At 33.9% G+C, this 56,786-nt stretch overlaps 4 protein-coding genes across 4 annotated transcripts in view; 3 read left to right on the top strand and 1 right to left on the bottom strand.

The window, feature by feature from the left end:
- Positions 1–3,939: 3,939 nt before the first annotated feature.
- On the top strand, positions 3,940–6,807 carry LOC128156397 (toll-like receptor 2). The gene has a single exon (XM_052818509.1). It carries the CDS (start codon positions 4,062–4,064, stop codon positions 5,985–5,987), a length of 1,926 nt encoding a protein of 641 aa, XP_052674469.1. The 5' UTR covers positions 3,940–4,061; the 3' UTR covers positions 5,988–6,807.
- A 14,444-nt stretch (positions 6,808–21,251) lies between these two features.
- Positions 21,252–23,712, top strand: LOC128157123 (uncharacterized). Its single transcript, XM_052819508.1, has one exon. The coding sequence runs from the start codon at positions 21,775–21,777 to the stop codon at positions 23,686–23,688; it is 1,914 nt and encodes a 637-aa protein (XP_052675468.1). The 5' UTR covers positions 21,252–21,774; the 3' UTR covers positions 23,689–23,712.
- A 4,275-nt stretch (positions 23,713–27,987) lies between these two features.
- LOC128191711 (toll-like receptor 2 type-2) lies at positions 27,988–30,552 on the top strand. Its single transcript, XM_052863924.1, has one exon. It carries the CDS (start codon positions 28,111–28,113, stop codon positions 30,061–30,063), a length of 1,953 nt encoding a protein of 650 aa, XP_052719884.1. The 5' UTR covers positions 27,988–28,110; the 3' UTR covers positions 30,064–30,552.
- A 21,736-nt stretch (positions 30,553–52,288) lies between these two features.
- Positions 52,289–56,786, bottom strand: part of LOC128191325 (uncharacterized) — a 7,116-nt gene continuing 2,618 nt past the window's right edge. Inside the window, exon 2 of the mRNA XM_052863401.1 lies at positions 52,289–56,214. Within this exon, the coding sequence (XP_052719361.1) occupies positions 52,289–56,214 (3,926 nt within the window). The remainder of the gene's footprint in view (positions 56,215–56,786) is intronic.

Raw genomic sequence — 56,786 nt, 5'->3', positions numbered from 1 at the left:
TATATATATATATATATACACTTAAATAAATAAAACAGAATGTGACAGTCCAAATTAAATAAATTGTTTTCTGTCAGCGCTTTCAGCCATGTCGGTTTATGATTTTAGGCTGTATTGGAATTTTGCAATCAATGTTTTCCCGACTGTTTATTGTTTTTTCCGCTTCGTTTGTGACCGGCGTTGTCATAAAAAAGAATTCTCCGGATTTTGTCGTGATATTTGTGAAGAGTTTCCCGAATGAGCTCTTTGAGTCCAATTCTGTCCCGAGGAAGAATTCCTGGAATTATGATACAGTGCCTAAAATCATCAACCTTTCGCAAAGAGACTTAAACACTGGTGAAATACAACTTCTGGAGCATGGTTTAAAATTCACACCAACACCAAAGTCTGATAAGGTTGGTGTTGTCACGGATACAGAAGAATTTTGTCGAAAATTACGTTTAAAAGAGTTTTTTCAAAATGAAAATAACAATGACATATCTCTAGTTAAAAACAATAAGGGGTTCAAACCACCGTTAAATAGAGATAAACATCTGGAGGATTATATTTCATGTCTTCGCAACACTGGGAACTCCAACGTGACAGATAAAACTGTTAAGTCTAATATTTCCCACAAACAATATCAAGCAATGCAAACCTTGAAAAATGACCCATCAATTATAATAAAAAACGCCGATAAAGGAGGGACTATAGTCATAATGGATAGAGACCATTACAAAGAAATGTCACTTTCTCAACTTCAAGATCATCAGTTTTACACAAAACTGGAACAGAATGAAGATCGGCGAACCATGCTCAAAATAGAAAAACTTACCAGAAAGTACCAAGACAATCTAACGGATAATAAAATTGAATATCTGACTAAATATGAGGTAAAATCTAGTAATTTTTATGGTTTGCCTAAAATCCATAAATGTAAAAATATCCAAGAAAACGTCAAAAAATGTAACTCTACTTATATCAAACTTCCTAGACCAAATAATCTAAAACTGAGGCCTATCATAGCAGGACCCGCATCTAGCACACAACGGTTAAGCAATATGCTGGATATCATTTTGAAACCGCTATGCACCAAAGTGACAAGTTACGTTCGTGATGATATGGATTTTCTGAACTACATCCCACAAACAGTACCAGGAGACACGATCCTTGTTACATTTGATGTAAGCAGCCTATATACTAATATTCCTCATAATTTAGGATTAGAGGCAATTCAATATTGGTTGGACAAGCATCCAGATCAAATAGATAGTAGATTTTCAAAAGAGTTCATCTTAGCCGGACTAAAACGTGTACTAGAAAATAACACTTTCCTCTGTGATGATGAAAATTACCTACAGATAAAAGGTACTGCCATGGGCACAAAAGTTGCCCCTACGTATGCCTCACTTGTAATGGGGTACCTTGAAGAAAAACTTTATAGTATATTACAGGATATCTTTGATGCCGATTTTACGCTATACATTAAAGAGAACTGAAAAAGATACCTTGATGACTGTTTCATCTTTTGGACCAAAACGGAAGAGGATCTTATAAAATTTCATTCTATCTTAAATGAACTGCAGGCCTCGATAAAATTCACTATAGACGTCCATCGTGAGAAACTCCCATTCTTAGATATTCTTATTATCAAAGACGGCGAGAATATCATTACCGATTTATTTAGCAAAGAAACAGATTCCCATCAATACTTGGATTTTCATTCATGTCATCCGTCTCACACAAAAAGGAATATTCCATACAACATGGCACGGCGTGTATGTACTATTGTGACTCACCCTTCTCTTCGCCTACAAAGGCTTCAAGAGTTAAAACAACGCCTTAGACGACAGAATTACCCCGTGGAACTTATTAATGACGGAATTAAGCGGGCTATGGATATTCCTTTAGCACAACTTAGAAGGACACGCCTTAAGGAGGAGAAGCAAGATGAGAAAATTCCGTTTGTAACTTCACATAATCCGTGTAACCATAATATTTTTAAATCAGCAAAACGTTTTTTTCCAATATTAGAACAATCAGAAAATATGAAAAAAAACTGTTAAACCAATCATCTATCATAAACAGCAGAAGACAAGCGCCGAATCTGAGGAAAATTCTCTTCAAAGCAAAGTTCTCGTCCAGCAATACTTTTTCCATCAAAAAGTGCGGCGACCCCCGATGTGGAACATGTGACCTTATACAGGAGGGAGAAGGAATAATGTTAAAAAGCGGCCAAATTTTAAAACGTAATGCCCAATGAACTGCAAATCGTCTAATTTGATATATTGTGCGACTTGTCCAACATGTGGAGAAAATTATATTGGCCAGACTAACCAGCTCAACGCCCGAGTGAGAGTCCACAAACAAAAAATTAAGGACGAAACAGTGAGAAACACTCCATGTTCGGAACATTTTGCGAAGTGCGGAAAGGGAACATTTAAAATATTTCCGTTTTACAAAATGTGGACTTCAAATGAAATCGCCCGAACCGCAAAAGAGGACTATTTTATTAAAATATTTAACCCGAAACTTGATCGAAAATAGATTTATCATATATATATATATATATATATATATATATATATATATATATATATATATATATGTATTGTATTATATGTCTATGCATTGCTTAACTGTGTTGATAAAGTTCACGCCATCGCTACCTTGATGTATATTGTGACGTCATAATGAACTTTAAAAACACGACGTCATTGACAACGTTACAAACAACGTTTTTAATTTTGTATAACTGTCTGAAGAGCCGACATGGCTGAAAGCGCTATCAGAAAACAATTTATTTAATTTGGACTGTCGCATTCTGTTTTATTTGTTTAAGTATTTTTTGCTGTACCAAGGCTTTATTTATCCACACACACACACACACACACACACACACACACACACACACATATATATATATATATATATATATATATATATATATATATATATATATATAATAGGAGATCTTTAAATTAATTAACCCCCTTTTAATTCAGTTCATTGGGATTCGAGGTTCCGTTGCCTCATTCATCATAACACATAAGACAAATAAAGTTTTCTATGTTTATTAACACAAAATCAACAATAGACAAATGAAAGGAGGAATGTAAAACCCTATAGTTATCGAAAAGGAGTGGTGGACTTTAATGTAAACAAAGAATAAATAAATAACGACAAACTAATTACTATGCTAGGAGATATTATAGAAAAATTTAGTTCTTGGTCAAATAAAAGGAAAAGAATTTCTACTAACCTAGAGAGGTTAGAGGCATAAACTGTTCTACAGAACTTTGCCACCGACTCATCATATTTCCGAGAGTGTTCGGTATTTATAAGAATTTTAACCAATCAAAATAAAGATACTAAATATAGAGGTTAACCAATAAAAACTCTAGTAACAAAATACGATTAAAGAAAGTAAACCAAACCCGATCGAATATAACGGAAATAGGATAAAATTTACGTAAATAATTGTTGATTCTATATATATATATATATATATATATATATATATATATATATATATATATATATATATATATAACTCCAAAATATTTATATCAACAATTTAAGGGTAATTTCATTAAGATTACGTAGGAAATTGCATCTGGTATCTTTAACTAATGCCTGGTAAAGTACCCTAATTTTTTTCAAAAAGCTTGTCAAAGTAGTAGTAAATCAATATAATATTATTGGAAAAAGTTATATAAAAATAAGGAACGTGTTAAACGACCTTAATCGACAAAAAGTACTTGCGAGTTAAGACCGTTATCTCCAACGAATTTATAGTTAAAGTCAACCCCCTACATTTTTTTTTAGTTTTCCTCATAAACTGAGATACTTTCATTAAACTTGCCAGCAAAGTTAACACGCAAAACCACTGAAGCAAGGACACCTGTTTTATTAATAGTAAAACACCTGTTTACATTTTTAAACGAAGCGCATCTGGCTTCGCGAATTCATCTAAGCCATTATATTGAACTTTGTTATATGTTGTTTCTGCGTGCTAACAGTCAGAGTAAACTGGGCATTTTTACCATCTAAGGAATTATTTATCTTGTGACAGTGATAAAATGGAATTTATTTCTATTTGGTTTCTTTTTCTTGCTTCATCGTATGTTTTTCCCCTAGTTACCTATGCAGATTTTCAAAGCGAGAGAAATGAGACCAAGGCAATGAACGATACAACAATTGGACCAGTGACAAGTAATATAACGGACGAAGACTATAACACAACCTTTTCAGGTAATCTGAAGAACCTTCCCGATTCTTGGGAGAATTTTTGTTTTCTTGATGGTAGTGAATCCAAGAATAACACTTTCCATTATAATTGTTATATTGACGTTGCTTCTAGTGGGAAATGGAACTTTACAGAGTTGAGAAAGTACATTTCGTTGATTAATGCATTCTACAGTTTCAACGTAACATGTGAACAATTGAGTAGAATCTCGCTTCCTGATAAAGGTAAATCGAAAAACATAGTTAAACTTCATGTGCATGACTGCATTCTAACCGACTACTATGCAGACGACAAAAATCTTGAGTTGGACACCTTTCCCGATGTAATGGAGGAGTATGTGTTGATAAATGTCCAGATTGAGGTTGGATATAAAGCCATCAAAGAACACGCGTCTCTAAATCGAAGTAATTTACCTAACAACCTTGTTTGTGGTGATGAGGAAACATTGAAAATATTGATAAAACGTAACCATCGTTTTATCTTTGTAAATGATATGCCGATGGATTTGAGTATCTTTGTAAAATTGGCGACACAGATGATTGCAAATGATCGACAATTGACTGTCAAATGCGTGTTCAAATCTTTGCGTACACTTGAGGACTCGTATACGATAAGATATCGATACTACGCTAATGCATTAACGGAACAAAAACTATATCCTGTATTAAAAATTCTTAATGTATCTCATTCTGATATATATTATATTCCTGAACAATTCAAAAACTGGTGGATATATTTTGAGGCTTTGGAGTACATGGATATGTCTTACAATCGCATTCAAGACATTCTCTTTCCAATCAGCCTAAATGGAGTGTGGGGCAAACCCATACCGAATTTGACATATGATCTCACACACAATGAAGTTAGTCAACTTTCTGTCCGCATGTTTGAAAGACTTATTCTAAACGAGAAAATTTTCGTCAATATAACAGATAATCCTTTTAACTGCACCTGCACAAATGAAATGAAAGAAGTCTTAAAATATATTCAGGAAACGGACTGGAATTCTGAAAAATACAAACGTTATCAGTACTTTAGAGATTTGCGGTGCCATCTCCCTGAGAGTGTTCGAGGACGACGTCTGAAAGATCTCACATCCAATGATATTAACTGTGATTTCGAGTTGATGCCAGTTACTGTGGCTTTGAGTGTTTTGTCATTTTTCTTAATCGCATTTTTTATTTTTATTTTAAAATATAGGCGGGAAATTCAAATTTTGTTTTTCACCCGATTTAACGTTGTCTTGCCATGTCAGCCAGTGGAATTATGCGAAGAGAAGGAGTTCGACGCTTTTATCTCCTACAGCAATGGTGACTATGAATGGGTTCAGGACTTATTCGAAGAAAATAAAAACGAACGATTAGCTCATTTAAAATTTTGTATGCACCATAAAGACTTCATCCCTGGGAAAACGATATTTGAAAACATCATAAAATGCGTTGAAAACAGCAAACACACTGTGATTATCCTATCCCAAAATTTCCTTAGCAGTCAATTTTGCATGTGGGAATTTCAGGAAGCTTTTCAACAGAGCATTGTAGAGAGAAAGCGACATTTGATTATCATTCTTTTGGAGGACATTCCAGATAAAGATCTTCCAAATGATCTGAAGAGGTGTATAAAGACTTTTACATACATTAGAAAAGACGATCACATTTTCATAGACAGACTGCTGTATTCGTTGTCATATAAAGGCAAAGGGTCAAGGAGGATTGCACCCAAAGTTAAGGTGGCACAAGTAAATCTTGGATATATTTAACAGCAAGACAATTTCTTGAAGTTGTGAAGAATATGCTTCTCAACGATTTTAAGAAACCAATTCTTGTGAATTCCTAGACATAATATAGAGCCTTTTACATCTTACTCATAATGCCTGTGGAAGTTTGTATCTTCATTTTTTAAAATAAAAGGGATGGGATTGTGTTAAACGTTTTTGCTATTGTAGCTTTCTACCTTCAATCTGCAAAGTGCATTGTATATTACCTTTAAAGAAAAAAGTACATTTAACAATTTTTTTTAAAAAGTATATTTTAATTAGGGCTACACATATTATTAATGTGGGTCATGATAATACAGAACAAGTGCACAGTTTTTCAGTTTGTTATGCTATGTAAAAATAATCATTTTTATTTCTTTATACTATGTAAATTAGTGTTGACTTCATTTGTGGTTTCTAATTATTTCTAATTTTACTGTGGCCAACACGAAGGGCCGGTTTAGCATTTATATCAGATGCCAAAAGCATATGATTTTTATTCTTTTCACTTTTCATTGGAAACTAAGAATCTTAAAGAATTGCTTAAAAGTAACATCATATCGGAGTTCTTTTCTCGACACAAAAGAAGCGTTCGAAAGTTTACTGTATTATAACAGCTACCCCTGATCCAACGTTAACTCCATTCTATGTCTAAAAAATAACTCCTGGCCCGTTCTAAAAAGTATATATTAATAAATTTAAAGTTCTCATGCTCTTTGGGAAATCTTTTAAAATATTTTCTTATATTCGGTTCTTTAGATTAGATATTAACTATCCAAATTGAGATTTGTTGGTTTTGATAGTGGAAAAGATATATAGTAAAGTTCTCTAAACTATTTTGTTTGAAATACCGAAACTTTACAAATGACACACATAGGTAAAACGAGAATAAATGAATATACTTTTGGTACTGTTGAATAGAATTTCCTTTTTAAATAATACGTCTTCAGGATTGTTTTGTTCATAACCATTACATAAAATAATAATTCTATAATATTTAATTTGGTGTGTTATAAAAGTTTTTATGCCACATGGTTCCTGCTGGATGGTAAGGATTGTGCATTAACTTTATGTGTCCATGAGTGATCCTAACCAACAAAAATTGCGACAGTAAAATACTCTATAGAGCTTATCGTTATATAATTTCAAAATAACATCACGTTGGTTATATTAGAGGCACATGATTTACTGGTATATTGTACTTAAAGTAAGAATGCAACTCAAAAAGCGATGTTTACTTGTTGATTATGACACCGGAATTAAGAAGGAAGTTGGTCATACATGAAGTTTCACGCATCATTAGTTATCAATTTATTATCAGTTTACATGTTGTTAAAACTGATCAGGACTTACACATGTACTCGTCCATGTAATTAAACCGATGTTATGTACATTATGGACATTGATTTGAGTGTCACGTGATTGTGATTGTGGTCTAAAATTAGTAACAGTGGGATTGATGGGATTAATGCACTAAGAATGGAATTGTAATTTAAAGTCATTTGGTATCTTTAGTGAGAAATATGTATTCATAAAGAGTGCATTTTAATGATTATCAGACATCAGGTTTCAACGAAAGACCGCTTGCTGGTGATTTACATGTACGCAACGCTTCAAATGTATGTAAGTATTTATATTCTCCTGCGCTTGCGTGGCTATGAAGTGTTCAGGAAGCTCAATATGTGGTAGCCGAACAAATAATTCTCCTTTTTTTCTCTTTTGAATAAAATTTATTAACTCTTGAACACCGTAATTTTTCAAAGTTCATATTTTCATATGATATATTAAATATATATCTAAACAGGTAAAAAATACATGTCAGTGTGACAGCAAAAACGTGTTTCCTTTTGTATGAACAGTATTCGTTTCTCAATCTGATTTGATAAACACTAATAAACACTACCTATTCAAAGTAGAGGTATTCTACATGCAATACTATGCCAAAAGATGAATTTAAAATTCAACAGCTGGCATTTTTGCATACATTATAAAAATCAAAATTCAAGTAAAATGTCTTGTCGGAGTACCGAGATAACAACTTAATAATGTGCAAAGGTTCCAGCACGGACAGTCCCATATAGTTATGTACACAAAATCGACACTAACGTGCGGAAATCCAGCACAGTTTGCCCAACTTAACACTCTATGCTAACGTGCGGGGTTCAAGCACAGTTAGCCCATTGTTATAGATAAGTTTAGAAATCTTCGATTTTAAACTTTTAATGTAACATTCGACGATACATCTGTAAAACAAAATCTTCCTATCATGGAAACTGTAAGAGGAATTATCAGTACAAAAGTGGTACCCTTTTGGCAGCCACTCGCCTTTCAATAACCGGACTTTTTATTCGTGCCTACTGGTGTATGAAATTCAAGATATAAATTCTTTTAATGATGCTTCAAAGCAATAGCTTTGCTAAAAAAGCTGTATCGGGCTGAAATGTCTGATTAACACAATGAAAAATCATGTTTATATGTATAAAAGCTCAGTGTCTATGAAATATAATAAAAATAAGTAACAAATTTCGCAGTTTTTTTCCTCCATTTTTTGACCAATGAAGTACATCTTAAATGCCTACAGTTTCTCCAAAAAACGACATGACTCTTGTGCTCCTCTTTTAAATGAAAATTAAATATACATGTAGGTATCGGAATTACATTTCTCTTGGCTTCATATAGAAGTAAAGATATTGTTCCATTTTCTACATAATTCCTTAAAAGTCATAAAGTACGGGAAACAGATTCATCAAATCAATAATGACATCATTTGCGCCCAAAAGACGCTCTGGAATCATTTACTACATCTTGACCAGAATTTAATCTAATACATATAACCCCCTTGCAAAAATTCCAACAAAAGGTAATAATATTAAAACATTTTTGGCAGCCGCCTGCCTGCCATTTTCATCATTTCAATTACCGGATTTTCCTTTTGGAAAACCCGTTTCAAAAACCCCCTTTATAATAGAAAACATTTTCGCTCGACATATGCTTTAAATGGAATAAATATAAACGCTTGACATTAAAACCATTTAGTTGTCTTCATAAATCATAAACACTTCATGATATAAAAATTAAGTGTGCCACGGCTGTCACTTGAAATTTTAATACTTTATTAATATAATGCTGTTTCTTAGTCTCAACTGTAAGTATGAATGAGTTCAAAATTAATGGCCACTGGAATGTTCGTTACTTATTACATTTGCATGTTTAATGTTTTAACTCTTATAGTGCACGGTTTCGATAAACAAATATTAACTCTATGTACAAAAATACCATTCAATTCAATTTACAGGTTCCGATTAAAATATCCCCCTTCTTTTACGTTAAATATAAAATTTAAGCGAAGTCAAAATTTTTGGTCAACAATGAATGCTGCATTGATCTCGAGCATGTTAGTGCTTTTAAACTGATAAAAGGTGGATGGAATAGTGTTGTCAATATTAGCAGGAACCGGTCAATTGCCACTCATGTAGGAAATTCCCACTGAAGGACATGGCTTTGTCATGTTGTGAAATTTGTTTTTACATTCACCTAGTAAATTCAAAATTTACACATGACAGATGTATAAGTGATGACGAGGCTGGACTGGCAGTTCTTTAAATCCACCTCATGGCAAGGCCTCACGTCAACAGACCTTTTGCAAATCATCACGACAGGTTATGAGAGATTCTGACTAGTCCGTCCGTCCGTCCGTCCGTCCGGGATTGTTGCTTTTCGTAAGTGCAACTCCTCTAGAACCGCTGCACAGAATTTCGTGAATACGTTATATTTAGAATACAGCTTGTAGATGTGCGTACATGTATTACCGGGAAATTATGATTTCCTAATTTTTTGCCCTTTTGTATTTACAATTTGTTTGTTGTTAAAGACAAAGGAATATATGAACACATTAGCAGGAAGTTTTGATCTGGTGATTTTCTGCAAGTTATCCCCGTTATGAAATCATTTTGTATATTAATAATGCATACCTTGTTGTTCATTCTGTGTAGCATTGTGAAATAAGGTGAAAGAGTACACTGTAGGTTTGTGACTTTGCTCACTTTTTCTTTTATTAATAGTTGAAATTGAGATAAAGAAAGATCAAAGCAAACCTCAATAACTGAAAACTGTTTTAAGTCTCTTCACTTTCCTTTTTTCTTTCTTCTGAAGAGCTATATGTCCTCAATTAAAACAAACAAAAAGGTTTGCGTAAAACGTTTGAACTAAATAGTAAATCTTTAGATTGTTTATAAAACAAAAAGTGGTCTAGAAAATGTTGAAAACGGGCCAAATTTAAAATGAACAAGCATATATTCTATAAAGCACAGTTAACATGTATTTTCCCTCAAATTTCTCAATGTGTACTTCTAGCCAATGTGCGAAAAATCTAGTAGCTTCATGCAATTCCAAAGATTAATATTTTCATAAACTCTTCAAACAAATAACAGATTCAAACAAAAAAAACCCCCAAAACAATCTTTCAACATCTCGAATAACTTGAAGCTGTGGTTCTGTACACGTACCAAAGTAGGCGGTGGCACGATAACGAATCCGTATATCTTTGAGGACATGGTCGCCTAATATGGGATTAAGAGCTTTCAGCCGCGCATCTTGTGTCGTCTCTATATGCGTGATATAATCTGGACAGCAATAAAACAACAAGCAATCAACATATCATCAAGACATTTGTCAACAAGTAGAAGTTTATGTTTAACATTCCGTCATTATCTTTCAATCAGCTCATATTTTACTTAAACATTTGAGATACCGTCGTACCTTTCTATATTGTGTAAGTCATATCTCTGCGTACTATATGACAAAATTAAATAAACTTTGATATTTTATCACGACTGCATCTATCTTGAACGAGTTTCCGTGTGCTATATGCCTATGGCGAAAAGTCAACAAGCACTTTTCCGCATCTCCTAACATCTTTTCAGATTGTATCCGAAAAGAAAAGTGAAGAAATATCTCCAACTTGTTTATTAGAAAATAATTTTGAATCTACGAACTAATATTAAAAGTAAAACAAACATTTAAAGAGTATCCAGACAATAAAATTTGTATTGTCACCTTCGTAGTGTGGGTTATGCGAATACATAGATATAAGAAAAGGAAATATTTGTATACACATATGAGCAGATATTTCTGACAATACACGTCGGGTTTTGTCAAGTTTATTTTCTAGGGTCTTACCAAAAAAAAAACCCCAAAGAGATTTGTTGTTTTGTCAAAAATTCAGAATTGCTGAACAAATTCGTCAAATTCCTTTAATCTCTGGTTTTCTGTTTTTGCCCTGGTATGTTTCACTAGATTATGTACATGCACTTCCTTTCACTCATCTTTGATTTTTTTACGGTGTTCACACCACGTACTTCTTACTGACTTAGGAACACTGAAGTGAATTTCATACCGAACATATAAGATAAAAAAATTAATGTTCTTAGAATTTATTTCTATAGTTACATTCATTGTATAATTATACACGTACACGTATATCCTGTACATGTGATGTTTCATTCAATGTTATTATTTTAACAAACTGGAATTCAAAACTATGGTGCTTCTACATGTATTCATGAACATTACCATATAAAAACAAATAGAACCATTTTAACAAGACCTTGGACTTTCGGTAGTACACAACTACATGTATCTATTTCTTGCGTCAAAACAAGTGAAAGAAAAACCAGACTGAAGCTAGCAGCCACTAACAGCAGCCACTAAGACCGTAGAAGCTAGCAGCCAATAAGGAAATTCATCAAAGTACTGAGAGTACTCGAACAAAAGTTTTTATTTTACTTAATTATCGACATATTTTAATTAATATCAAAATGATTAATGCTCAATAATTTGTACGAGCATTGGAGACTTCCGAAGCAGTAAAGCTCGCCTGGATAAGAGTTATAAATGCGTCTTTGTTGGATAAAAATGAAATACGTTTAAACGGGTCATAAGTTATGAAAATAATGTTATCCTAAGTGTAGTCTTATTGATACAAATAGAAAAACTATATACATCGTATGAGGTGATTAAGAATTAAAAAGACATCGTATCATTACAAATATGAGACAATAGAACACCCAGCATTGTGATTTTATTCTCATAAAAAAAATATCATATGTAGCAGTCAAAAACAGCGAAAATCATCAGGTGAAATTGAGATTATTTTGTCTTAGCCATGTTTTGACGTGAACCTTCGAAGAATACAACAATGACAATGAAAAAAGTCGGTTTAGCTCACCCGAACTTTGTCATATTTTAGCATTTCACACTGCTATATGGGTGAGCGGCGGGCCATTATCTCTTTTATCTTTGAAGTGTGCATTAAACAGATACCAGGGCAGTGTAGGGGACCTATGGGGCTATTATTTCCCGGTCTCAGATTTGGGCTGTAGGGGTACCACCAAGTGGCTCCCAGGGGTTCTGGCTCATTTCAGGGGTGTAGATCTCATTTGAGATTGACCACAAGAACTTGATAACACTAGGATTAGGTAGACGGCCTCAAGAGGTATTCATAATAAGCGATAGAGGGCACCTATGACCCCTGCAAGGGTCCAGTTAGCTCACCCGAACTTTGTCATATTTTAGCATTTCACAATGATATAGGGGTTAAAGTGGCCCATTATCTTCCTAATCTTTGAAGTGTGCATCAAACGAATAACAGGGTAGTGTAGGGGGCATATGGGGCTATTATTTCCCGGTCTCAGATTTGGGCTGTAGGGGTACCACCAAGTGGCTCCCAGGGGTTCTGGCTCATTTTAGGGATTTATATCTCACTTGAGATTGGCCACAGGAACTTGCAAACACTTGGATTAAGTAGAGGACCTCAAGAGGTATTCATAATAAGCGTTAGAGGGCACCTATGACCCCTACAAGGGTTCGGTTAGCTCACCCGAACTTTGTCATATTTTAGCATTTCACACTGCTATATGGGTGAGCGGCGGGCCATTATCTCTTTTATCTTTGAAGTGTGCATTAAACAGATACCAGGGCAGTGAAGGGGACCTATGGGGCTATTATTTCCCGGTCTCAAATTTGGGCTGTAGGGGTACCACCAAGTGGCACCCAGGGGTTCTTGCTCATTTCAGGGGTTTATATCTCACTTGAGATTGACCACAAGAACTTGATAACACTGGGATTAGGTAGAGGGCCTCAAGAGGTATTCATAATAAGCGATAGAGGGCACCTATGACCCCTGCAAGGGTCCAGTTAGCTCACCGGAACTTTGTCATATTTTTGCATTTCACAATGATACAGGGGTTAAAAGTGGTCCATTATCTCTTCTATCTTTGAAGAGTGCATCAAACCAATAACAGGGTAGTGTAGGGGGCATATGGGGCTATTATTTCCCGGTCTCAGATTTGGGCTGTAGGGGTACCACCAAGTGGCTCCCAGGGGTTCTGGCTCATTTCAGGGATTTATATCTCACTTGAGATTGGCCACAGGAACTTGCAAACACTTGGGTTAAATAGAGTACCTCAAGAGGTATTTATAATAAGCGTTAGAGGGCACCTATGACCCCTACAAGGGTTCGGTTAGCTCCCCCGAACTTTGTCATATTTTAGCATTTCACACTGCTATATGGGTGAGCGGCGGGCCATTATCTCTTTTATCTTTGAAGTATGCATAAAACAGATACCAGGGCAGTGTAGGGGACCTATGGGGCTATTATTTCCCGGTCTCAAATTTGGGCTGTAGGGGTACCACCAAGTGGCACCCAGGGGTTCTGGCTCATTTCAGGGGTTTATATCTCACTTGAGATTGACCACAAGAACTTGATAACACTGGGATTAGGTAGAGGGCGTCAAGAGGTATTCATAATAAGCGTTAGAGGGCACCTATGACCCCTGCAAGGCTGTGTTTAGCTCACACGAACTTGTCATATTTTAGCATTTCACACTGCTATAATAATAGGTGAGCGACGGGCCATTATCTCTTTTATCTTTGAAGTGTGCATTAAACGGATACCAGGGTAGTGTAGGGGACCTATGGGGCTATTATTTCCCGGTCTCAGATTTGAACTGTAGGGGTACCACCAAGTGGCTCCCAGGGGTTCTGGCTCATTTCAGGGGTTTATATCTCATTTGAGATTGACCACAAGAACTTGATAACACTTGGATTAGGTAGAGGGCCTCAAGAGGTATTCATAATAAGCGTTAGAGGGCACCTATGACCCCTGCAAGGGTCCAGTTAGCTTACCCAAACTTTGTCATATCTTAGCATTTCACAATGAAAATAGATATAACTAATTCCAGTGTTATCAAGTTCTTGTGGTCATTCTCAAGTGAGATATAAATCCCTGAAATGAGCCAGAACCCCTGGGAGCCACTTGGTGGTACCCCTACAGCCCAAATCTGAGACCGGGAAATAATAGCCCCATATGCCCCCTACACTACCCTGTTATTCGTTTGATGCACTCTTCAAAGATAAGGAAGATAATGGGCCACTTTTGACCCCTATATCATTGTGAAATGCTAAAATATGACAAAGTTCGGGTGAGCTAACCGAACCCTTGTAGGGGTCATAGGTGCCCTCTAACGCTTGTTATGAATACCTCTTGAGGTCCTCTACTTAATCCAAGTGTTTGCAAGTTCCTGTGGCCAATCTCAAGTGAGATATAAATCCCTGAAATGAGCCAGAACCCCTTGGAGCCACTTGGTGGTACCCCTACAGCCCAAATCTGAGACCGGGAAATAATAGCCCCATATGCCCCCTACACTACCCTGTTATTCGTTTGATGCACTCTTCAAAGATAAGGAAGATAATGGGCCACTTTTGACCCCTATATCATTGTGAAATGCTAAAATATGACAAAGTTCGGGTGAGCTAACCGAACCCTTGTAGGGGTCATAGGTGCCCTCTAACGCTTATTATGAATACCTCTTGAGGTCCTCTACTTAATCCAAGTGTTTGCAAGTTCCTGTGGCCAATCTCAAGTGAGATATAAATCCCTGAAATGAGCCAGAACCCCTTGGAGCCACTTGGTGGTACCCCTACAGCCCAAATCTGAGACCGGGAAATAATAGCCCAATATGCCCCCTACACTACCCTGTTATTCGTTTGATGCACTCTTCAAAGATAAGGAAGATAATGGGCCACTTTTGACCCCTATATCATTGTGAAATGCTAAAATATGACAAAGTTCGGGTGAGCTAACCGAACCCTTGTAGGGGTCATAGGTGCCCTCTAACGCTTGTTATGAATACCTCTTGAGGTCCTCTACTTAATCCAAGTGTTTGCAAGTTCCTGTGGCCAATCTCAAGTGAGATATAAATCCCTGAAATGAGCCAGAACCCCTTGGAGCCACTTGGTGGTACCCCTACAGCCCAAATCTGAGACCGGGAATTAATAGCCCCATATGCCCCCTACACTACCCTGTTATTCGTTTGATGCACTCTTCAAAGATAAGGAAGATAATGGGCCACTTTTGACCCCTATATCATTGTGAAATGCTAAAATATGACAAAGTTCGGGTGAGCTAACCGAACCCTTGTAGGGGTCATAGGTGCCCTCTAACGCTTATTATGAATACCTCTTGAGGTCCTCTACTTAATCCAAGTGTTTGCAAGTTCCTGTGGCCAATCTCAAGTGAGATATAAATCCCTGAAATGAGCCAGAACCCCTGGGAGCCACTTGGTGGTACCCCTACAGCCCAAATCTGAGACCGGGAAATAATAGCCCCATATGCCCCCTACACTACCCTGTTATTCGTTTGATGCACTCTTCAAAGATAAGGAAGATAATGGGCCACTTTTGACCCCTATATCATTGTGAAATGCTAAGATATGACAAAGTTCGGGTGAGCTAACCGAACCCTTGTAGGGGTCATAGGTGCCCTCTAACGCTTATTATGAATACCTCTTGAGGTCCTCTACTTAATCCAAGTGTTTGCAAGTTCCTGTGGCCAATCTCAAGTGAGATATAAATCCCTGAAATGAGCAAGAACCCCTTGGAGCCACTTGGTGGTACCCCTACAGCCCAAATCTGAGACCGGGAAATAATAGCCCCATATGCCCCCTACACTACCCTGTTATTCGTTTGATGCACTCTTCAAAGATAAGGAAGATAATGGGCCACTTTTGACCCCTATATCATTGTGAAATGCTAAGATATGACAAAGTTCGGGTGAGCTAACCGAACCCTTGTAGGGGTCATAGGTGCCCTCTAACGCTTATTATGAATACCTCTTGAGGTCCTCTACTTAATCCAAGTGTTTGCAAGTTCCTGTGGCCAATCTCAAGTGAGATATAAATCCCTGAAATGAGCCAGAACCCCTTGGAGCCACTTGGTGGTACCCCTACAGCCCAAATCTGAGACCGGGAATTAATAGCCCCATATGCCCCCTACACTACCCTGTTATTGGTTTGATGCACTCTTCAAAGATAAGGAAGATAATGGGCCACTTTTGACCCCTATATCATTGTGAAATGCTAAAATATGACAAAGTTCGGGTGAGCTAACCGAACCCTTGTAGGGGTCATAGGTGCCCTCTAACGCTTATTATGAATACCTCTTGAGGTCCTCTACTTAATCCAAGTGTTTGCAAGTTCCTGTGGCCAATCTCAAGTGAGATATAAATCCCTGAAATGAGCCAGAACCCCTTGGAGCCACTTGGTGGTACCCCTACAGCCCAAATCTGAGACCGGGAAATAATAGCCCCATATGCCCCCTACACTACCCTGTTATTCGTTTGATGCACTCTTCAAAGATAAGGAAGATAATGGGCCACTTTTAACCCCTATATCATTGTGAAATGCTAAAATATGACAAAGTTCGGGTGAGCTAACCCGATCCTTTTCATTGTCAATGTTGTATTCGAAGGTTCACGTCAAAACATGGCCGATACAAAATAATCCCAATTTCACCTGATGATTTTCGCTGTTTTTGACTGCGACATATAATAATTTACTTATGAGAATAAAACCACAATGCTTGGTGTTCTACTGTCTCATATTCGTAATAATACGATGTCTTTTTAATTTTTGATTGATGTTGTTTCCGGGGGAGTAAAAAGGCCCGAGGATAAATCTTTAAACACGCACATGTCCACATCGATGTAAACAAATTATCTAGCCACACTGAGTTGGCTTTGAGTTTTTATTGTATTTGTATCGTTTTATGCCTTTTAATTTACTTTAATTTATCATTTCTTTTATATCACAATACGCTTGCATATCACTCAATACGATGCATATAGTTTTTCTATTTGTATCAATAAGTCTACACTTAGGATAACATTTTTTTCATAACTTATGACCCGTATAGACGTATTTCATTTCTATTCAACATAGAAGCATTTATAACTCTTATCCAGGCGAGCTTTACTGCTTTGGAAGTCGTCAATGCTCGTACAAATTATTGAGCATTAATCATTTTGATATTAATTAAAATATGTCGATAATTAGGTGAAATATAATTTTTCTGTTCGAGTACTCTCAGTCCTTTGATGAATTTCCTTATTGGCTGCTAGCTTCTACGGGGTTTGTGGCTGCTGTTAGTGGCTGCTAGCTTCAGCCTGGTGAAAAATAACGCTGGTTTGAAGTGAAATATACACCGATTGCGTAGTCATAGCTCAAAAGCCAGACAAATCTTGTTGATTTCAATGAGCTATGGCCGAGTGGCCAGCAAAGAAATAGACAGGGCCACGTCACATTGCTGTTTGACCCAACTACCCAAAGTTCAAGCTCCTGTTAAAATAATTCTATACGGTGACGTTGATTCAATCTTGCCAATGCAAGAATGTATTATGTACAGCTAAACAAAGATACTAATTGATCAGTCCGTTATCATTGGTTTAGGTTGCCAAATTTACTGATTGAACTAATTATTTATTTTTACTTGTTTTATTATCACATTCAAGATACATGTTGACAAATGTTGACAAATTTTATTCAATTATGCTTCAACTGAATTTAAAGTAAACTCCCACGTCTCATTCATTGAAGTATATTAATGTTACATAACTTGCAAGTTAATTAACGATAGTGATTCATAACAGCTAACATGGAAACACTAATGCGTTTTTGTCATTAAATTTACTTCAAATCATTGTATTATTTAAATTGTGTGAATTGAAAAAAAAAAACTCATCAAGTGAAACAAACATTCACCCTGACAGGCCATAAAACACTGTCAATGAATTACAGTCTGTCTTATGTGGTGCAGAAATAATAAATTATCGAATAAGCATGTTTTACGGTAATATTCGGAACCAAACTTTAAACATGCAGATGGAATTTCACAGGCTTAGAAAAAAATTTATAGAAAATCTTTTAAAGTTATTTAACTTATTAACTTAAATTATTTAATTTAAAATAAATCTAACGTTTTACCCACATATAAATATGTAGATATACAATGTACATGTAAAAAAAAATAAATTGATTTTAAATATAATATTCGAGTTCGATGGCATCTGTTGCAGTTTCGTTTCTCCAAGTGTTTTCTCGTAAAGTGGAACAGAAGTATACTTTTTAGATGGAATTTCACAGGCTTAGAAAAAAATTTATAGAAAATCTTTTAAAGTTATTTAACTTATTAACTTAAATTATTTAATTTAAAATAAATCTAACGTTTTACCCACATATAAATATGTAGATATACAATGTACATGTAAAAAAAAAAAAATTAATTTTAAATATAATATTCGAGTTCGATGGCATCTGTTGCAGTTTCGTTTCTCCAAGTGTTTTCTCGTAAAGTGGAACAGAAGTATACTTTTTAAAAGAAATAGTTTGTTGTACAATACTTAAGCTAGAGCTCAAAATGATAATAATTTTTTATTACTCCTTTGAAATAGGACACAAAACGATTTCTAAATGGATTACGACTTTTACCAAACATTCAAGAGTTACCCTCCTTTGATCATGTTTGTTTACACACGCGGACTTTATTAATGCAGTAACCTATTCGTTCTATGTATATTTTAGTTCTTAATGGAGTAACCTATTCGTTCTATGTATATTTTAGATAGGTATCCTTAACGTTTGATATTGACGGACTTTATTTTAGTGATTAGTGTAGTTATCACGTTGAGAATATTTTACCTTTAATGTTAATTTTTTTTATTTCGAAAAAGTGAAGTTGAAGTTCGGACTAGTAAATGATTTGGTCACTTGTCCATATATACATGTAAGGAAAAAAAGAATAAGAGACCTTGGTCACTTGAGTCTCTCGGGTATGACTTTGGTCTTGCATTGTCCGTTATCAATTTCACATTAGGCATGAAACGCAGGTGATCGTTAAGGCCTGTGAGCTTCCTATTTTTACCCCCGTTTAATATACTTAAACCTCGATTAATATAAACCCTAAATATTTTTAATTTTCATATATTTTAAATACGAGGTCATGAAAATCATACGGTTAAATTTTATTCAAATTTGAACAATTCGATTTCTTTTTAAAGACCATTACGTGTTTCAAATTTTCGTCCTACAAATGGTTTTAATAACAAGTGCTGTTTGGACCATTATATTACATCAGAAATTTCCCCTAGTTACCAATTAGAGTTTATTTCAGTGTCTCTACGTAAAAAAGGTTTCCTGTACAAACAGCAGTACAAACCCTTTTAATTTCTTGAAAAGTAACTTATTTGCATAGCAAATTTTAGTAATGACTATTTCATTTTACACTCCACTGAACGAAGATTTAAACGGTGGCGTTGATGAGATGTGGGCATATATTGCCAGGTCCGATTTTATGGTTCAAAATTTACATATTTATAAATTTCATTCCACTTAACAAAACATCAAAATTTCAGAAAAATGAAGTGTAAGCTTACTATTTGGTTGTACAACATTGAACCATTTGAAAAGAATATCCTGGTGATGAAGACCATCCAACCCAAGGGAGAGGACACTCTCTTTTATGATCTCCGTCTACGTGTTAAAACTCTAATTTAAAAAGAGTATGGCATGGCAATACTTTGATGAACTCTTTTAAAAAAATTCTATTCATCTCGCTCAATAAACCTACTGATGCACATAATTTCTGGTAAAGTACAGTACACACCTTAGAAAATCTGCTTGTTATGACTTTAATGAAAATGGGATAAAGTAAATATATGGTAAAGTATTGAAGGATGGGTTACTTTTTTATTTAACAATTCGAAGGTTGACTCCTTATGTTCTTGAGTTTCAATAGTTCAATTTTGTGAAATTACTCACCTTTCTTCTTCGATTGTCCTAACATCAAAACATCAAGTTATCTTTCTTAATTGTGTCTTCTACTGGATTATTTTTACCTGTAAAAATAATCCAGTATAAACTCAACGAGGATAAATGTTTATTTTGTTTATTATCTTCTGACAGATAGACAGGAGCTATATTTAGATATCTTATGAAAACAGCCATGCTTTATCATCTATACGATGAACATGGTCAATTCTAATTTTACAGAAGCATTCCATTGGTTTTGGACTAAATTTTGTACAAATGAAAAACTTTATTTTGTTATCTCATACTTTTTTCAAGATGTATTTTTCAACATTAAAATAGTCTTTTAAGTGCGAGTAATGTGTTTAGCCAATTATTACCCGAAATAATCATTCCAAAGATTCAGTACAATAAATACACTACTCCTAATTTCCTTTAAATTTTATCGTAAAATCGACCCCTCAAAGACTTTCCTGGACATTTAATTATCGCATAGACCGTCCTTATCAAATAATGTTATTAATATTCGATGAACGGATTAATCATGAAGAAATGAAAGACTGTAACCATAACAATACAAAAAGAAAGCATAATAACAAATTAAATTTGTCGTGTTAAAAATCTTTAAAAAAAATGTAACACGACCTTTGCAAGTTTATTTCATAAGTTGGTGTAACAAACGTTTCTCCCGAACTGTAAGAGAAAAGTTACAAAGGAATCTACTTTTTTATCGCATGTCGTATAAATGTCAAGAAAATAAAATTTAGGTCAAGTAAAAGCCAACATTTGTAACACGAATATCAATTTAAGCAAGACGAAATTTCCCATTGAAATAACCAATAATTAAACAAATTCATTAATATTGTGTAATAAACTAACCCATGGTGGTGGTTTGAGAAAATGATTTATAAAAAATATATATAATGGTGGTTTGGGAAGAATCTTCTCAGACCTTTATAAAACATAATTTAGAAAATACATATTGCAAGTCAGAGATGAAAAACCTCATCATTAACATTTTATGATATTCATAACAAGAATGAGGTTATCATTTACAGCATGATATGTGAAAAATGAGCGGGATTTCTTTCAGTGTTTGCACTATAAAGAAATATACAAAATCGGTTTTTACTGCTGGGAAAAACATTAATATTTAAATTCAGAAAACAATCTTGGTGTGCATCCATATTAAACAATCGATCATGCACATAATTTCTATTACACCAAGTAAACTGAGAAAAAGGTTTTTCCTATTTACATTTGGAATATCATGAATAGAAAATCCATTGTGTAACAATTTTTATCGTTTCTTGTATAAGACATTTTGATGAATATTACTTATATAAATTGGCCTACGTTTAGCGAATTAATTTATTAATTCTAATTTCTAATATGAGTTAAAGTGATTATTATCAGTAAATAAGAACCCTGTTGTATGTCTTAGATTATATAGCCCTTGTCACCTTCAAAAATATCTATTCAACCGTCACTGTAGATTAATGATTACTGTGAAGGGTTTTCCAAGTTTCGATCGAAAGAAACACATACTGGAAAACCCACTCCTTCTCGCTGATATTATGAAAATCCTTGTAATCAAGATCCCGTTTTTGACAAAATTCTCTCATTGTTGCGTTGCAAAAGTATAAAGCAACATGTTCTTTTTCCAGCCGGATTCTTTATTCCTTTGTCTGTATATATTAATATTTTTGCAATTCACGACATGCACTACTTCTCAGGAAATGTATAAGCGGATAAAGTTTGCTCTTCAAGCTGAAGAGCATAAGGGTGAGTCAATCTTTGCTGCGGATGAAGGACATCTAAGAAATGACAGATCCAGAGATTCAAACCTTCCTCCAACTTGGCAAGATTTCTGTACATTGAAGGGCACCGAGAACAATGGAACCCTGTTTTCCTATAAATGCAGTATTAATGGTTTTTCGTCAGGAAGATGGAACTTTTCACAATTACGTGACTACATTGCGACAAAGCATTTCAAATACGCTTTCGATGTACAGTGTAGAAACAATTCAAATATTTCTTTTCCTTTTAATGGTAAAGCACGGAACATTGTCAAGTTACATGTGCGTGATTGTATTGCAACTGATTACTACTCAGATTTTCAAAATGCCGACTTGGACAAAATACCAGACGAGCTTGAAGAAGTGGTACTGATTAATGTACAGCGTGTAATATCGGTCAAAGCGATGATGAAAAATCTTCAAATAAAGCCGGAGAATATTCCAAGGAACGTAAATTGTGGAGACGAAGACACTCTTAAGGTGAAGATAGAACGAAATGAATCTTATTCGTTTGTTGGTAACCTTCCAAATATATCAACGTTTATAACAATCGCCTCTTCAAATATTATAAATAAGAGAATTTCATCACAAAAATGCTCTTTCAAAAACTTACAACTTCTCGAGACGTCTGCCCAATCATCCCGTAGTAGATACTTTGCAGAGTTTTTAACCGAGTCTAATCGATTTCCAGAATTAAAAATATTAAACATTTCCCACTCTAGTTTATATTACGTACCAGAACAATTTAAAAACTGGATGTTATACTTTCCAAAGTTAGAATACTTGGACATGTCACACAATAAAATTCAGGATATAGTTCTTCCTATGCCTAAAGATTATGATCCGACATCAGCAAGGTTAACCTTGGACTTAACCTTCAATGACATTCGCCAAATCTCCGTACGTTTTCTTGAAAAAATAGTTCTGGCAAGACACTTGTACGTGATAATTGATAACAATCCTATTAATTGCTCTTGTACAGACCAGATGAGAGACGTCTTGAAGTACATTCGCGATACGGATTGGAATTCTGTCAAATACGAACGTCACCAATATATTCGAGATCTGAAGTGCCAATTTCCTGAAAATATAAAAGGTCGGAGACTGATAGACTTAACGGACAACGATATTGGTTGTGGTTTCAAAATTTTGCCAATTATTGTGGTTTTAAGTATTTTAATCTGCTTTCTTTTAATTTTCCTTTTTTTAATAATAAGATCTAGACTGCAGATTCGATTATTCTGTGCTCAAAGACTTAGTGGTATACCTTCTGATAATTCCATAGATATGGACGCAGAAAAAAGTTTCAAATTCGACGCATTAATTTGTCATGGTCTCTTTGATGAGGTATGGGCTCGAAGTACGTTTATTGAAAACAGGCACAAACTGTTAAGTCATTTGAAACTGTGTTTTTATCGCGAAGATGCAACAGACCAGAAAAATTATTTTGAAAAGTTAATAGACCAGGTGAAAAGCAGTAGATACGTAGTTGTATTGCTATCACGTCAGTTTCTTGAGGGTGAATTTCTGACCCCCGGATTCCAGGAAGCCCTACAGCAGTCGAACGAACATCTAACGAGAAAACGCTCCATCCTCGTTTTAATGGATGATATACCAACTCAGGAGGAGACAATTTGTCTCCGGAGAAGTTTACAAACATTTACTTGTATTCACAAAAATGACACACGTTTTACCGACAAGTTCCTTTATTTACTGTCAAGTAAGGGTGATTTGGCATGGTGTGAATACAATGAAGGAAATCGTTAACAATATGTAGCAATCTAAAATTAAACCTGGGTTTTTTTTTAACTTATTCTCTGCAGTATATAATAGAGTAACGTTTTGTACATTAAATTCGATATGGTCAACAGAATTAAATGTCCACTTCTTGTGTTGTTTATTTATAATTACTGTAACCTTTTATGGGATTGGAAAGTAAAAATGAAATAACAGCATAGCTGCAAAACAGTAATTACCCATAAATACGGTAAACAGTAAAATATCACTTTATTTAACCAAATAATTAATATATCATGAAATTTCCTTCTTTGTTTAACTCTACTGTAGTAAATAACTGATAAATGGGTAAAATCATTTTAATCAGGTAAATTTTGAAAACGACCCCAAGAGTAAAATATTAGAAATTAACAGACATCTTGGCTAGCCAAGAGTAATCGATCCACTCCTTTTCCCAATGGCAGAGTTTGTGAGGAAGAGAGTGGACCTGCACATGCTGAAAGACCTTGGCTAGCAAAGATGCATTGACAACTGTCCTTTATTTATATCTAAAATATGTTACATGTATTTCATATTCAAGAACATGTACCAATTTTCATGGAATTTTACGAAGCAAACAAACCATGTATATGGTACATATTCATATAATACATTTAAGGAATGGTTTTAATTTCTTTATACGATATAACAAAATACTAGCAACAATTAGGGAATTACCGTCACTGGACAATTTTAGACACGCTAAACCTACCATCAGCGTGTCTGGGATCAATTTTTGCAAGCGTTATATTTTTGTTTAGAAAATATAATAAAAGTACTTAAACTATGATATCGAAGTTTGATTTTTGAATGCATAGAAAACACTGTACCGGACAATTATGTCATTGCACGCATGTGGCATTATTACACTCGTATAAGATGCAGTTTCGTAAAATTCATGGATAGTAAATGATTGGCTGTTGCCTCGAGAGAGTATTATATTTAATTCGTTTTTGATGTGTCTCACCTGTCAGATGAGATATTTACCTTTATAAATTTATATGCCATGGGAAAATAAAAATTCCCTTAGGATTAATTTTCCTACAGGATATCTATAAAATCCCGTATGATTTTTTTTTAAATCGTACAAGAATTATATTTCAAATAGAATAAAAAGAATTTACTTCAAAAATTTAAGTAATCCCTCCTGCAACTTGCGAAGGGGGTATATTATTACTACTGTTCGTATGTGTGTGTTTGTACATGTATGTAAATGTGTCCATTTTCAACTTATGGCAAAATTTATCAAAAACTCTTAACATTTTCGGCATGTTAAAAGAACAATTCCTATTAGATTTAAGACTTCATTTAACGTTTAATAGTAATGGAAAGTTAGAAGGATGTCCAAAGTGACAAAATGAAGCGGGCATGAATGAAGTTAATCCCATTTTATTCGAAACCAGCAACCGATTTTTGGTAATATTTTCCCGATTAATATGTTACATACAGTAGAACTGTTTATAAATTAAAGATTCAGAAAAGACTCACGAATATCGCCAACAGAAAACATATGATTGCAGGATTACCTACTCTACTAAAAAAAAAAATGCGGCTTGTCATGCATGTGACATGCTACCTCAAATTTTTAAAAGCAAACTTCATAAATTTGCTTACATGATGTTGCTGTAATGTGGAAACTGTACAACCTAATAACCCCTTCCCCTCCCCAAATGTATACGCATTTCGATGTACACCTAAGAACTCGGGGATGAGATAATTGAGATATGAATTCAAAGTGGTTTAAAAAAATTAAAAGCCTAAATTTTCTGCAACACAATTTGGTGTCCTCAATTACATGTATATCTAAAAAATGCACCCCAGTTCATCCCCACAATTTTATTTCATGTCGCGAGGAAATGCTCCGCTAAGCTGTGCTCTTGTTCTGACAGATAGTTTACCTACCAAAAATTGGGATTTCCCATCGTATTTTGTAATATAATAAGAGTTTTGATCAAATCCCATCGTTTTTTTCCCAATAGGAATTTCTAAAGAAAAAAAAACCTTATCTAATTAGAAAGTGTGTTGTAGGAAATTTATTTTTCCGTATGAAATTATTTTTTAAGTCTAATATCTCACCTGACAGGTGAAATACATTAGAAAACAAAACAAAAGTGGTTATACAATCCTTAAGTAATGGTCTATCATATTTTATATTTGCATTTTTCGAAACATGCACCTTTGGTGGGTGCAATATGCCACCTTGCACTGGCTTTATTGTACGGCAGTGTAAAAAAAAACTCTTTATATTTACAAAAATGTCCCCTCCATTGTATTATCAAAATGTACAGGTACTTTACTTTGAAAATTTTCACAAAAAGTTTTGCACGGTTGCAATGCGTAATATTACACACACGTCATACGTTGTTATCAAAAAATGACTTGCACATTGTTACCATATGTAATGATTCATCAAAATTTGTAAACAGCTTGCGTTTATTATAAATTGCTTTAAATTCTTCAATTTAAATATATTTGTATTCTATTAACCAAATTAACCCTAGATAATATACTATCGTCAGTTACATGTAGTCAAATACAAAACTAGAACTAAAATTATGCTTTTAGTAGATCGCAATACAGCGCAGTTTTCAGATGTCGTTGTTAAAATGCGTTCATTTCTGAATAACTAATAGTCGTCCTTTGAAAAGTGATTCAGAAGAAATACATTAACACTTAAGAGCCTAATCAAGCCTTTTACCTTTATTGCACTAAACCGTTTAGGAGATTTTGAAAGACGTATGCAAGTATGCAAATTAAGGATTTGAAACCATAAAATACATAAGTATATTAATTGTATTCTAATATTGTCTTCCAATATTGTCTATATGTCATCAGTATGCGCTTCTGTCACCAATATGGGTTTCTTACGTCAATCGTATGCGGTAATTGCAAGTTGCAAGCGTCCGGTTTTTTTCCTGCTAATAGTTATATATGTTTTTTAAAGTTGAACTTTGAAACACGATACACATGTATAATAAAAGGTTAAAGTTTTACTAAAAAAATAGTCAAGCAATGATTTGATTAAGTTGTGGTTAAAATTATGTGAAGCATATAACACGAAAACTTAAGTGTTAACCGTTTTCTCCATGTGGATCACCTTGAAGTAACAATCAAATGTAAATAAGTCTTAGTTGAAAGGGTGGGGTTTTTCTTGGTGGGGGGGGGGGTTTATAAAAAAACAGTCTTTGACAGAGTACTGCTCATGCTTTTAATTCTGCGCGGAGTAAAAAAAAATAGCAGGTGTACTGAAGTGCATGTAATCAAAGTCTTAATTAGTTTATTAATTGCAATACGCCACTATTAAATTCCTTTCTACAATATGTAGCGTTTTGAATATCAATGAATAATTTTGCGCCACGTCGATTTTTTCAACAATGACATATAAAAATTTATACTAAATCTAAATATAAAATTTTTGAATACGTAGGGCTAGATGTGCAAAAAAAATATTTTCAAATTACAATATTATCGATTATATAATTAATCAGATTGGGAATGAGATATAATTTCAATTTATTAGATTCAACTTTATACATTTGAATATTTTTTCACATTTAAAATCATGATTATTTCAATGTCTATTGATTTTAACATGCCTAGCATTGGTAATTCTCCAGAAAGTACTTCTATATAGAATATATGTCAAAATAATTAGATTTCTTATTATTGGACCGGAAGACATAGATCAGCGTAATTGTATAATCCGTGGTGAAAAAAAGACGCCCAAATGTATATAAAAAAAAAATAATATAAGATTTTTAATGGTTAAACATATTTATACTTTTGATGTCTCGCTATCTTATTGTATGCTAAAACATAAGTTATCCAAGTGGTTGTTTTTCAGGGTTTCCACTTTTTGGGAAGAAGATTACTTAAACTTTTCACAGAAAGATTATCAACTCTGTGATTGATTAATGCGTAATACTATCATATTCCAAAGTCATAAAAAATTACACTTGGTTAAATAGGGCATTCATTTCACATAGTGTTAGCTACATTTATAGCTATAAACTGTAGTGTCTGTTCAATCTTCTTTTTTAACAAATTGATTTTGATTTAAACTGATAAATACAAATCAAACAAAAAGAGGTTATTTTCATCTGAAGTTTCCATTTCTATAGAAAACACCTAAACTATATTAACATTTCCTCATCTGTCAACGTCTAATGAATTACCGGTGATCTAAAAAAGAAGGTTATACAAAATCAGCGAAGCGAGGGCTCGATTTCATTAAAAGTGAATATTAAGTCTTGTTGACATTTTAGACACAGCGTAACAGACTTCTAGAGATCGCCTGTGTCAGTTTCTTGAACGGCGTAGGATACACAGTATGTGAGACAACTTCACTTTGAATATTCCTGTGTTGGAGGAAATCAAATCTGGGGGTTTTTTTGTATACTGACATATGTCAAAATGGAATTAATTCAGTTATGGTTTCAAATCCTGGGTTGCTTGTGTGTTTTGCTATTGGTTACTTCTGAGGATGTCCAGAAACAGTCGAATAAGACTGTGACAATAGCCGAGACTTCTTCTGATTTAGGAACACAAAACTCATCAGGTATGATTTACAGAGACTACAATAGATCGCTCTCGACAAATGTACAAAAGAACATTCCTTCTTCCTACGAAGACTTTTGTATACTGAATGGTAAAGGATCCAGCTATGAAATATACCACCGGTATAACTGTTACATAGACAAATCTTCTAGTGGCAAATGGAACTTCTCGGAGCTACGAAAGTACATTTCATTGATAAATGCATTCTACAGTTTTAAAGTTCAATGTGAAAAAGGTGCAAAAATTTCTCTTCCGTATCAAAGTAAATCAAAAAACATAGTTAAACTGTATGTGCAAGACTGCATTCTAACCGACTACTATGCAGATTTCAAAAATCAAGAACTGGACACCTTTCCTGATGTAATGGAGGAGTATGTGTTGATAAATGTGCAGTATGAGACGAGTCTGAGAGCCTTCAGGGAAAATGCAGTACTAAAATCAAGCACACAACCTAGTAACTTAATATGTGGTGATGAGGAAACTTTGAAAATAATGATAAAACGTAATACCACGCTTGATATTATACATGATGTGCCGATAGATATGAACCGTTTTGCCATGCTAGCGACCGAGTTAATTGAAAATGCCCGTCTTTCGACCCACAAATGTGTGTTCAAGAAATTGCATACACTAGAGAACTCATATACGATAAGAAATCGACACTACGCTAATGAAATGACGGAACAAAAACTATATCCGGAATTAAAAATGCTGAACGTGTCCCACTCGAATATATATTATGTCCCCGAACAATTCAAAAACTGGTGGATTTATTTTGAGGCTTTGGAGTACATTGATATGTCTTACAATCATATTCAAGACGTTCGCTTTCCAATCAGTTTAAGTGGAATATGGGGTAAACCGATACCGAATTTGACATATGATCTCACACATAATAAAGTAAGTCAAATTTCTGTCCGACTGTTTGAAAGACTTATTCCAAACGAAAGGATTTTTGTGAACATAGCGAATAATCCTTTTAACTGCACCTGCACAGATGAAATGAAAGAGGTCTTAAAATATATTCAAGAAACAGACTGGAATTCAGTGAAATACAAACGTTATCAGTACTTTAGAGATTTGCGGTGCCATCTCCCTGAGAACATTCGAGGACGACGTCTGAAAGATCTCACAGCCAATGATATTAACTGTGGTTTCGAGTTAATGCCTGTTACTGTGGCTTTGAGTATTTTGTCATTTTTCTTAATCATATTTTTGATTGTTATTTTGAAATATAGGCGAGAAATTCGGATTTTGTTTTTTACCCGATTTGACGTTGTTTTGCCATGTCAACCAGCGGAATTATACGAAGATAAGGAATTTGACGCCTTTGTCTCCTACAGTAATGATGACGAAGGGTGGGTTCGGGAACTGTTTGAAGAGAGCAAAAACGAACGATTGGCCCATTTGAAATTTTGTATGCACCAAAAAGATTTCATTCCTGGAAAAACAATATTTGAGAATATTGTAAAATGCGTGGAAAACAGCAAACATACCATGATTGTCTTGTCCCAAAATTTTCTGAACAGTCATTTTTGCATGTGGGAATTTCAAGAGGCTTTTCAACAGAGCATTGTAGAGAGAAAACGGCATTTGATTATCATTCTTTTGGAGGAAATTCCAGAGAAGGATCTTCCTAGCGATCTGAAGAGATGTATGAAGATTTTTACATACATAAGAAAAGACGATAACATTTTCATCGATAGACTGCTGTATTCATTGGCATATAAAGGAAAAAAGGGAAATGCACTAAAAGCCAAAGCTGAACAAGTGAATCTTGGGTACATTGATCAAAAAGAAAACGTTTAAGTAAAAAAGATGCTGTGAAAATAAATGATAAGGATAATATTGCATGGTGCACATGTGGCAGTTTTCTTTCTTTTTCTTTTTTTTTTCTTTTAAAATATTGAATTTGTTTTGTCATTTAGGTTTGCTCTTTTTGCGATGAATACGTAGAACTGCCTTTAAAAATAATCAACTCAATTTACTATTTGAATATTGATTGGGATTATGTTCATCCTTTTGAGGAAAAGGAAACGAGTATGTGCATATATATTCCTCACTCCTACCCCCCCCCCCCCCACCAGAAAAAAATAAACATTGTACTAATTAACAGGCATTACATGTACTTATTCAAACTTTATATTTCTGTGTGTCGAGCTTAGTCTTTGAAGTGATTTGTTATGAAATATATTTCATGTGTTACATTCTTAGTCGTTAAAGTGGTTTATTTACATTGTCTGAAAGATATATCACGTGTTACATTTGTGTTATTACCAATGTGTTCTCTTATATATATATATATATATATATATATATATATATATATATATATATATATATATATATATATATATATATACACTTCTTATGAATTGGAATAGCTGTCTTTGTTATTCATGGATACCGGTTTACATGTTATTGATTTTTTATCAAATCCAAGCAGCCTTGCGATGATTTTACCTGTTTCATTTATTGTTTGTGATGTGTTCAGATTTTTTGTTAGGTGTTGTCTTATTTTTATATACTCACTGAATACATGTATCTTTTACTTTTGCTGGGAAGAAGATGGGGGAATAAGATGGCGCAAATGCCCATTCGGTTTAGTAGTGAAATACAATTTTAAATTTAATTTCCCCATTTAAATCTATCCAAATATATCATAATACAACTTTGCAAAAGCAACATTTCTAACTATAGTCAGTTTTTGATATATTTAACAATAAATAAGAAAAAAAATATTGTTGGAAATTTTGGTGGTATCGAACCCTTAACATAAAAACCTAGATATATAAGGACAGCTTATGCCAGGTACTCTTTTTTTTTATCTTTTATGCCAGGTACTCTAACCACTGAGCCATTTCAGACACAACAAAGTGGGCTTTTTAAATATTATGTGTGACTAAGGTCACGAACTACCGGACTTGTATTATTTTTTCAAAACGTTCAGTTGTTGGGATACAAAATTATATTTTTAATGTATAGTGGGTCATCTCTCCACGTTTTTGCTGATTGAAATCGGTTTGTTTTCCAATAGATCTTAATTAGACTATGAGAAAATTATGGAGCACAGACTCACTCTATAAAAGAAAATGTCTTGAAGTTCTAAAAAATGACAGTTTTGCAGGTTTTGATACGTATACGCCTGTTTGAGTCAACATATTCCAAGTATTGAACATACCTATAAGTTCAAAATCAATGATTCGTTAAATATATATTGTTTTAAATGATTTTTAAAAAACCCATCAGATTTATTGATACTTTAATTTTTCAGTAGCCTATCTAATCGCGTATGGGCATTTAACAAGCCTTATCCACCCATCTTCTTTGTTTGTGGTGTTAGGGATAATTTTATACTTAATTTATGTTTTCTTTGCAAAAACAACTACCAATATTTTCTACAGAGAGTAAATTTCAAATTCTTGCTTTAACAAACCGACCTTTTTTAATTTTCATGTCAAGTCTTGCACGATGTTAACGATATTAACAGTTTGTACAATTGCGAAAATAATATTTTTAAAATGATTTTATTTCGAATGGAGGCAAATGAGGGGTAAACCTTTTCTGTGAAAATATGAATTGTATCATTAAAACCTTGGCAAAACCAAAATTACTGTTATCAAAACAAAATAAAAATTTTTAATTAGATGCAGTACTTCGTTTCCTTCTTTGGTTATTAATCAATTCGATTACTCAGCTGTCTTTGAATACAATTTTACCACATCCACCGATGCTTTTTAAGTAGCATCATCTGTTCTTGAATTTTATATCTTTAGAAGAAAAACATTCTAAAAAACATAATAAGAGTATCATATGTATATATTTATATCTATTTTGATTTGAAGAAAATATGCAACAGCACTAGTAGAATTTCAGTAAAATGTACATTTTTAGTGAACCTGAGCAACTTGAGTGCATTTTTTTATTATCAAATTGCAAACTGCGTTTGTAAATATAGGATTAGTTTTACATTAAATAGATGAAAGCAGCTACAATCTATATACCTCAAAAATAAAATAATTGACTTCATATAATTAAAATTCTACCAAATATTGACAAAAAAGTAAACTGCGTCCCTCAATGATTTATATTTTCTTAAAGTCAGTATCTGTATTTGTAATATAACAACAATAATTAAAATTAGAAATTCTTGAAGGAAATTTTGAAAAAAATTATTAGAAATTACTTCGTTCAAAATCTTCATGACATTACATAATAAGTAGAGTTATTCCTATTTCATCGTCTTACACTCGCTAAACATTTTTATTATTTGTAACAATTCTATATCAAAGAAATTGTCGGACAACGGTGTACATGTTATTATTAAGAGGATTTGCCGTAGATATTCAGAGACCACCATCATAAAAAAGTACTTACCTTGTTATTTGAAAGTGAATAAAAACACTAAAATCAAATATTTATGATAATGTACTATTTGTTGTTTTGTATTCTTATTGATGATTTTGTTTAGAAATGACTTATTTGATCTTTAACCCTTTATATCTCTAATATACCGGTAATAAAAAAAAAATATGAATTAATCGATAATTATTACTAAACATGGGCAGATGTGTGACGTACATGCATATATGATGATGTTTTACTAACGACCAATTGAAGGGAAATAACAAAATTTTACAAGGTTGTTGAGGGTGGAGGGGGGCTTATTGCAGGGCAAATCTACTACCCCAATTGAAAATAAATCTCGTCTTGTTTTTACTCTTGTACATTTACTTTCTCGTTTATTTATAAGCTTTCGATAGATCAAGTAAAATACAAATAATTGAATTATCTAATATGAATCAATCTTAATTTAAACATTGTATGATTCATTTTTAACGTTTGGCAAAAATAAGGGCCTTGGGTAAGAAAACAAATTAAATGACGCAAGACTACGTCAATGAAATGGTATTTCACAAGTCAAGATAATACATTCTGTTTTCAGTTGATCTCGATACGAGTAAATTATTCTTGACAGGAAATTAAACAACTTACAATCAATCATTATTTTCTGAATTATTTTCATGCTTTGTCTTTAAGAAGAACGTTAAATGGGGTTTTTTTTCAGAACACGTTTAAGGGTCCTCCACACCTTGAAAAAAGTTCTGCATACAAGCTTGTTCTTCTAAATTATTCAAAGATATGGATTTCTAGCGTGTGTTCGACTTGGAAATGACAGAAAAAAATCAATTTTTTGTGAAAATGTACTTTTAAAAATGTTACTGCTATTCATGAAAATAGTTAAGACCCGGCAGTATTTGAAGTCGGGATTTTTTGGTTGGTAGGTCGAAGCAACATTCATTGCACCACGGAGATAGACACCAAGTTTTTGGCGATATAAACTGGCTCACATAATGCGTCAAAATCGCCATGTTGTGACGTACATGTACTGTCATGAAAAGTAGAATTCAAGGGTGTCAAGAATGCTGAAGTGGTCGTGGCCAATTTTGAACTTATTGGTCTCCTTTTGAAGAAGAGTTATATGTAAAAATATAGTAAAACACTCAAATTTAAAAGTTATGGGTATTTTATTTCCAAAATAATAGTTAATAGGTAAACAAACTATATCTGAACGCTTTTGGTATATCTGATGGTTTATTTATTGACGATCAAGCCTCTTTGAACATTATATTATTAACCAAGATGCCCATTAAAATTAAAACATCCTCTTATTCCCCCCCCCCCACACACCCCACCCCAACCCACCCCCCCCCCCACCACCACCACCACTACCGAAAAAGAAATGAATATGAGAGATAATAATTTTTTTTATTAATTTTTTTTTTTAGAAATTTTGATTATATCAAAATTAGGTTAACTAAACCATGGCACCAATTCCATCTGCACTCCAACATGTACAGCAGTTGTATTGTTCGAAACTGTAGTCTTTTCTAGATTTAGGAGTGTGACAGTGCAGAACCGTAATGAATAGTCTGTATCAGAGTTTATGATGATCGATGGTGGATCCTCTTAATCCATCATGCAAAAAAAAAATTCACTTTCCAACAACAACCAAAAAGTACTTCATTTTATTGCATTTAAAAAAAATCACTATTTTCCAAGATACTTTACAAAAGTAACTACAATAACGTATTTGAAACAAAACAAGTTTATTCTAAATAAACCCAGAAATAAATAGTACGTCAATGATAACGTGTACGTACAATGTTTTTAGAAATACATTCCTGACAGCATTTGATTGATTACGTTATTTTGATTAAAAATTGTGTGTCAATTTATGGTCGTAACGATACCAGTTTAAATATATATATATATATATATATATATATATATATATATATATATATATATATATATATATATATATATATATATATATATATATATATATATATATATATTTGGGTTATACCTCAAATGAATGACCCTGTATTGTTTGGAGAAAACGGTTTACAGAGATATATCAACAATTCTTGATGCATGTATGCAGTGTATTCAAACAGAACCAATGGTTTGTTAGTATCACAGATTGTGCAGCTACAAAGCATAACAATTCTGTCAGTTCATTTGTAAGTGCTGTATAACAGTGCCTATTAACTGGTTTTTACAGATTTTATGGCGGCCAACAAACTGAAGGAAATTGTAGCGAATCACAAATGCTTAACGCTGGTAATGTACAAAACCATTACACTCCATTCTTGGGCGGATGCTCTTTGAATGAATATATTTGATTTATTGATTTTTATCGTTTTACTGATTAAATTATAATATACTTACGAGCGATATGTTTATATCTCGATGTAATAATGAGAGTCTCAGTGCAAAATAAGTTTTGTGTAAAACCGACATGTTAACAAAGTTTTTGTTATTCAGTTAAGGAATAAGGAATCATTCTTTTAGTATTATGAGGGATAATTTCGGTCGGGGCATGGTCAAATCCAATAAAGCCCAAAGGTCTTAATTATCGATTTGACCACGCTCCGACTGAAATTATCTCCTCATAATATTCAAAGAATGATTTCTTATAACTAATATTTATTTTATTTCCAATTTCTACAGCTTAAAACAACATTTTAAAATCACCATTTTTTATACATGCTTTTATTACGCAGCGCAGACAATGCCGTGTTTTTGGTTATGCTATAAGACACGCCCATTTTGTGTCGCTCAGCTTTTTACGAAATTATTGGGTTATAGGCTTCAAAATTGATTCGTAATGTTATCACAGACAAAGACAATTGAAAATGTAAATATTAAAGGGTAAACATTTCGTAAATGGTACAAGTTAAAAAATGCTATGCATAAGTTTTAAGATAAACAAGACCTAATTCTTATCAATCAACTTTCAAAGCCAAGTCTCTAAGTGACACTTAAACAATTTTGATTTGAGCAGGTAGACAAATATATCAGAACTATTGTTTAAACTGATGGATAGGTTGTTTCTATTTACGGAAGTAAAGTGGGCGTTCCTGCCGCCTGTAATAAAGGATTGACTTAATTTTGTCATTAAATCTTCGTTTCATGCAAATTAATAATAGGGTGATAAGGTTTTTGGTGAAAATAAACACTTGTTGATAATATGATTTTTAAGGTTTAGTATTGAAACCCAAAGAAATAAATATTAATTTTTACTTATCACAACATAATCCTCTGAAGGATGAAAAGCAACCCCAAAAAATGCGTAAAATAAACAGTTTACATTTTTTAAAAATTGCATTTCATTATACAAATGTACAATAATCAACAAGTGATGTCACTATACAAGTAAATAAGTAAAAAGACAGGTTGGCACTCCCCCATTTTATAGTGGTGTTGTTTACCAGTTTTGAACTTGCTCAAACTTTCTTAACGTAACTCGTCTGTAACATGCGTGTCAAGGGTTATATTTCGGTTAGCGTAATAGACGTGAATCTATATGCATTATCCTTCACTTAAACAATACATTTTGCCCGACGCCATGCATATCTTGTTTGAAAATTGCATTTTCCGAAACAGAGCAGGCAATGGGAGCTAGTGATATCAATTTTTTTCATAACGTGTCACCATTTAAATTTGTAATTATGAAAATGTTAAATGAGATGTAATTATATAAGCAACAGAAGTAAGAGTTCTCAAGTAAAACTCCATCCATGTGTGCAATCCTGATTTAAAAATACAGGGTAGACGGATCGTGGAAATATAATTCCCTTTATATAAGATTTGAAAAAAAAAACGTATGGGTGGCCCTTTTGTGTGAAGTATTTCTGAAAAAAGTTTAACAATACGTTAGTTTTTGCATGAAAAGTCAAGAAGTGGAATTTTCAGAAATGTAAAGTGGAGCTTTACCCCATCCTGAACATTCATCCATGGCATCACGCAAGAAAGAATCTTGTAACCCTACCAACATCTTCTTCTGGTAATCGTTATATTTTTACTAAGATGGACTTGTATACAAAATGGCTGAAAGATATTGCTATTCAGAACAAAAGATCGGAAAAAGTAGATTTTGAACTGCTAAAAATTTGATTGAAAATGGACTTTCCTACGAGATAATTTGTTACTAGTAATATGGTGATGAAAAATTTAATTGACCAATTTGCAGGAAACAGAGAAATAAAGTTTTTATCAAGTCCAAAATTGTCATTCTCGTCATGTTTCTTCTCTAGAACAATATGTTATTTTGGATTAAGTAAGCCACACTGCTAGCAAAGAGAATTATATTCTTTTTTGAGTAGTTTTATACGTTCATTTGATCAACATGCATGATATACTAAGTATCCAGATGAGGGATCATCAGTAAAGCACCCAAGCTCGCCTTACCTAGCTATGTAATTCATCCTAAATTTGGGTAACACATGTACAACCACACATGTAGTTAAGGGTAAAAGAATTAAAATTTTGTCGATTTTGAACTCGCGAATTTGTTCTCAACTCCAGAGAATAGTTCCAGTAGCAAAAAATCAGGAGCTTCTAAATATTCAATGGTTCCAGTGAATGACATACGCCATGTATGTCATTGTGGTGGAATACAACACTGAAATGAATACATGTAGTAGATTTTCAAATCATTTAAGATCAACTTGCCAGTGGTGCACCAAACATGGAGGTAACTTCTGTGTACATAAACACACGCTGCGTTGATTAAGCTGGTCTCTACCTTGGCGACAGGTGAAAGAAATCTCTGTAATAAGTTTTGTGTCTTCTTCATTGCTACAAATGTACAAGTATGACTGTACACAGTCAAATGCTGTTTATTAACAAAAGAGGTTGTCGTGACGAGGGCATGTCTTGTCTTTTGCAGACACATTTTTATGCATAGTAAGGTCATATTGAACTTTAATTTTGAAGTTGTGATTTTAAAATAAAGTGTTTAAAGTTTGTGTTTTGTTCTTAACTTTATTTCAAGGTCATTCTGATTAAGAAACTGACCACATTTTACTAGAGAGTGTACCTCAGGTGTTTTTATTATTATTTTTGTTCATTTCTATACACATGATAATGGAAATATTACAGTTTTTATAAAGTATGCACCAAAATATCAAACTTATTGTGTTTGATTTGATTTAAAAACGTTGCCATGGCAACAAGATGATATTTGGATATAAATAATGGGTGATGGTCAAAGAAACAGGAATTTCTCATATGACATTTGTAATTATTTCTGGCTTTTGAGTGTGCTAATATATAAATAGTGCCTGTTTGGGAGGGTAACAGTTGAAATTGACAACCCGAGAAAACCATTGTCAACCGACGCGAAGCTGTTATCCTCCCAAACAGGCACTATTTATTTTGTTATACTGAATGTCTTAATTTTAAAGAAAACATCACTGCTTTTAGATAGGAATAACGTGAATTCAAAGGCGAACCGTACGCGCATGATTTTCGCGCATGTAACAATTCTTAATGTTACCCGTTGCTAAGTGCGTTGCTAACGCTGAGGGTAATAGAACAGATTATGAACTGCGTCTAAACCAATCAGATTTCAGAATTTAACATGAAAGTATAACAACAATATTTGGTTATAAAAATTGCTTAAGTTTGTCCAAAAAAATATGGTGAAATGGAATAAATGGTAGAGGTAGAAAATTTAAATAAGTTTTTAAATCAATTTGTACATCAATAAATTTACAGAACTTATTTTCATGAAATCTGTATATTGCGTTTATCAATTCTTTTCAGGTTAACACATTTTCATGTTGAGGAAACACTTTTAAATCAAAACCTCTACTCATGAACCTATTGTAATAGATAAAGTTTACTTGAGTTATCTTTCTTCAGTCATCTCTCTTTCTTTGCATCTCTCTCTCTCAAATAAACACAAATGGTTAAAATCAATCAGAAGTAAAAAAAAATTATGAGAGAGAGAGAGAGAGAGAGAGAGAGAGAACCATTTTTGTACAGGACGACAAAAATGTTACATTGTATTTTACTTCAAACAGAGCCTCTAAATAGCCTTTTCCACAAAAATATACTTTTGATACCATCAAAAGATTATGAACGAATTTAAATTAAATGGTAAATGACAACTTTACAATAAAATATTCCGACATGAAAATTGCAGCTCAAAGTGCTGTAATGATTTTAGGCAGACATAACTACGTATAAATTACACATGTATATAATATGTCTGAATGAAGATCATAATTAAGGTCTTCCGTTTCCAACGGAAGACCTTATAGTTTTCGTACGATTTCTTATTATTAAGGTCTTCCGTTGGAAACGGAAGACCTTATTGTTTTTGCTTTGTTTCTTTTCCTCTATTATTATTATTATTATTAATTTTTTTTTCTGTCACGTTTTCTCAAAAACGCTTCAGCCGATTTTCATGAAACTTTCAGATCTTATTTATGACAAAATTTGTAAGAAAATTACACGAGATTTTTTTGGTCGTCACTTCCGGTACCGAGATATTAAAGATTTTATGTTTTTGCTTGTTCACAATTTTTCTCAAAAAGTATTCAAGATACGACTTTCAAATTTTCAGAGAAGGTAGAGAGTGAACGGCCGCAGTGCTCTTCGCATATCCGAACGTCCGCCGTCACTTCCGGTCATCACTGGAAGGAAATGAAAAACCTTAATTTTTCAATTTTTTGGATTTTAATTTTTTTTATTTTTTCATTCGATAGAGACGCTCTGAAAACTTCTCAAAATGAAATTCGTTTTAAAATCGATCAAAGCATTCTTGAGATTTTGGACTCCAAAATTCTGAAGCGAGGGTCCGCGTAGCTCAGTCGTTAGAGTGGTGGACTTGTGCCCAGGCGACCCGGGTTCAGTCCCTGAGTGCCGAATCTTTTTTCTCTCTTATTTGTGTTTTGATTAATGGTTTTATCTTTAAAATGATGGATTTGAATGTGTTCCGTTTTATTTTTGTCATAAATAAAAAAAAAATAGCGGCTTTTTCAGTACAAATATAGAGCTATTTTCTGTCAGCAGCTCCCTAAATTCCGACGCTCGTCGCATCGCCGAGATCAAAGACATGCCGCCGAAGTGCCCCTGCAAGTACAAATGTTTTAGCATTTGAATAAGAACTAGTACAGGTTACATGGAGTAAAGTGGATAGAGGCTAAATGAACATTGGCGTCCAAAAATTATACATATTTCATATCAAGATACGGGATAATGTCTATGGATTCAAATAATTTTAAATGTATTGTTTAATGATTGTCTTCTTACTGATTGGAAGTCAACGCTAAAAAGTCATTTTTATTACAGATGGTGTACTTTTTCCTTCTTTTGTGCATGTCTATATACTGATACAAATCTGTTGCCTGTCGGGATTAAGAAAAACCTCCGAAATTTATACACATAACTATACAAACAAACGGGTGACTGCGACAAGGTTTAAAAACTGACCACCCGTTTATGAGTGTTTGAGCCTAAGAATAAATAGATGTAAAAAAAAATCAATGGTTACATCTTTCAAACAACGCTTATACATTGTTCTAACATATGTATTTTATTTAGAAATTGTGTAATATGTGATATTTAGAATTTAATATTCTACGTTTAATATAGAAGTCACCGACCGACCCCCCCCCCTCCCAATTCATAAAATCATTTTGTTTTTCTGGCCCTATTTTACTTGATCTTTGATCTTGGGCCTTTAATTTCAACCAATTACCATTCTAGATTACTGTACTAACTACCAGACCAATTCGTTCATTAATAACAGAGTTATGAAGTTTTTGGCATTTGAGTTTCAATTGTCGTGTTTGACATGTACTATAAAAAAAAAATTCTAACTCCCAAGCCCTTCACTCAATCCTAATGAAAATTCGTGAAAATGAACCTCGGACCCCATTCTTATTGTCTGTGAAATATGCAGCGGATTGAACAATTAAGACGAAATTCCTGAGATTAAACGGCGCTTATTGCCTATACGTGGAAATTAAATTTACACAGTTCAAGGGATGTAAGCAGCCGCGTAATATTTCTGTTGCATGTATATTTCTTGTTTTCTGTTTAGTCTGTATCTACGATAGCGTGTGAACTACTTATGAATGTTAGAACTGTGGAAATTACTGTCATAAAATTTTTACCGAATAAATTTACGTGTTACTGATTTCGTTATTTCTACATTTATAAAGATTTTATCAATCCTGCTGAAATAAAATAGTCAAACATAATAGTAAACGGCACGAACAAATATTCTCAACACTGAAATACATGGGTAAAATGCATCAGTCATCGTTTTAGGACTTCCCCTAATTGTTGTTAACCGAATCCGAGATCCACGCCTCAAAATTCTATTTTCGATTTATTTAAGACGAAAATCAAGCTCGGGTCTTTTCACCCCCCTCCAGACACAAACACGCATCCATATTTCAAATGACCTCGCACTGTTACCAAACCTGAATAGTCAGACATCTTACACGTTGTTTTTCATCTCATACAAAAACTCAGCTCCTCTCCCGGGCGGAAACGCCCCAAATTCAAAGACAAATTCGGGAAATATTTCGCATCAGCCAGGTTTTGAGACACATGCAAAGGATGTGTGTTCTAATCTCGCCGGAGCCAAGATTTGTTCTCTCTATTTCTTTTTCTCCTTTTTATTTAATTTTCTAACCAAAATATGCAACATAAAAGGGTTGTTGGACTGTAGTGCAAGTTGAAAAACACTCTTCAATTAAGATTTAGACAAATACAGTCTTTTATAATTAGGGTCTTCCGTCTTCAGTGGAAGACCCTTCTTTTCTTATTGTTATTAGGGTCTTCCGTTTACAAAGGCAGACCCTCTTTTTTTTATTTATTACAGGTCATTAGACCTGTTATTAGGTCAAAAGACCTCTTTTTAATATGAAATAAAATGGGGCTGATCCTTTAAATTAGGGATCCAACGGGGTGTATAATCCTTCATCCATCGCTCTTTTAGATCACATCTGCATTCCCTGATATGTTTCGTTGATGAAGATAAAAGGCAAGGCCATTTCCTCTTCTAAAAATCGGACGGAAGACCTCTTCGTTGCTCGCAACGAGATCGTGTCTAGTTATTATTATTATTTTTTTCCACAAATTTTGTGCACGAGATTTCTCGAAAACTATTCGACCGATTTCGACCATTTTTTCAGGGAAGATGAGTCTTGATGTAAACTTCATACGTTTTTGAGATTTTTCCTGTCGGCACTTCCGGTACCGATTTATCGGCCATTTTGTACATTTTTACGACCTATTTTGTGCAGAGCTGATCTCAGAAACTATCAGAGATATGACTATGAAATTTTCAGGATAGGTAGTCTATAGTCTGAAGTTGTGCACTATTATTTTGTTTTACGCCAGTGGCGCCATTTCTTGGAGCTCGCCTAGGCACGAAAATTGGGTACGAATTTTCATTCAAATTCTTCATACGTTTTCATCTGTATCTTTTTATCAGTTGATATTTTGTTAAGACATATATAACAAAAATAGTAGATAACTAGATACGATCTCGTTACGAGTAACGAGTAGGTCTTCCGTTCAATTTTTTAAACGATTCCATTAAAATATCAAAGAAATTTCTGAATTTCCACTCAACCCCTCCCTTTCAGATAATGTATACGATTGTCAATATCCTTTCAAATGCTTAACAAAGAGTTTTGCTTTATCACATACAGCACATTAAAGATTTAAGATTTTAGTCCCCTAATATACCTAATGACGTCATCAGTGGGTGTGGCAATGGGTTTTACAAACTAATATTGTTACAATCAACAACTTTACTTCTATAATGGTTTACAAAATCCTAATCGTTTTTAAGGTATTTGTAAGAGTTGTTTTTAAGTTATTTGTAATAGAAATTACGAGTCTCTTGGCCCCTAATTAAAGGGGCTAGCCCCTTTTTCTTGATTTCTGTGAAAAGGTCTTAAGAATACAGACATTTTATGCTCTTACACCCATCTTAAATTGTTGTTCATTTTTGAGATACAAATGTTTGAATATTTTAGGGGCCAGACCTGTAGATCCCTAATGGGGACAGACATTGGTGTTGTGATAAGTGGAATCGATTTAAATCATAAATGCAAACATTTTCTCTTCTATGATGTCTAACAAAATATGTCTCCTTTTCTAGATATATTGCGTCAACGTTTATGTACTTTGGCCCCTAAAAATCCCTTATTGCGTAATAAAGGGGCGTGGCAATGATTTTTTCTGATAGACATTGGTATTATCAACAACTTTGCTTCTATAATTGATACCAATATCTTTATCGTTTTTAAGTTATTTGTAATAGAATTTACGAGTCTCTTGGTCCCTGATGAAAGGGGTCAGCCCCTTTTTCTTGATTTCTTTGAAAAGGTCTTAAGAATACAAACATTTTTGCTCTTGCACCTATCTTAAATTGTTGTTCATGTTTGAGATACAACTGTTTGAATATTTTAGGGGCCAGCCCTGTAGTTCCCTAATGCGGACAGACATTAGTGTTTTGATAAGTGGAATCGATTTAAATCATTGATGCAAACATTTTCTTCTCTATGATGTCTAACAAAATATGTCTACTTCTCTTGATATATTGCGTCAAAGTTTAAGTACTTTGGCCCCTAAAAATCCCTAATTACGTAATAAATGGGCGTTGCAATGATTTTTTCTAATAGATATTGGTACGATCAACAACTTTGCTTCTATAATGCATTACAAAATCTTTATCATTTTTAAGCTATTTGTTATAGAGTTTACGAGTGTCTTGGCCCCTAATTTAAGGGGCAAGCCCCTTTTTCTTAAATTGAATCGAAAGGTCTCATAAATTCTAACATTTTTTGTTCTGATATCTATTTAAAATTGTTCTTCATTTTTGAAATACAAATGTTTGAATATTTTAGGGGCCAGACCTCTAAATCCTTAATGGGGACGGAAATTCGTGTTTTGATAAGTGGAATCGATTTAAATCATAAATTCAAACATTTTCTCTTCTATGATGTCTAACAAAATATTTCTGCTTCTCTAGTTATATTGCGTCAAAGTTTAAGTACTCTGGCCCCTAAAAATCCCTAATTACGTAATAAATGGGCGTGGCAATGATTTTTCCTAATAGATATTGGTACGATCAACAACTTTGCTTCTATAATGCATTACAAAATCATTATCGTTTTTAAGTTATTTGTATTAGAGTTTAAGAGTGCCTTGGCCCCTAAATAAAGGGGCCAGCCCCTTTTTCTTGATTTCGTTGGAAAGAACTTTTGATTATCTACCACTTTTGTTATACATGTCTTAACAAAATATCAACTAATAAAAAGATATAAATCAAAACGTGTGAAAATTTTGAATGAAAATTCGTACCCAATTTTCGTGCCCAGGCGAGCTCCAAGAAATGGCGCAACAGGCATTAAACAACTACATGTTGCACAACTTCAAACTATCGTCTACCTATCCTGAAAATTTCATATTCATATCTCTTATGGTTTCCGAGTTTATAGCTGCACAAAATGGGTCGTCAAAAATTACAAAATGGCCGATAATTCGGTACCGGAAGTGACTACGAAAAAATTAAGAAAAATGTATTAAGTTTAGATCACGCCAAAACATCTGTGAAAAAATGGTTGAGATCGGTCGAATAGATTTCGAGAAATCTCGTGCACAAAATTTGGAAAAAAAAAATAATAATAACTAGACACGATCTCGTTGCGAGCAACGAGGAGGTCTTCCGTCTGATTTTAGAATTTGAGATATATGTTAGATCTTGATTTTGCTAAACATGATTTAGAATAGAAAAACGGGGTCTACATTCTAAGGGTCAGATACTATTTTGTTTCAGGGATAAGAGCTTTGTTCAACAAGGGTTTAGAAATTCGTCACCGTTCTTGAGATATCTGAGAAAGAAAACTTTTAGGGGCCAGTCCCTTACCTCCTTATTGGAGCCGCTGAACCAAATTTTGAAGGTTGCATTTTGTAAAGTACATCATTTTGAGTATCTTTTCTTCTACACTGCATTTCAAAACATTTTCCTTGGTGAGATATAGCTGGTCATAGTTTGTGGACCCTTGACCCCTAAAAAATCCTTATTCCATAACACATGAAAAAATCATCATATTACTTGGATACAGAACTGTAAGATAAACATATTTGCTTCTATAGCCTTTCATTAAATTTCCCTCAGTAAAGAGCTACAGATGAAACATTTTAGAGCCCTTTAGTTTCGTAATTTTAGGGGCCAGCCCCTTTTTTGAAATCAAATAAAAGGTCAATTGAATCTCAACACATTTTGTAAAACAACTGTTTAGAAATTCGTTACCGTTCTTGAGATATATGGGAAAGAACGTTTAAGGGGCTGATCCCTTAACTCCTTATAGGGGCCATTTAACGAAATTTTGAAAATTGCATCTTATTAAGTACATCTTTCTGAGTATCTTTTCTTCTTTACTGCATTTCAAAATATATATCCTTTCTGAAATATATGTGATCAACATTCTATAATTTTGGCCCCTAAAAAACCCTTATTATGTAACACATGATAAAATCATTACATTGCTTGGATACATAACTGTAAGATAAACATATTTGCTTCTATAACCGTTCACAAAATATCCCTCAGTAAAGGGCTACAGATTAAAGACTTTAGAGGCGTTTGGTCCCCTAATTTAAGGGGCCAGCCCCTTTTTCTTGGTATCAAATAAAAGGTCATTTTATTCTACACAAATTTTGTTCAACAAGTGTTTAAAATATCGTTACCGTTTTGGAGATATATGAGAAAGAAGGTTTTAGGGGCCGGTCCCTTAACTCCTTTTAGGGGCCGTTTAACGAAATTTTGAAGGTTGCATTTTGTTGAGAACATCATTTGAAACAACTTCTCTTCTGTATTGCATTACAAAATATTTTTTCTTTCTGAGATATGGGTGATCAAAATTTTGGACTTTTGGCCCTTCAAAACCCTTAATTACGTAACATATGATAAAATCATTACATTACTTGGATACATAACCGTAAGATAAACATATTTGCTTCTATAACATTTCACAAAAAATTTCTCAGTAAAGGGCTACAGATAAAAGACTTTAGAGGCCTTTGGTCCCCTAATTTGAGGGGCCAGCCCCTTTTTCTTGATATCAAATGAAAGGTCCTGTAAATATTAACCTTTCTTACATTACATGTCTTAACAAAATATTTTTCAGAAAAGAGATAAACAAAGAAAACAAGAAAAAAATACGACATTTTTTTAAACTCAATTTTCGGGTCCAGGCGAGCTTCGGCGCCTTTCAATCCAGTTCAAAATGAAAATAAAATTGCAAATGTACAATCTTTTGTCTACCATTCCATGAAAGTTTGAACTCAATATCTGTTATAGTTTAGGAGAAGTTAGAGTAACAAGCAACCCCTCTAAAAATCGCTAAAACGTCAATATCTCAAAAACGGAAGTGACGTCATCAATATAATTAAAAAGCTATAAGATTTCGATCACTATCTATCTTATCTAAAAGTTTCATGACAATCGGTTCAGCCGTTTCTGAGAAATCGCGTGCACAAAATTTGTAAGAAAAAAAAAAATAATAATAATAATAATAGGGAAAAAAAAACCGAACGAAAACAATAAGGTCTTCCGTTGGAAACGGAAGACCTTAACTAGACACGATCTCGTTGCGAGCAACGAGGAGGTCTTCCGTCTGATTTCTAGAAGGAAATATGACATCATCGACTTTGATTTTTGACAATAAAACATGATATGGAAAAAGGAGTGAAGTACTAATGCTTTATTGTATCGCTTTTTATAAGTTCTCTTACATTGCTGTTTTAAATACTTGCATTTCTACCAATTAAGATGAAAAAGATTAATCATGTTCACCTCTGGTCCCTAAAAACCCTTATTGGGTAACACAAGAGGAAATCATTATATTGTTAGGATATATAAACGTATTATACCTAATCTACCTTTAATAACCATTCACAAAATGACTCCCATTAAAGGGCTATAGATAAAAGATTTTAGAGCCCTTTGATCCCCTAATTTGAGGGGCCAGCCCCTTTTTCTTGATATCAAATGAAAGGTCATTTAATTCTGAACACATTTTGTAAACAAGTGTTTAAAAATGTGCTACTGTTCTGGAGATATATGAGAAAGAAGGTTTCAGGGGCCGATCCCTTATCTCCTTATATGGGCCGTTTGACGAACTTTTGAAGGTTGCAAAGTGTTAAAAACATCATTTTGTACAACTTATCATCGGTAATGCATTTCAAAATATTTTTCCTTTCTGAGATATGGGTAATTAAATTTTTGGACTTTTGGCCCCTAAAAACCCTTAATTACGAAACACATGATAAAACCATTACATTGCTTAGATACATAACTGTGAGATAAACACATTTGCTTTTATAACATTTCACAAAATATCTCTCAGTAAAGGGCTACAGATTAAAGAATTTAGAGCCCTTTGGTTCCCTTATTTGAGAGGCCAGCCCCTTTTTCTTGATATCAAATGAAAGGCCATTTAATTCTAAACAAATTTTGTTCAACAAGTGTTTAGAAATTCGTTACCGTTCTAAAGATATATGAGAAAGAAGGTTTTAGGGGCCGATCCCTTATCCCCTTATAGGGGCCGTTTAACGAAATTTTGACGGTTGCATTTTGTTAAGGACATCATTTTGAACAACTTTTCTTCTGTACTGCATTACAAAATATTATTCCTTTCAGAGATATGGGTGATCAAAATTGTGGACTGTTGGCCCCTAAAAACCCTTAATTACGCAACACATGATAAAATCATTACATTGCTTGAATACATAACTGTAAGATAAACACATTTGTTTCTATAACATTTCACAAAATATCTCTCAATAAAGGGCTACAGATTAAAGAATTTTTAGCCCTTTGGTTCCCTAATTTGAGGGGCCAGCCTCTTTTTCTTGATATCAAATAAAAGGTCATTTAATTATGAACACATTTTGTTCAACAAGTGTTTAGAAATTCGTTACCGTTTTGGAGATATATGAGAAAGTAGGTTTTAGGGGCCGGTCCCTTATCTTCATTTAGGGGCCGTTTAACGAAATTTTGTCGGTTGCATATTGTTAAGAACATCATTTTGAACAGCTTTTCTTCTGTATTGCATTAAAAAAAAATTTTCCTTTCTGAGATATGGGTGATCGAAATTTTGGACTTTTGGCCCTTCAAAACCCTTAATTACGTAATACATAACAAATTCAATACATTGCCTTGATACATAACTGTGAGATAAACATCTTTGCTTCTATAACATTTCACAAAATATCTCTCAGTAAAGGGCTACAGATTAAAGACTTTAGAGCCTTTTTGTCCCCTTATTTGAGGGGCCACGCGGGTATGATAAGGCAACTCTCAGCGATCATATTCCTCTGATCGAAATGACGTCACAATAAGCAGCATGATGTCATATTTTACTCAGAAACATGTCGATTTTAACTTTATCTCTGGTTTAAATTATAAAAACTACAGGCATAAAATATCACTAAAAACTCTTCTAACTGAATATATCTTCGATTTCTCTCTATTACGTATAATTATCATTGATGACGTCACAAGCATGTTTAATAGAGAAGATCATGTCGGGAGACAAATCATCGGAATGCAGTGAAAACAATGCCGAAATAAGACTTATTAAATACAGATACCTAAGATTTAGATGAGTGTCAGTTAGAATATAATCAGGATAATACAGGCATGAATATTTTGCTTAATCAGCGAGTGTTTTAAGGTAAGCAGATCGACATTTATATGGCTTGACCAGCCTTTCCTCTGTCAGTGTGTACAAAAAAAGGCAAAAGTGTAACACTACCCCGGATATTATGAAAGATGACTTTGGTAAATATCAACGGTATATGACCTAAACTACTTGAAAAGTGTTGCTAGAATCCTGTGAATCGTTGTTTTAGATAAAAATACGTAGTATTTTCAATGAAATTATAGAAGTTGAGAGGGTTTCCGATAAATATTTACAATGTTTATTTTATGCGATTAACAATAGGATTCTAGCAGTAATACTAATAAACCTGAACTAAATGTCGATCGAATTATTGTAGCAAACATACAAATGAACTTCGGGGTAGTGTTACACTTTTTGATTTTTTGTTAAGGTAACAAATTGATCTATTTTTAACTGTCACGTGATACCATGGCACGGCAGCTTCAAAGATCCAATCGATTCCGAAGTAGAAAAATAATATCTCGGTGAACACATTCACTTGGTATTAATATTCCGCACTGTTTTTATAAAAAAAAAGTTTTCAAATATATCATAATTTTGACGGCCATTAAATTAAGAGTTGCCTTAACCTACTCGCGCAGCCCCTTTTTCTTGATTTTGAAGAAAAGGACTTGTAAATAGAAACTTTTTTTACATTACATGTCTTAACAAAATATTTTTCAGAAGAAAGATAATCAAAGAAAACCAGAAAAAATTACGACGTGTTTTCCATCTCAATTTTCGGGTTCAGGCGAGCTTCGGCGCCTTTCAAGCCAGATCAAAATGAAAATAAAATTACAAATCTACAATCTTTTGTCTACTATCCCTGAAAGTTTGAACTTAATATCTTTTATATTTTAGGAGAACGTAGAGGGACAAGCCACCCCTCTAAAAATCGCTAAAACGTCAATTTTTCAAAAACGTAAGTGACGTCATCAATATAATAAAGTTCCGTCCGATTTTTAGAAGGTGATATGTTATCTTGACTTTGATTTTTGACAACGAATCATGATAAGAATGAGTGGAGTACTAATGGTTTTCTGCATCATTTATTTTTTTAACGTTGGTTTTTCAAAAACATGTACTTGCATTTTTTGCTATTGAGATAGAAGAGATTAAAGATTTTTACCTCTGGTCCTTAAAACCCCTAATTACGTATCGCATGTGAAAATCATTATAATGTTTGGATATGTAAACGTATCATAATTAATTTTTCTTTCATAACCTTTTACAAAATATCTTTCAGTAAAGAGCTATAGATAAAAGACTTAAGACCCATCTAGGTCACTAATTTTAAGGGCTATCCCCTTTTTTAAAATCAAATAAAAGGTCATTTTGTTTTAAACACATTTTTTTCAACAAGTGTTAAGAAATTCGTTACCGTTCTAAAGATATATCGGAAAGAACATTAAAGAGGCTGATCCTTTATCTCCTTTTGGGGGCCTTTTAAAGAAATTTTGAAGATTATTTATTGTTGGGTACATAATTTTGATCAACTTTTTGTTTACACTGCATTCAATATATTTTTCCTTTCTGAAATATGGGTGATTAAAAATTCGGATTTTGACCCCTATAATTTTTTTACATAACACATGAAAAATCATTACATTAACTGTAGGAAAATCATACCGTATATCAGGTTTTTTCCGCGTGTATCCAATTTCCGCTTTGTTCGCGACGATTTCCGAATCGCGGAAAATAAATCAGCGTAAATTTGATACAAAGTTTTGTTTTTGTAACAGAGTTTTCTCTTTCCTGATAAAACAAACAGGTAAGTAAAAGTATGGTGAACTGTTTTCAGTTAGTTAAATTAGAGGTACAAATTGCCGTATCGGAGGACAAGCGCCATATAATAGATTTGTCTAAGCCTCGTTGTTTATTTAATAATCCATTGACAAGCTAATTAAACGGTCGCTTTCCTTGCGTAAACCGATGTCTAATTATACCTAAGCTACTGGTATATGTAACGGTACATGATCTATTTATTTATGACTGTTTGCGTCTCTGAAAATAATTATCGGTAATTATTTAACATTAAGGAAATCGTGTAAATGCATGGTTTCATTGTCTGAATTTTTCATTACAAGGAGCGACAATTTAGATACTTTTCTCCTCTTACCCCACAGGTTTAAACAATCGTGAATTACATGATTATTAACATGTTAGTTTGAAATAGTGAAAAATTTGATTCGCGTAAATGTTATATACAGTTCTAAGCTCTGATTCGCGGAAAAAACATGACGCGGAAAAAACCTGTATACGGTATTTGATTCTTTAACCTTTTACAAAATATCTCTCAGTAAACAGCTATAAATAAAAGACTTAAGACATATTTGGATCCCAAATTTGAGTGGTTAGCTCCTTTTTGTTAAAATCAAATTCAATGTCATTTAATTTCAAACACAATTTGTTCAACAAGTGTTTTCAAGACATTACCGTTCTTGAGATATCCCAGAAAGAACGTTTAAGAGATCAATTCTTTATCCCCGTATGAGGGCCGTTTATCGAACTTTTGAATGTTGTATATTATTTAGACATTTTCTTCTCTACTGCATGCCAATAAATATTTCTATTTTCTGAGATATGGGGGATTAAAATATTACTAGTCATATGTAAAAGACTTGAGACCCATCTGGGCCACTTATTTGAGGGTCAGTCTCTTTTTCTTCATATCGAATGCAAAGTCATTTGATTTTAAACACATTGTATTAACAAGTGTTTAGAAATTCTTTACCGTTCATGAGATATATGGGAAAGAACATTTATGGGGTTGATCCCTTATCTCCTTAAAGGGTCGTTTAATGAAATCTTGGTCACTAATTGGAAGTGTCTGTCGTTATATAATCAATATGAAATGTATTCTTTTGTATCTTTAATCATTTTGTCAGCAAATTTTCAGACATTATATAGGTTGGGACCAATCGCCCAAATGGGATATACTAACCCGTTTGAGACATAATAGCCCAAATAGGATATAAGTTTTAAGTGAAAAAAAAACTGATTTTGAAATTATAATCGGCACAAGTTGAAATAAAAATCTGAAAAAAAATTGTAACCAGTTTTAGCAGGGGGCAAGAACAGAATATCCGCAAATATCTATTTGCTTGGTGTGATAGTCAAAATTAAGGCATCGTGGTAACTGTAGTAAGTTGATACCCTTTCGACTTTTGCCATTAAAGAATTTGACATATAAACATGGTCTAAAATAGTAGCTCCTTCTGTTGTTTTGAAATTAACGATTTGCCTACAACCATGGTTAATCATAAAAGTCTGAATAGGGCCTGCAGAAGAAGCGTCTTCATTGAAGTCTCCAAGACATGCTAAGAATTTACTCTGAGATTTGTAATATGTAATCACCTTTTCGAGTTGCATCAAAAACTTTGTAACATCCAAGGAGTTAGGGCGATATACAGTGACAACGACAATATCTTCTGGCATACATTTTACACAGATTCCTTCAATATTTTTCACAGGAAGTGAACTAACTATTTTGTTAGAAGCGGCTTCTTTTATGTAAACACCCACACCACCACTTTTTGAGGCATGCAATTGAGAAACTTGTGTGTTTGTGCAATCATATGAATCCGCTCTATTCGTTTGATGAAATCTGAAACCATTTATTTCAAAAACATTCACGTTTTGTCCAGGTCTCAGCCAAGTCTCTGTTAGGCAGATTATATCTGCATTTTTACATCGAAAATCCATCTGAAGATCATTGAAATGTTTGCTAAGGCTTTGAATATTGTGAAGATAAATCTTTATGCCATTATCTGATGTTTCAGCGTTTGGGAGTGTTAATTTCGGCATTTTGTCTAGAGCTGCATTGACTTCTGGATCAGCATAAATTCTTTTCTGTACCATTTCAGGTTTATTTGATTCAATGAATAATCCTTGTTTTGACGTAACCCTGCTCAACGCAACATAGCCTTGTCCGGGTGAAAATGTCCGGTCTAAATTAACTACTACTTTATCAACCGTCAATCCTTGCACTTTGTGCGCTGTACAGGCCCATGACAATCGTAACGGAAACTGATGCCGAACAACGTTTTTTGTTTCTGGGACATAATATCCTCATGAATCCTTTCAATTAAAACGATATTTCCATTTTTATTTCCATTTCCATGTTTCTTCCCAACATTTCCATTATCAAAGGTTACTCCTATTGCAACAACTGTGTTTTGTGCATGTCTCTGACCGTAGACAAATTTTGATACAATTCCCATAACTCCATTTACAAGGCCATCATCTACGTTGCAGTTTCTTGTGAGCATCACTCTTGCACCGAGTCCTAATAACAATGTGCTTGGAAGACTGTCTGTTTTAGAGCTTGTCAATGGCTTATCTCTTACGATCAGTTTTCCTGTAGTTCTATCTTTTGTGGAGTCTTGAGCATCAATCTCAACAAAGTCGTCACATTTTTTTCTAAGCATTGTCAAGTTATAAGCATTAACCTCATCATTTGTTGCATAGACATGAAGAACATCGTCTGGCCCCTCTCGTACACATTCGTTTAAGATAGCGTTAGTTTGTTCTTCTAATGATTGTTTTATTTCTCTTGTTCGAAGTGTATTCAGTGTCTCTGCAAATGGAATGTCTTGTCGTTGCCTCATAATTTCTTTCAATTCTACTACTTTGAAAAGTTCCAGCCAAAAATCGAAAGGATAAAGAGCACTATCCTTATAGAGACGTTCATCTTTGCGCTGTTTCACAGGTGGAAGCTGATAGAAATCTCCAACGGCAATTACTGACACTCCCCCAAAAGGTTCCTTGCATTTCTTAATCTGTACTAGTCTTTCATGAATATAGTATAATAATCTTTTATACACCATTGAAATTTCATCAATGACCAGAATTTGAAGATCCGAAAGTTGAACTCGCATTTCACTGAGAGTCTGTTCTCTCAATGGTTCATAAGGCAATGGCATATGTTTTGGCAGTGAAAACAAATGGTGAATAGTATTTCCTCCGATGTTAAATGCAGCTGTTCCTGTGAAAGCTGTAAGAAGAACTGAAACACTATCGGGAGCTGTCAAGTTTTTTTCCAGTAAGCGTGATGCTTCATAATGTATGGCTTTAATTAGATGACTCTTGCCTGTTCCTGCTCCGCCAGTTATGAAAATGTGCAGCGATTCAAGTTTTTCGCCGAAGCTTTTCTTTAAACACCAATCTCTCACCAAGTAAAATACTTTCATTTGAGTCTCATTCAAATTTTGAAGAACATGAGTTATCTGTTCTCTTGACTGTGTATTTTGGTTTACCTTGTAGAGAACATCAGAATTATTTTTAGGTTGCATGTCTGGTAATTCTTCTGTAGCATTCAAGTCTAGATCATCATTTCTATCTCTAGAGCATTCATGTCTCATTACTTCTGTCTCTGGACAAAGATTTGCCCAAGCATCTTCTGGCTCCCCGATCTGTTCGAAGTTTTCTTGTGCTTCTGCGATAGCATCTTCATTTTGGGCATACCTTGCTCTGTTTGTGTCAACAATGGATTTGACAGATTGCAATTTCTGTTTTCCTAATATTCGCACGTGCCCGTTTTCGTAAAATGCCTCATATTGATCATAACCTGGTGGTTTTAGTTGATTAGTTCCCAAGTAAGGCAAGAACAGTTGTAATTGGCACTGGTAATACTTTTCCGGCATTTTTTTTGCATCGAATCTTGGGTATCGTATTATTGCCGGCTTGGCACGTGTTCGCTTCTGAATAAATCCTTTCGAATTTTGCAGTTCAAATACATTTTCATTTTTAGTCTTTGGAACCTGTGATTTGGCAAGGACTCTGAATTCTGAGCAAAATTCTGCAAGGCACATGTTTTGAAACAACGGTTCATTTGGCCGACTTTCATATCTGTCTACAATGTTTGACATCCATATATCTTCATCATCTTCTTGCTCAATTTCATCGGTTTTTCTTGATTTTTGTATTCTTTTGATTTGAGACAATGGTTTTGTGAGTCTAGTCGGATTCTCCCCAACTGGTATAAAGACAACCTTTCTCGAACATTCCTTCATCTTCAGGTTACAAACGCGATACACAGCTTCCTGTGCACTCACTTCTCTGTGATTTAAATACGCAGAGCCAATTTTCTTTAAGGTTGATCGGGCACTTTCATTTCCTTCTTCTGCCTCTATTTTGGTTTGTTTTAACACCATTCCCATTTCTCTTTCAGACTTTGATATGTATGAAATTATGTAGACTATACAACTAAATGGATCCAAAACAAACTGAATATCCATATTAGCATTCCAGCATTTCAAAAGACATGGATTATACTGATTGGTCCATAATTCGGATGGGTTTCTTTTAAGAACAACTGATGTTTTTTTTGCTAATCGTTTGTGTGCTTCCACGTACTGAGCTTGTGTTAAGCCTAACTTCTCGAAAACCTGTTCCGTGTTTTCCAAACCGTTTGCATCATCTTGGATTTCATTCCAAACTTGTAAAAGGATTTGTTTAGCCTTTGACTCTTCCTCTTTGAAGTTAATTGCATCCGCATCATTTTCGAAGTTGTCTTCCTCACTCGGAGAGTTGATGAATGTACATGCAGAAGGAGGTCTAGGAAAATTAAACCTACATTCTGTGCCCTTCTTTCTACACGACTTGGAATGCTTTTTGCTGTGTTGTTGTACAGACAAAACAATATCCTTGAGCTCCAAATCTTCATTGTCAGATGGTAATGCACAACTCACATATTTGTCAATGAAATTGCATACTTCTTCCTCTCCGTCTTCATCAAAGTTTGGAGCATTTTCTACCCAATATAAGCAATGCATGTGGGGTGACCCTCTTTGTTGGAATTCAACTCTCTGGAAATAATCAGTAACATTTCCAATTGGTTGTGATGGTGAAAATATCACTTCTGTTTGAAAAACATGAAATCTATGCTCGAACATTCTAGCAACTGTGACAGGATTACTTTTCAGCACTTCATTTTTTTCACTCCAGTCCAACATAGAAGGGTCTCTGGTATCATTTTGTTGTCTCAATATTGTTGAAATTGCATCATTCCATCTATGTTCTGCAGCAGAAAATGAGCAAAACCACGTTGGGATTCCTAGCTGACGAAGCATAGCAAACAGATCTTTTTGTGCGGCTGACCAATATGCTGGCGTTCCACGGATGGGTTGCATAAACCTTAAAGCCTCGTCATTTTTCATTAACTTTGATAGAATTTCGGGGTTTTGTACCATATTAGCTGTCATAGTTTGGTCACATTCCAGTCTCCTAACAGATTTTCTGATAGATATTTGTGTCTTTTCTATGACTTGATTTAAGTCAGACATAAATTGGCTGAAAAAGATGTAGCTGCTGTCTTTTGCGAATCTGTCATCAGTATTCATAAGACGATTGTTGAAATATCTTGACAGTGTAATTCGTTTTTCTCTCTCGTCATTCCACGAAAAGTTTCCAGTTGGAAAGAGGTACGGAAATGTTTTTGCCTCATTTCCTGGCTCTTGTAACATTCTTATCGGATTATTTCCTTCACCAGGAGCAATATCATAAATATCATCAAAGTAATGATCGAGAACCACCTGAGCAATATCAACTGGTTGTAAACAAGAATCTGTCGCAATCTGCTGTTGTTCATCATCGTATGATAATTGTTCCTCAATATCAGCTGTTGTATGGCAACTGTCAACATTTCCATTCCAGTTTGTGTCTATTACTACATCTTCATACCATTGATTGTTTCTTTTCAAATACTGTAATGCCTCGAATACGTGTTTTGGATTGACGAACTGGTATTCGATGTATCCTTTATAATTCAGTTTTCTCTTAAGCTTCACTCTTAGTAACAGGTCTTCCTCGGGTTTCATTGGTAAACTTGTTACTTTCTTCAGATCTGACGGAACGCATACAACTGGTCCATGAATATTTTGTTGACCTCCGTGTGGAAGAGCTATAATTTTCATAAACGGAATGTGTATCGCAATCAAATGTTTTTCAAGACTGTTTAGTTCTTCAAATTCCTTTGGAATATCTTCAAGAGCCATTTTATTAGCTGCTGCTTCTGCTGGGATATTTCCACTCAAAATTTTCCTGTGACATGTAAAACAAATCCATAAATTGGATTTTATACAATTCTCTGGACATGTTTTTGTACACTGGTGGGAATACTTTTCTTGAATGCAAATCTTTGCAACATTTGCTGCCTGTTCGGTTTTGGTATAAAATTGGCGTTCACACTTTTGAACTTGATTCTTAAATAAGAGTCGATCACAGCAACAGCATGAATAATCTATGCCTTGCTTGGCCTTTTCTTTAAATAGTTTCATAGTTTCTTCCTGATTTTCCAATCTAGCTCGATGAACATCTCTCTGTTTCTTAACTCTCTCTTTTATTTGTGATTTTGCTTTTAGACTGGAATCGTATCTATTTTTACTTAAAGCCTTTCTTTTTGCCCTGAATAAATCATCATTTTTATACTTTTTAGCAGCTGCATGAAGTTTTGTCTCCCGGAAATTTTCATTT

This window comes from Crassostrea angulata, chromosome 7 (genome assembly GCF_025612915.1).
Source record: "Crassostrea angulata isolate pt1a10 chromosome 7, ASM2561291v2, whole genome shotgun sequence".
Taxonomy (NCBI): Eukaryota; Metazoa; Mollusca; class Bivalvia; order Ostreida; family Ostreidae; genus Magallana; species Magallana angulata.
The sequence above is the reverse complement of the archived record's forward strand: the minus strand, read 5'-3'. Positions and strand labels throughout refer to the sequence as shown.

What these genes read in the sequence shown, in the direction of transcription:
- LOC128156397 (XM_052818509.1), top strand. Translation starts at nt 4,062, where the DNA reads ATGGAATTTATTTCTATTTGGTTTCTTTTTCTTGCTTCATCGTATGTT.
- LOC128157123 (XM_052819508.1), top strand. Translation starts at nt 21,775, where the DNA reads ATGTTCTTTTTCCAGCCGGATTCTTTATTCCTTTGTCTGTATATATTA.
- LOC128191711 (XM_052863924.1), top strand. Translation starts at nt 28,111, where the DNA reads ATGGAATTAATTCAGTTATGGTTTCAAATCCTGGGTTGCTTGTGTGTT.